This window comes from Hevea brasiliensis, chromosome 10, assembly GCF_030052815.1.
Source record: "Hevea brasiliensis isolate MT/VB/25A 57/8 chromosome 10, ASM3005281v1, whole genome shotgun sequence".
Lineage (NCBI taxonomy): Eukaryota > Viridiplantae > Streptophyta > Magnoliopsida > Malpighiales > Euphorbiaceae > Hevea > Hevea brasiliensis.
In genome coordinates this window covers 20,140,563-20,212,651 of record NC_079502.1, presented here as the reverse complement: position 1 = coordinate 20,212,651, position 72,089 = coordinate 20,140,563, and positions in this window count along the sequence as shown.

Genomic DNA, 72,089 nt, shown 5'->3' with positions numbered 1-72,089 from the left:
GACATAGTCTATACAACAAGAAAGGTAGTAAAAGGGAGTGTGATAGCTGATTTCCTGGCTGAAAACCCAATCAATGATTACAAAGCCTTAGATTTTGAATTCCCAGACGAATATATTAAGGCAGTGGGCAATGATGTTGAGGGTCCAAATGATGTATGGGAAATTTATTTTGATGGAGCTGTCAATTTAACCGGTAATGGGATTGGAGCAGTACTTATTGCCCTAGATGGGAAACATTTCCCAATTACTATTAAGTTGAGGTTCAGCTGCACAAACAACGTAGCAGAGTATGAAGCATGCGTGAGTGGATTACAGGCTGCCATTGAAATGAAGATAAAGAAATTAGAAGTGTATGGGGATTCAGCTCTGATCGTTTACCAAGTCAAAGGGGAATGGCAAACTAAAGACTCGAACCTGATCCCGTATCAAAAATATCTCCTTGAACTAATTAAGGAATTTGAAGAGATTTCTTTCACTCACTTGAGCCGGGATAAGAACCAATTTGCTGATGCCTTAGCTACTTTAGCTGTGATGACTCAGATGGAGGAAGGGCAAATAACACTGTTATTTCAAATCAAAGCAAGAAGTAGCTTATTGCTTTATGATCGAAGAAGAAATAGATGGCAAACCCTGGTATCATGATGTCCAGGTTTACATCAAAAATAGGGAGTATCCTCCTGGGGCAAGTGGAAATGAGAGGAGAATGATAAGAAGATTAGCAGTGGGATACTTCCCTAGTGGAGAAATCTTGTATAAGAGAAGCTTCAATAGTGAGTTGTTGAGATGCGTAAATGCCAAAGAAGCAAGGAGAATTCTATTTGAAACCCATGAAGGGAACTGCGCTACTCATAGCAATGTGTATATGATGGCAAAGCAGATCATAAGGCAAGGTTACTTCTGTACCACTTTGGAAAAGGATTGCATTGAGTACTTCCGGAGGTGTCACAAATGCCAAATTTATGCTAATAAGGTAAATGTCCCCGCTGATCAGCTCTACAATCCTGTCTCACTATGGCCTTTTGCAATGTGGGTATCAATGTAATTGGTCCGATTAATCCAAAAGCGTCCAATGGACACAGATTCATTTTAGTGGCCATCGACTAATTTACTAAATGGGTTAAAGCTACTTCATATTCTGACATCACTCAAAACACCTTTCTGAAATTCTTTAAGAATAATATTATCTGCCGGTATGGTCTTCCTAGAGAGATTGTCACTGATGATGCCAAGAATCTAAATGGTCCAAAGATTCAGAAGTTGTGTGATCAGTACAAGATACGGCATCTCAATTCATTGCCATATCGACCCCAGATGAATGGAGCTGTAGAAGCTGCCAATAAAAATCTCAAGCGGATAATCAGAAAAATGACAGTCACTTATAAAGATTGGCATGATATGCTTCCCTTTGCCCTTCATGCTTATCGAACTACGATACGAACATCGACCAGGGCAACTCCATATTCGCTGGTTTACGGGATGAAAGTTGTTTTGCCAATAGAGGTGGAGATTCCTTCTTTAAGGGTTTTAAAAGAGGCAGAACTAGATGAGACAGAATGGGTTCAATCAAGGTTAGATCAGCTGAATTTGATAGATGAGAAAAGATTGACAGCAGTATGCCACGGGCAGTTGTACCAAAGAAGAATGGCTAGAGTATTCGATAAGAACGTACGCCCACACGAATTCCAATCAAGAGATCTAGTTTTAAAGAAGATCCTCCCGAATCAAAGTGATTCCCGGGGCAAGTGGTTACCAACTTACGAAGGGCCTTATGTGGTTAAAAAAAGCATTTTCTGACAGTGCACTCATCTTAACTCACATGGATGGAGAAGAATTGCCAAGGCCAGTGAATGCAGATGCTATAAAAAGATATTATGCATAAAAAAATAAAAAAGTAGGAGCGAAAACCCAAAAGGGCGCTCCTAGCAAAATGAGGGAAAGGAGGCAAAAACCTGAAAGGGAGCTTTCTGTAAAATGAGAGAAGGGTGAAAATCCGAAAGGACTCCCCGAAAAAGAGAGTAAAAAAAAAAAGCTAGGAGTGAAAACCTGAAAGGGTGCTTCTAGTTGAAGACGGTGAAGAAACATGGATGATCCCGAGATCAAGGGACAGTAAAATACACACACAGTAGGTTTTTTCAAAAGATCACTTGAAATGATGGCAGTTGAGGGACTTCAAAGTTAACTGAGGACGTTTATGAGATTTATTTCTGTACTCTTAGCCATAAAATTGTACCTTTGTTCTTTTTAATGATTATCTTGTTATGCCATGAATAAATTTGCGCATATCTCATCTACCTTGGTTTATGCGCTATTAATTTGTTGAAAGCTTTCTTATAAGATGAGAATCTAAACATAGGTAACTTCATATACTTTATTTTAAGATTAACAGGAGGGCAAATAATCATCAGACAACTAGTGCATCTAAGAAGTGAAAACCTACAAGGACGCTTCCTGCAAAGCAAGCAAAGGGTCAAAAAAAAAAGAAAAGAAAGAAGTAAGAGTGAAAACCTGAAAGGGTGCTCCTAGCAAAATGACAAAGCGAAAACCCAAAAGGGCGCTTTCTGCAAAATGAGCGAAGGGTGAAAATCCAAAAGGATGCCCCAGAAAAGTGAGTAAAAAGAAAAAAAAAAAAAGGAGTGAAAACCCAAAAGGGCACTTCTAGTTAGAAATGGTAAAAAGTAAGGAAAGAGCCAAAAGGGTGCTGGAGAAAATCATGGGCTAAGCCTCGAAACTCATTCTGGCCTTTTCCATTAATCATTTATCTTCGAGATCTTGTTAAGTAAACTTTGTCTGGAATGACACCCTGCATCAGATTTGCTTTATGAGTATTTAAGGTATGTACACAAAGCTTATTTACAATAGTTGGTTAAGTCAGTTTCAAGTTGATTTTAATTTTTAGCATTTAATTTCCTATTACCAACCTCTGAGTTCAAGATCCAAGTTGATTTTAATTTTCAGCACTTTAATTTCCTGTTATCAACCTTTGGATTCAAGATCCAAGTTGATTTTAATTTTTAGCATTTAATTTCCTGTTACCAATCTCTGGGTTCAAGATCCAAGTTGATTTTAATTTTCAGCATTTAATTTCCTGTTATCAACCTCTGGATTCAAGATTTAAGTTGATTTTAATTTTGAGTACTTTAATTTCTTGTTATCAACATCTGGATTCAAGATCCAAGTTGATTTCAATTTTCAGCCCTTTAATTTGATCTAAGTTGATTTTAATTTTTAGCATTTAATTTCTTGTTATCAACCTCTGGATTTAAGATCCAAGTTAATTTTAATTTTCAGCACTTTAATTTCCTGTTATCAACCTCTGGATTCAAGATCCAAGTTGATTTTAATTTTCAGCATTTAATTTCCTGTTACCAACCTCTGGGCTCAAGATCCAAACTGATTTGAATTTTTAGCTCTTTAATTCTTGTTATCAACCTTTGGATTCAAGATCTAAGTTGATTTTAATTTTTAGCCCTTTAATTTGATCCAAGTCGATTTTAATTTTCAGCATTTAATTTCCTGTTAGCAACCTCTAGATTCAAGATCCAAGTTGATTTAAATTTTCATCATTTATTCCTTGTTATTAACCTCTGGATTCAAGATCAGCATTTAATTTCCTGTTATCAATATCTGGGTTCAAGATCCAAGTTGATTTTAATTTTCAGTATTTTAATTTCCTGTTATCAACCTCTAGATTCAAGATCCAAGTTGATTTTAATTTTTAGCATTTAATTTTCTGTTACCAACCTCTGGATTCAATATCCAAGTTGATTTGAATTTTCAGCATTTATTCCTTGTTATCAACCTCTGGATTCAAGATCCAAGTTGATTCTAATTTTCAGCATTTAATTTTCTGTTATCAACCTTTGGATTCAAGATCCAAGTTGATTTTAAATTTCGGCACTTTAATTTCCTATTATCAATCTCTGGATTAAGATCCAAGTTGATTTTAATTTTCAGTATTTAATTTCCTGTTACCAATAACTGGGTTCAAGATCCAAGTTGATTTTAATTTTTAGCACTTTAATTCTTGTTATCAACATCTGGATTCAACATCCAAGGTAATTTTAATTTTCAGTATTTAATTTTTTATTATCAACCTCTGAATTCAAGATTCAAGTTGATTTTAATTTTCAGCATTTATTTCTTGTTATCAACCTCTAGATTCAAGATCCAAGTTGATTTTAATTTTTAGCATTTAATTTCCTGTCATCAACCTCTGGATTCAAGATCTAAGTTGATTTTAATTTCCAGCATTTATTTATTGTCATCAAGTTAATTTTAATTTTCAACACTTTAATTTCCTGTTATCAACCTCTGGATTCGAGATCCAAGTTGATTTTAATTTTCAAGCACTTTAATTTCCTGTTATCAATATCTAGATTTGAGATCCAAGTTGATTTCAATTTTTAGCATTTTTTTAACCTCTAAATCCTAGCATCCCAGCCGCCCAAAATATGGTTCTAAATCTTTACATGATTCATATACAAGAGAATTTCATTCTCTTTAATAGAAATTATGTAAAGAGGGGCAGCTGTAGACACCATATTTTGGTCGACCCTCAAATGCATAACTTAATATACAATTTTCTTTTAAAGTTATAATTTCAAATGTTTTCTTGAATGGATTTTCCATCTTAATATTATCCGTTCTTAACTAATGACCCGATCATAGATCACCTTTCTGAACTCAGCAATGGTTTGTCTTCGGAATAGCTCGATCTCACATTCAAGTTAGGTTATTTTCCGATCTCTTCATCTTTATTCCATGTGTTCCGATCGATATTGGATCTTCGGACCATTCAATCTTACATGCTATTGTTTTTCAATCTCACTATGTTCAAATACCTCAAAATTCTAAATCTGCGTATAGTTTTGTGATAAGGTATCTCTCTCGAATTGTTCAAACATTTCTCAACAAAGCTAAGGTTTTATCCGATCTCTAAATAATGATTCAGGCCCCAATAAGCTCTTTCAAATCTTTACAATTCTACCAAATCACTCTTCAAATATTTCAAGGTTTAAGTCGATATTCAGTCACAGCACCATTCGATCTCATGTTCACGTGTAATGGTTTTCCGATCTCTTGAAGTGGCCTGATGTTTTATGATTAATAACCAGTCTCAGTTTAATGTTTAACTTTATTCAATTGATTAAGAGTTAATTCTATTCAGTACTCATGCAATTTGGTTTGGATGTTTTCCTATCTCATCAAGAAAATTGAGCATGAAAGGACTTAATTCATTTCAAATAGAAAATATCCAAGTCATTTGGCAGGAGGGTCTCCCTTAACCTTCTCTTCAGGTACATTTTCAGTTCCATCATTCCCTCTCTCTCTCTCTCAGGCTCCTCCTCGTTATCTTCTTCAGCTCTTGGGATGAGATCCTCCATCCAGGAGAAGTCTTCCTCAGGATAGCGCTTCACAAGCTCGGCCAGAAGATCACCATGAGCATTCACATAAGCACTAGCCTCTCTTGCCAGGGCCTCTTCTTCTTTCACCTTGATCTCTTCAGTAAGTCGAGTGACATCGGCAGATTGGCAGGCCCAAGCGTCTTCAAGTTCCTGCTCCAGTTCAGCTATCCTTTCCTCGTAAGACTTCATTCGATCTTCTATCTGGGCGATGCGGTCCTGAGCAGTTGAGAGTTGGGCTTTGGTGGAAGCTGTGTCCTGGACTACCTTCAAAATCTCCTATCTCAAGAGATGAGCCTTTTCTCTGATCATATGTTGGTTCGCAATGGTCTCCAAACCCAAGCTCATTGTCTGAGCCAGGAGATCATCAATGCTATCCGAGGCCAATCTATTCCGATCTTCTTGAAAACAGATGGTGGCGCCCAGGACCTTGGCTAGGTCAGGTTTACCCCGAACTAAATGGTTCTTTTCCAGAGAATGGATAAAGACCTGAGCACCTCGAGAGAGTGTCCTTACGACTGGTCGGGAAGGCCCCCCTTTTGCACTTGAAGAACCGATGGAAGTGGAGGTTCGGCTTGTCGAGGTGGAGAAGGAACGATCTCTACCTCTAAGGCTGGCTACGCTGGAGGTCAAAATGGAGAGCTCGGTACTTCTACCATGTCCCGCCTCGACGTCTGAGTAGCAGTAGCAGCAACTTTCATTTCCCTCACTTTCTGGGTGAGCTCCATTATTCGCTTGCAGCTCTCCTTTGCACTCTCGCCTCCTGCCATACCTACATAGAAAATAAGTTAGTGAGATCACCAAAGTTAGGAGGCTCAAGATCTAGATTATACCTATCCTGGGGCCGAGGTCAGAGAGTTACAACTCATAGTCCTCACGGGCGATCACTTACATCAACCACCATTTTAATTCGGCCATAACCGCATCCAAACATGAGTACTTGTGAGTGGCCGCCTGATCCTTCAACTCCTTTACCATGGCATCCTCGTCGATTTTCTTTGGAATTGAAGGAACCAAATACTGCTAACTACGTGGAATGCCCTCAAAACCATTTGGGTCCTTGCTTCTCAGTATGAAAAATTGATTTTTCCAGTTCTTCAATGAGGAAGGGAGATCGGTGAAGAGCCCACAGTTCAGCTTGGCTTGGAAAAATCAAAACTCATTGTCTTTTCACCGAGCGAGCCTATGCAACTCAGCAAAAACCTTCATCGTGGGCTCGAGCTTTTTAGCTCAGCAAAAACCTCTGAAGGCCACCAGAGTCTGCCAGGAGTTCAGATGCACCTGGGCTACACAAACATGATGGAACTTCAGAACGACTCTATAGAATTCGTTTAGGGCAAAGCAAAGCCTGGCTTTTAATTGTTCTTCATATAATGTGATCAGGTCAGTTTCTTCAAAGAAATGATCAGCTTGAAGATCACCATAACATCTGATAAGTTTGAAGGAGTCAGTCAGAAGGTTGTACTCTTGGCTAATAGACTGGAGATCGGTCTCCTTAAGGACCAATGGCAGCTCATCCTCAGGTAGGTTCTCTTTCTTTAAAGTCGATGCTTGTTTTGACTTGGTCGCTCGACCATGGACCGGGAAAACAGTTGTAGAAGGTTCAGGTCACTCACTCAGTCTGACCACTTCACCTTCGTTCGATGTCCATGAAATGTGAATAGAAGCAGGATTGGTGGCTCTCTGACCGTTAGTACCGCTCATTTTTAAAGATAAAAATAAAATTGATTGAAAAAAAGATTAAAGCTCTTACCGGAGGGTAAAATGGTGTCGAAAAACTTTAGAAGGCAAGAAAGAACGTCGTTGTTGCTCAGAGAATCTCAAAATGGCGTAAGTAGGCAAATGGCCAACACTCCTCCCTATTTATACCTGCCCGAGCATTAAATGCTCACGCAGCCTCAAGAGACGCATTGGTTAACGGGATTGGGCTCTTTTAATGACTCATCAAAGGTGAATTCCAGAAACGCGGCAAGGAGATTTGAATTGAAAGAGCGATTAGGAGAGATATGTCCATGAGTTTGAATTGTGAAGATAAGATCGGACACAGTCATAACAGATCAAAAAATAATGCAATAATAAAATAAAATAAACAATCAATTTTGAATAAATAAAACTTTATTTCATTTCCAAAAGGTCAGATTATATCATTTGGACGATCTCTCAAGATCAACAATTACAAATTTCCCTTCACTACATTCTACCTATCTTGTTCCTACGGTTCGGACCACTCCCGATTTCAAGATACCGTTCAAGAGATACGTGGAGATTGAGAAGGTAGCTCTCATTAACTATGGCAAAGACTATGGGAAGCTTGATGTCATCATCGATGTCATCGATAAGAACTGATCTATGATTGGGACCCCTGAGATGGTTAGGAGCCAAATGAACTTCAAGAGGCTGTCACCAATATTAAGATTGAAATTAGTGGTCCCCTTATTAGAGATCGGTCTGTAAGCCATACTGGTAAGCCGATCCGAGATCGGCATGGTAGTCAGTTTCGACCTTGATCAGTCAATTAGTCTAGTTCCCTCACCGTTATCAGATGATAACCTCATATACCTCTGATCATCGAAATTGTCCATTTTCAGGAGATGGATAAAGAAAACATTTGGAAAAAGATCAAGGTGGTCGTCATGAGAAGAATTCTGGCTGGAAAAGCCAAGAACGGGAAAATAAAACATTGGAAATTCATCGGAGAAGGGAGGTTGTGAGTATGTGAAGGACAAAATTCTCCTGCATGTATATAAAGCCTTGGCATTTATTACATGCAGAACTCGAAGCCATTCATTGGTAATCGAAGGATTTATTGCTTTGATTGGTATAGGTCGAAATCAAGGAATAAGAGAGATTGGGTAAAACAAGGAACAACCTATAGAGATCGGAGGAGATAGAGGTGTCCAACCATTCCCAATCATAACCTTTAATTTATGAGTTTAGCCCCTTACCGTTGGATTGCAGGCAATTAAAGCTGCCTAGTACTTTCTAATCTACATCGTTGATCATAATTGTAAGGACGGATCTAAAGCCCTTAGATCAAAAGTAAATAACTAATTCAGCACCTTTTGTTCCCAACCTTCGGATCCATTTTGAAAAGTATGACTCCTAACGGTTGGATAAAAGGATGAAGGGCCGAAATTTGAAACACAATCCTAACCCTTCATTCCCTCCTACTAAAATCTTGACCCTCTATCTTTGAGTGCCCATCTCCTATAAATAATTGCATGCAATGCTATGGAGGTAGCGGTGATTATTAAGGAAAAACCCTAGAATTTTGCTATAGCTTTATTTTCAATCAGAAACTCTCAAGGTTTTTAGAGACTTTAGAAACAAGTTTTCTAAAGAATCTTACCGTGGAGGCTATAAGCCTTGCAATTTATACCCTGACCAACCGTGCACTGTCTTGAAAACTCAATCATCGCCTATCAAAAAGATCTCATTTCAATCATTTGCAACTTCTCAAAATCACCTTACCGTCTCAGTTTTAGTGGCTCCGAATATGCAAGGACATTGGTACTAGCTTACTCATTATTTCGGCCTTTTCTATAGGTAAGTGCTCAACTTATCATTCTCAAATGTTTATGACATAGAGTCTTTATTTGATCCTTCATCGTAACAAATCTTCAGAATAAGTTTACGTCGAATTGGACTTATTTAACCTTTTTGTGACGTTCGCGAGTTTTACCTTTTATTTTTACGTTGTCCTTAATTTCTTTATGTTATTTCATGTAAAAAAAAAAGATAGTTCAGGACACTAATATTCTATAAGTATCGTAAGGAGCACGGATGGGAGAAGACAATATGGAGATTCCTGATTAGGTTAAAAATGATTAGAAATAGTACAGACAAATTGGGAGGTTAGCTACTCAGTCTAGCTCAAAAAAAAAAAGGAATGAGGTCGGGATTTGGGATTAAGCTCAGACGGGAATCCTCTGAAATAAGATGTCTAGAAGACTCCAAATGAGGAGTCATAATAAGGCGAGGAAAGTTTGGATAAATAAATCATGAGATCAGAAATTAAAAGTTTGGGATAAGATGAAAAGTGAGAGGTGACATGAGCGATGCTCTCATATCTAATAGGGTCAAACTAGTTTGGTCTCACGACCGAGACCTTTTAAAATTCACTGTTGATGAATTGGAAGGAAACCAGGAGAGAGTCCCTTCTTGAATCCTCTCAATGAAAGTTCTAATATATACATTTTAAGAGATCGGGAGAGAGTCCTTACTCGAATTCTCTTAGCAAAAATTCTAATAAGAATATTCTAAGAGATTTGGAGAGAGTCCTTTCTCGAAATCTTTTCAATTAAAATTTTAATATTACTAATGCCTAAATACCGAGGTATATAACATGTGAGCCGAGAATCCTCCTTATTCATTACGAATCTTTAGGGACCCAAATAACACTTCTTTAGCATTAGAGTACTAATTAAAAGTAGAAAAATTAGATAAAATATGTAACAAATCAAATAAACAAAACACCAATTCACTGTTGGGTCATCCCATGCACCTGTGTTCTTTGGAAACCTGAAATGGTGAATATTAAACGCTCCTTTTATCAATAATAAGGACCGACAACATGACTCCAAACCCCCCAAAATTATCAATTATAAGTTATTAAGAGCATATTGTTAACTTTACCGACCCTTGTTAAGATACGAGGTGGGGTGCCTAATACCTTCCCCACCCGTGAACGGACTCCGAACTTAGAATCTCTGTTTCGGAAGTGGTTTTTATTTTCAGTAATGGTTTCCTTTAATTTTCCTTAAAATTAAAGTGACGACTCCTCACTTTTTCCACTTCGGTGAGAATCATCCAGCGACCACAAAACCCTTGCGACACACATATTCACACATACATAGATTAATAAGTTTATAATTCCAAAATAAATATTCTTTTACAGTCCCATACCAAATAAAATATTTCTAATATATGTGGAGATCTAGATTTCAAAATAAACAATATGAAATACAAAAATAGTAACTAATGGACTTGTGAGGAAGAAAACAAGTTAATGACAAAGAAAAGACCTCCTGTAACCTCAAAAAATAGGGTGAACAGGAGTGAGCGTTCGACTTATAGAGTAAGATATTGATTTTATATACAATTTCTACAACTATCTAGTATTAATGCATCCCTAAGGATGAAATGTAGTATAGATCAGCAATTTTAAACAATTTCAACAATACTCGCACAAAAAATAATTTGGAGCACTTACACACCCGTGTGTCACACTAGTATAAATATAATATGGGAGCTGATCCCCTATACATCTCTCTTAATCCAAGGCCTGCCAGTGAGATCAACTAGAGCTGGACTTTCTCTTACAATCCAAATGCAGGGATCAGCGAGATCAACTCGAAGTCGTGCTCACCTTGACTTATCACAAAAGGACAGGGCCCCAAGCGAGACTAGCTCAAGCCGATTTGCCCGTCCTACCCATATCCACCACCAATACACCATGCGCAAACCGACACATGCTCGTAGCTCCAAATTACCCCAGGCGACACCTACATCAAACCATCAAGTAAAGATGTAACACAAAGCGTGCCTATAGTACATATATCTATAAGTGATGCATGGGCATGCTGTAACATATAATAACAATAATATTGAAATTATAAATAAAATCAATATTTACTCATAGTACTTCACAAGTCACTGCGACAGTTGGGTGGAGAAGAAAGGCTGGCTCGGCTCACCTAAATAATTACATTACAAAATGATTAATATTTACTCAAAATAAAACTTTGAAAGCGTCAAAGACAGCCTACGTTTTGCTGAAAATTCGGCAGAATTTTCCCTGTACCTAGGACCTATCCAACCTACAAAATGGCTCAAATATCACTTCTAAATCATACACCTCAATCCATAACCCATCAACATCATATGGTCCCTCCTGGGCCCTCCAAAAATAGGCAAAACTCATATATTACACATAAAATAATTATTTAAAAATTCAGGGTGTTACATTCTTTCCCCCTTTCAAAAAATTCATCCTCGAATTTTACACAAGGCAGAACAAAGACATAGAGTCATATATCAAATAAATATGGATACTTGCAGGGCATATCTCGCTCTGACTCCCAAGTGTATTCCTCCACAGATTGACTCCTCCACAAGACTTTAACAATAGGGATCTGCCTTGACCAAAGCTGTCTCATTTAATAGTTTACTATGGCTACTGGTTGCTCCTCAAAGGTCAAATTCTCATTTAACTACACTGTGTCTAGTTGCAGCACATGAGAATGATGGAGAACATACTTCCTAAGTATAGAAATGTGGAATACTGGGTGGACATGAGAAAAGTTTGGTGGTAACTCTAACTAGTAGTCAACAGCTCCTACCCTATCCGTGATCTTAAAAGTCCCTATACATCGGGGTGCCAGCTTGCCCTTTTTCCCAAATCTCATAACTCCCTTCATAGGGGAGTCCTTTAGAATACATAGTCATCCACTGCAAACTCTACATCTTTTTGCCTAGGATCTGAATAGCTCTTCTACCTGCTGAAGGCTATTTTCAATCGTTCTGTAACACCCCTCGCTCATCTACAGTGTAGCTGAGTAAGGCGTGCTACACGGTGTGCCAAAGCACCTAGTCTGTGATTATCTTATTTTCAGAATACTCAATTTGGTTTAAGAAGCCTCTATGTAAAATTCATATCATGTTGGTTATATTTGTATCTTGTAATAACATTTGGTGTTGCAAAATTTTTAGCCATAATTCGGCAAAGTGTCGTCTGTAATTTGGACAAACAGTCCTTTTTCACCTGTTAAAAACAGTTCAATATAATATTCTCAAAATCTCAACTATTTCACAGTCTCAATATTTCAATACAGTCTATTGATTTTTATAATATTTAAATAGTTTCAAAATGCAATCCATTATAACTTAAATACATCCAGACATTCTCCATATAAAGTTAATATGTAAAAATTATTACAAACCTTAAACTTTTATAATATACATATTACATAACAAAATGTCAAAAAACAACTAATAGTCATTACACAAGATCCTAAGTCCTAACATGTATGCAATGTAGTGCAGATGACTCTGGACTCCTATGCAGATCTGATATCTCTCCCGGTCGTAGGTCTGCTGGGCTCCCCAACTGTGTCTCCAATACCTATACGTAGCAAAAGCAACGCGCTAAGCAATTCTACTTAGTGGTGCCAATTATAAAGAAATATACACTAAAATAAAATAAATGAATTATTTATGAATTTATGACATCGATATTCTTTGCAGTTACTGTTTCTACTTTTATTTGCTAACATTTCATTTTTGCTAATTTTGGTGGTGCTGTATGTTAATAGACTGAATTTAGCTATTTGAATTTAATAATGATTAAATTAACTGGCCGTGTAGCCTATACACTGACCAGACTGGATAAACATATATACTGACACTGGGTACCTAGTACCTCGGGCCATCACACCATTGGTCACAAAGTATCTCGCGGTGTACAAACAATGTGGCTAAAAAGCTATATAGCAAATTAGGCAATAAGCTGAGTATAATAATAAAATCCGTATAGCCATAAGCTATTAAAATTACAGTGCGGCATAATAAGCCGTATAAACACAATATGGTGTAAAGCCATTTACAGAACAGCTGTCAGAATCCTATTGGCATACCAACCTATCAAAACTAGTCAACTAGGCAAACTAGGGCATATTACAAGATTAATCATTTGATTCTTTATTTTTAGGGTTTACTAGTTATTATGCAATTCACAAGTCAATGCAAATGTTGACCTTTCTAGACATCATGGATAAGTTGATTTTAGTATCAACAAGTCACAATTTACATTTCAATATACTACCAATATAGTACAATTTACAATTCTCACAAGTTAGCACTTATTGCCAAATTATTGTATAATATTGTCATTTTTTTTAGTTTTTGTGTGCTAGATTGATCTAGCTAAATGTCCTATTTCTCTTGGTTTTTAGCTTCTGGTCAAAGAAGCAAGTTTGTAGCTTTATGTCTTATTGAACTTTTAGCACTAATTTCAGGTTATTCTAAGCTGTATAGACCAAGATATGGTCAATTTATTAAAGTTGGATAGATTGCATTTTCAATACAAATTTAGGTCATTTTTAGGTTAAGTTCAATTCTAGCAGTATTGGTACCCTAAATTGGGCAAGCAATTTGACTTGGTTCTGGTCATTTCTGGGCTTTGGTGTCTTCATAAGAATTGTAGCTCTATGTCTAAGCTTTCCATGGTATAAATTTCAGGTCATTTGGACCAGTTTTGAGTGAGTTATGGTCATTTTAGTGACTACTGTTCATATGGTCAAAAATCTGGATTTGCACATTACTAATTCCGGATTAGGTCATTTTTAAGGTCAGTTTCTAGGCAGAATTTTGATAATATTTCTATATGAAAGTTGGCCTATTTTGTGTCTAGTTTCACCTCCCGTTGGCCTTATACCATTTGGGGTCACCAATTCTTACTTATGGTTCAATTTACCTACTGTCTTCAACACACACAACCTGCACATAAAAGAACACTCCCAATTGACATTTCTCCTCCTCCCAAAACTATAATTATACATCCATAACACTTCCATACCATTCATCATATCTCAATCGTGTCCATTTGGGCAGAATATACAAGTGCTCCATGTACATTATACAACCCTAATTCAAAAAGTTAAATTCAATATAACATATACATGATATCACTTAATTATTACATATACTTCCCAACCATTACTTCACATACACTGTCCTCAATTCATCTTCACCATAATTTATCAAAGAAATTCATGAAACCAAACATTAATTCATGAATTCAAAGGCTGCCAAAAGTGGTAGTTTGCTAAGGTATTCAATGTAACACCCTTATGTTCGGTAGTGCGTTCTATTGTTCCAATGACCAGTGTTGTCCGGACAGCTAGAATGCCTAGAACTACACTTCGATATGAGTGAGTAGACATAAAATAATGAAAAACAAGAAAAGAAAATACAAGAAAAACAAAGGAAATATAATAGCAAAGAAATAATAGTAAAGAAATGTAACCAAGTTAAGCGAGCCGAAAACCCTAGCGATGGGTGACCGCACCGGGAAGTCACGGCATGGACCGTTGACTAGCCCTAGACCGCGGGGAACCCTAGAAAATATTTTTAGGACTTAAATAGACACCTATTGAAATACAAATATCATTAGAAATATCAAAGAAAAATTAAATAATTAGTACAAAGAAAAGTGAGAAATCGAAAAACGGACAAAACCCGGTGTTACCGAAAAATTGGGAATACAACCCGAACAGGGGCATTGTGGTCATTTGACATCCCGAGTTATCTTTTGACCTAAATTTCCATTAAAAACACATGATATTACACTTGGAAAATACAATGAAAAATTAAATTAGTGGTACCTAATGTAAATAGCAAAAATGGGAAGCTTAATGTGGGAAAATGAAATTTTAGATTAAACTAATAATTTATTTTGACATAGTGCTCCACTAATTCATGAAAGTGGACTACTACCACTTCATTTGGAAAGCAGATCATCTTCTTCCTCACTTCTCCAAGAACCAGCTAAATTGCTCCCAAGAAGATCCACCATTGACGTCCACTTGGAAGCTTCATGCAAGCTTGATTTAAGCTTCCTTCTTTGTACCTTCCTTCATTAAAGTTAATCCTCACACCATGGGCAGTAGATAGGCAACAAGAAAACCAAGTTTTGGAGAGGTTTTGAAGAATTTCCAAAGTGGTAAGTTTGTGTTTTTTATTATTGTTTCATTAAAGTTTGTAAGGATGTTATGGGTGTTTGATTTGTGGAGAGATTTTTGAGGTTTGATGTTTAAATGGGAATGTGTACTTTTGGCAGCCATGGAAACACCTTGAAGACAGTTTATTTTTGCTTGTAAATGGTGAATTAAAGGATTGATTAAATGTATATGGTGTAGGAAATTATTTGGGTGATGTATACTTAGTGTATGTGAATGTGTATTGAAATTTGAATGCTTGGAAATTATGGGAATGTAATGCATGAAATGGCAGCTGGTTTGGTGAACCATAAGGATGTTATTTCATGTTTGGATTTTAGAATATTAATGTTGAATTGTGTTGGATGTTAGGGCAGTTTGAGTGTATATATGATGGTGTGAATTTGGACATGAAAAAAGTGTTATGGTTAGGCGATTGAATTGTTGTAAATTGAGTTGAAAAATTCTGCACTTTATGGATTATGTTGAATGTAATTGTAAGCTGCCAAAATGACCTATAATGTGTTGTGAATTATGTTTAGGTCATGATACAACCAGAATTGACTTGAATATTGAGTTTGGTAAGTGTTAGGAGTGATCCTTGATGTGTATGAAAGAAATGCAATAAGGCAGTTTGTGTTTTAGGCCTATAACTTTAAGTGTGTAGCTCCAATTGGTATGATACCAAATGGAGGTGAAACTAGGCACAAAATGTGCTAACTTTCATGAAGGAAGCATACCAAAATTCTGCTTGCAAGGTAGCTTGAAAAATGACAAAATCCGGATTAAGTGCAAATAAGGCCTGAAAATTGACCATTTGGGCAGCAGTTAGTGTTTAGGCCATAACTCACTCAAAACAGGTCCAATTGACCTGAAATTTTAACCATGAATATCTTAGACCCATATCTACAAGTATTATGAAGACACCAAAGCCCAGAAATGACCATAAGCAAGTCAAACAGCTTGCACAGGTTCGGGTCCAAAAACTGGCCGAACCTAAAATGACCTAAAATGACCTAAAGTGATCAATTTTGGTGCAATTTGACCAGCAATAGTAAAATGACCATAACTTGGTCTACATAACTCAGAATGACCTGAAATTTTGCCCCGCGTTCCATAAGACATAGATCTACAAGTTTGTAGTTTAGACTAAAACCCGAAAATAGAGGAAACTAGGTCGTCCGGCTAGGTCAAACTAGTATCCCGGAATCCAGCAAATTGCAAGAAAATGCAGTATACATGGAAATGAATTGGTAACATGTACCAACCCTAAAAGACTATTGAATGTAACCTATTAGTAACATTAAAACCTAGTTTACTAGTAGGCATCAAGAGTCGATATATTAGGTTGACTAAGCAAATAATAGAATTTAGTAAATTAATTATCAAGCATTATCGTTAGAGACAGTTTAATTAAGTACTGAAACACTTCAAATTGTGTTTCTCAGTTAGCAAAGACTCAGGGAAAGGGAAGGAAACACCGAGTCAAGACCAGGAGACAGTTATCAGAGGTTTGTGCACAACAACTATTTCTTTTGAATTTTTCAATTGAAATGAATTATGACTATTTGTACATTATTGTTTTAAATTGTAGAAATGTGTTTGAATGGATATTTATTGCTTGAAAAGAATTGTAAATGGTTTGAAACTGTGAGAAATTGTTTGAATGATATTGATGGATACTTATTGATTGAAAAGCATTGGAAATGGTTTGAAACCACAGCTATCATGTATATTGATTGTATTCCTCGCTAGCTTGTCTAGTGGGACGAATTGAATTCCCTCTCTGGCTGAAGTGTTGAGGTGTGTGCCTGTTGAGGACGAATCGAATGAGTACTCATATTTTTGCTAGCTAGCTATGTTATTCCTCATTAGTCATTGACTTTTGGGACGAATTGAATACCTCATTAGCCATCGACTTTTGGGACAAATTGAACCTTGGAACATGATTAAGCTGTGTGTGATTTATTGATATGTATTGTGAAATTGTGAAATGGAGTTTAAATTCTTATTGACATTCACTGTCTTTTGAATTTAACTATGTTTTGATTACTGAGATTTATTGTGATATTGTGTTAAATTCCTTATGACATTAATTTTCTTGAATTTAACTACGATTTTACGTATCCATCATTTATATGATTTATGAATTGTGATTTAAAGTTGTATTTGGTTAATGTTGTGCACCACTGAGACATTGTCTCAGCGATAGCTTTTCATTGCTATCGCAGTAGATGCAGACAGATAAAGCGTGATTAGGTCGCTAGTGCATCCAATGAGAGATTATTGGGTATAATGAGTATACCACATTTTGCATTTTATACTGTAATGTATGACCACTGTATGTACATATTGTTCTTGGTTTTGAGCAGTTGTAAATTAAAATTGTACATTGAAATTGTAAAGTAAATTGTGAGTTATTTTGACTTGTAAAAATTATATTATATTTCTTGTATCTCAGTCTTTGAAAAATTACTGTGGATTTGAGTTGAGAAATATGTTGTGTTGAGAAAAATGTTGGAGTTGAGATTTGGAAATATATTGAAGTGCTTTTTTACAGGTTTTCTAAAGAACTGTTTTATCCAAAATACAGATGGCACTCTGCCAAAATTTTTACAGAAATTCCAAATAATTCAAATGTGTTAGTTCTATCACTTTAGTTCAAAAAGGTTTTTAACACCTGTAAATAGTGCTCACCACTGTCAAAGAAGTAAGAAAAGTTTTAAAATCCCTTGTAGTGTACTTAATGGGTTACCAGTAGACGGAGTTGGTAATTCATTAGGTATACTACGGGATCATGTTATGCCTTATAGAACGGTAGGGTGTGACATGTTTTAGTGGTATCAGAGCTAGTTTTTAAATTCTGTTTTCACCTGTAATTTGAATATTCTTTCTTCATTGTACAACTGCTCAATATCATTGTTTGATACATACAGTACATTATATTATAAATATGCACTAACGGGAGGAAATCTCCTTGTATTATTGGTTCAGGAGATCTAAGATCCTCGCATTGACTATGGAAGAGGGTGATCGTTCAGTCGATCAATCTATTGAGGCTGAGGTGCAAGGGGATGCCCCAGGCCTACATAATGTCAGTGGTTCAGCAGCACCAGCCCCTGCAGTATCGCAGTTCCCTGCTCAATTCGCTCAGCAGATGGCTGCAATGTTCCAACAAATGGTTGGTAATGTGCCTACTCAAGTCCCAATACAGACACCAGTGGTACAACCACAGTCTCCTACTTGGCAGTATGACAAATTGATGAAATATGGGACTACAGAGTTCAAGGGGACAGTAGATCCTCTAGAGGCTGAACAATGGTTAGAGAGGATGGATAGGGTATTCAAGAAACTGCACTGCACAGAGGAGCTTAGATTTGAATACTCAGTATCTTTGCTACAGGGGGATGCTTATGACTGGTGGAAAACCATTCCCCACAGTCTGGTAGAACCTGCAGTGCTAACATGGAATGACTTTCTCAGGGAATTCAGACAAAAATATGTCCCCGATGCTTATGTAGACCAGAAGCTACAAGAGTTCCTAAGTCTGAAACAGGGGAGCAGATCAGTGGCTGAGTATTAAAGAGAATTTTCCCGCCTAAGCCATTATGCAGTGAGTTTACTTTCTACTAGCAGGGAGAGATGTAAGAGGTTTGAAACTGACTTGAAGCCCAATATCAGATTACAAGTGGTCGGATTCAAACACACTAACTTCTCTGAACTTATTTCTCAAGCCCTAGAGTTGGAAAGAATTGAGTCTGAAGCTGCTCCTGAGAAAAAGAGATCAGAGAAGACAGATAAAGAGGGAAAATCAAGAGAATGTAGTTCGGTGGTCCCTCTGAAAGAGGAATAATCATGGGGACATGGCAGAGGTGGCAAGAAGTCTAGTAGGGGAAGATATTCGTGATGTAAGCCTCCCCTATCTGGTCAGCAGAGTACCAGAGGTTTCTACCCTCCCCGCCAATGTGAAACTTGTGGAAGAAATCATGGTGGGATATGCTATAAGGCTATTGGAGCCTGTTATAACTGTGGAGGCACAGGACACTTTGCCAAGGACTGCACCAGTAGTCGCAGAGTTGGACCACCTCCTACTACTGCAGAAGGGTCAGTTCAGAGCCCTGTCACCAGAAGTTCACAACCACCCAGCAGAGGTAGAGGCAGGGGTAGAGGTAGCCCAGCAGGCAGCCAAGGCACAGTGAAACATTCAGAGCAAGACAGTGCTCCAGTCAGAATCTATACAATGAGACAGAGGGAAAAGGCCGAGACATCTGATGTTGTGGCTGGTACCTTCTCAACTTTTAATCAAGATGTGTTTGTGTTATTTGATCCGGGTTCTACCCATTCTTATGTGAGTGCTAGCATCATTGATTGCATTGCTGTTCCATGTACAAAAATGGACTTTGAGGTGCTAGTAACAAGTCCGCTAGGACAGGAGGTCAGGGTTAATAGAATGTATAGAGATTGTCCTTTGGTGATCCAAGGACACACTTTTCTGTCTAATTTCATTGAAATGCCCTTTAGAGATTATGATATCATCTTGGGCATGGATTGGTTAGCTAGGCATCATGCCATGATTGACTGTAGGCTGAAGACAGTCACTTTTGGTCTCCCTCAGTACAGTGATGTGGTAATACATGGGGAGAGGCAGTTATTGCCATCAAACATCATTTCGGCTGCACTAGCCAGAAAAATGATCAGAAAGGGGTGTGAAGCATACTTGGCACATGTGGTAGACACCCAAGTGGGGAGTCCAGCATTGAAGGACATCCCTACAGTATATGACTTTCCAGATGTGTTTCCTGATGAATTGCCAGGATTACCTCCGGAAAGAGAAGTGCAGTTTGAAATTAATGTTATGCCTGGTGTGGATCCAATCTCCATAACGCCATACAGAATGGCACCAGCAGAGTTGAAGGAGTTGAAGATACAGTTGCAAGAACTACTTGAAACGGGCTTCATCCACCCTAGTGTGTCACCTTGGGGAGCGCCAGTATTGTTTGTTAAGAAGAAAGATGGCACTCTCCGCTTATGTATAGATTACCGGCAGTTGAATAAGGTGACAATAAAGAACAGATATCCATTGCCTCGCATTGATGATCTGTTTGATCAGTTGAAGGGTGCAGCTGTATTCTCCAAAATTGATTTGCGATTTGGTTATTATCAGTTGAAGGTGCAAGAGCAGAGTATTCCAAAAACTGCTTTCAGAACTCGGTATGGCCACTATGAGTTTCTAGTAATGCCATTCGGGTTAACAAATGCTCCAGCTGCTTTTATGGATCTGATGAACACTATCTTCAGACCATATCTCGATCAATTTGTGGTGGTGTTTATTGATGACATTTTGATATACTCGAGGAATGCAGAGGAGCATGATAGACATCTGCGGATTGTACTGCAGACTTTAAGGGAGAAACAGCTATACGCCAAATTGTCGAAGTGTGAATTTTGGCTGAAAGAAATCTCCTTTTTGGGACATGTTGTGTCAGCTGAAGGGATCAAGGTAGATTCCAGCAAGGTAGAAGCTATCCTTAATTGGAAGCCGCCCAAGAACATCACAAAAATTCACAGTTTTCTGGGTTTAGTTGGATATTACCGTCGGTTTGTAAAGGGGTTTTCTATGTTATCTTCTCCACTGACCAAACTGCTTCAGAAAGATGTAAAATTTCAGTGGACAGATAAATGCCAGCAGAGTTTTGATGAGTTGAAGAGGTGTTTGACTGAAGCTCCAGTCCTCACTTTACCTACTCCGGGTAAAGAATACACAGTTTATAGTGATGCTTCTCACAATGGGTTAGGCTGTGTACTGATGTAAGATCGGAATGTCATTGCTTATGCATCACGCCAGCTGAAACTGCATGAGAGGAACTACCCAACACATGATCTGGAGCTAGCAGCTATTGTTTTTGCTCTGAAGATCTGGAGACACTATTTGTATGGGGAGAAATGCTACATTTACACAGATCACAAGAGCTTGAAGTATTTGGGCACCCAGAAGGAATTGAATTTGAGACAGAGGAGATGGTTAGAACTCATTAAAGATTATGATTGCTTAATAGACTATCAGCCAGGGAAAGCAAATGTGGTGGCTGACGCCTTAAGTCGCAAGACTATGGCAAGTCTCAGAGTTTTTCCTTTGTCCATGGTATATGAATTGAAAGCACAGCATGCCAGTTTAGAGATTGATGATGAGGGACAGATAGTAGTTGCATGGCATGTACAGCCAGTGTTGATTGATCGATCGTAATGGTCGCCAGAGTGATGATAAATATCAGAAGCTACTGAAAGAAGTCCAGCAAGGCAAGAAACCTGAATTCTCTGTGAGAGATGATGGTTTATTACTACATCAGGGTAGAATGTGCGTTCCTAGTGATGTGGAATTGAGACAGATCATTATGAAGGAAGCACATGAGTCTCCTTTTGCTATGCACCCTGGTGGAACTAAAATGTACAGAGGGCTGAAAGAGCATTACTGGTGGATGGGTATGAAAAGAGATATAGCTGAGTTTGTTTCCAAATGCCTAACTTGTCAGCAAGTGAAGGCAGAACATCAAGTTCCAGCTGGTTTATTACATCCTTTGTCGATGCAGTGGAAATGGGAACGAATAACTATGGATTTTGTTACAGGACTTCCAAGGACACAGAGTAGTCATGATGCAGTATGGGTTATAGTTGACAGATTGACCAAGTCTGCTCACTTTTTGCCAGTTCGGATGGATTATAGCCTGGAAAGATTGGCCAAATTGTACATATATGAGATTGTAAAATTGCATGAAGTGCCAGTATCAATTGTGTCTGACAGAGATCCTAGGTTCACTTCTAGATTCTGGGGTAGTCTTCAGAGAGCCCTAGGAACTAAATTGAACTTCAGCACAGCATTCCACCCCCAGACAGATGGCCAGTCTGAGAGGGTTATTTAGATATTGGAGGATATGCTATGGGCTTGTGTGATTGAATTTGAAGGTAGTTGAGATACACACTTGCCTTTGATTGAGTTTGCTTATAATAACAGCTACCAATCAAGCATTGGGATGCCTCCATATGAAGCTTTGTATGGCAGAAAGTGCAGAACTCCCTTATGTTGGGATGAAGTAGGTGAAAGGAAGATGATTGGGCCAGAAATTGTTCAGCAGATAGAGGAAAAGATCAGATTGATCAAAGATAGACTCAAGGCTGCATCAGACCGTCAGAAGTCATATATTGATCTGAAGAGAAGAGATATTGAATATGCAGTGGGTGATAAGGTATTCCTCAAAGTTTCTCCTTGGAAGAGGATTGTGAGATTTGGCAGAAAGGGGAAACTGAGTCCTTGTTTCATCGGACCATATGAGGTTCTGGAAAGAGTGGGTCCTTTGGCATATCGGTTGGCATTACCTCCAGAGTTAGCAAGGATACACAATGTCTTCCATGTGTCCATGTTAAGGAGGTATAGATCTGACCCATCTCATGTACTATCAGTTGAAGAGATTGAAGTAAATCTAGACCTCTCATATGAGGAAGAACCCATAAAAATTCTGGCTTATAAGGTGAAGCAGCTGAGGAATAAACATATACACCTGGTTAAAGTGCTGTGGAACCATCATTCAGGCCAGGAAGCTACTTGAAAACGTGAAGAGGATATGAGGAGACAGCACCCACAGCTGTTCAGAGACTAATGCCAGGTAAAATTTCGAGACGAAATTTATTTTAAGGGGGGGAGAATTGTAACACCCCTATGTTCGGTAGTGCGTTCTACTGTTCCAATGACTAGTGTTGTCCGGACAGCTAGAATGCCTAGAACTACACTTCGATATGAGTGAGTAGACATAAAATAATGAAATACAAGAAAAGAAAATACAAGAAAAGAAAATATAAGAAAAACAAAGGAAATATAATAGCAAAGAAATGTAACCAAGTTAAGCGAGCCGAGAACCCTAGCGATGGGTGACCGCACCGGGAAGTCATGGCATGGACCGTTGACTAGCCCTGGACCGCGGGGAACCCTGGAAAATATTTTTAGGACTTAAATAGACACCTACTGAAATACAAATATCATTAAAAATATCAAAGAAAAATTAAATAATTAGTACAAAGAAAAGTGAGAAATCGAAAAATGGACAAAACCCGGTGTTACCGAAAAATCGAGAATACAACCCAAACAGGGGCATTGTGGTCATTTGACATCCCGAGTTGTCTTTAGACCTAAATGTCCATTAAAACCATATGATATTACACTTGGAAAATATAATGAAAAATTAAATTAGTGGTACCTAATGTAAATAGCAAAAATGGGAAGCTTAATGTGGGAAAATGAAATTTTAGATTAAACTAATAATTTATTTTGACATAGTGCTCCACTAATTCATGAAAGTGGACCACTACCACTTCATTTGGATAGCAGATCATCTTCTTCCTCACTTCTCCAAGAACCAGCCAAATTGCTCCCAAGAAGATCCACCATTGACGTCCACTTGGAAGCTTCATGCAAGGTTGATTTAAGCTTCCTTCTTTGCACCTTCCTTCATTAAAGTTAATCCTCACACCATGGGCAGTAGATAGGCAACAAGAAAACCAAGTTTTGGAGAGGTTTTGAAGAATTTCCAAAGTGGTAAGTTTGTGTTTTTGATTATTATTTCATTAAAGTTTGTAAGGATGTTATGGGTGTTTGATTTGTGGAGAGATTTTTGAGGTTTGATGTTTAAATGGGAATGTGTACTTTTGGCAGCCATGGAAACACCTTGAAGACATTTTATTTTTGCTTGTAAATGGTGAATTAAAGGATTGATTAAATGTATATGGTGTAGGAAATTATTTGGGTGATGTATACTTAGTGTATGTGAATGTGTATTGAAATTTGAATGCTTAGAAATTATGGGAATGTAATGCATGAAATGGCAGCCTGGTTTGGTGAACCATAAGGATGTTATCTCATGTTTGGATTATAGAATATTAATGTTGAATTGTGTTGGATGTTAGGGCAGTTTGAGTGTATATATGATGGTGTGAATTTGGACATGAAAAAAGTGTTATGGTTAGGTGATTGAATTGTTGTAAATTGAGTTGAAAAATTCTGCACTTTATGGAGTATGTTGAATGTAATTGTAAGCTGCCAAAATAACCTATAATGTGTTTTGAATTATGTTTAGGTCATGATACAACCAGAATTGACTTGAATATTGAGTTTGGTAAGTGTTAGGAGTGATCCTTGATGTGTATGAAAGAAATGCAATAAGACAGTTTGTGTTTTAGGCCTATAACTTTAAGTGTGTGGCTCCAATTGGTATGAGACCAAATGGAGGTGAAACTAGGCACAAAATTTGCTAACTTTCATGAAGGAAGCATACCAAAATTCTGCTTGCAAGGTAGCTTGAAAAATGACCAAATCCGGATTAAGTGCAAATAAGGCCTGAAAATTGACCATTTGGGCAGCAGTTAGTGTTTAGGCCATAACTCACTCAAAACAGGTCCAATTGACCTGAAATTTTAACCATGAATAGCTAAGATCCATATCTACAAGTCTTATGAAGACACCAAAGCCCAGAAATGACCATAAGCAAGTCAAACAGCTTGCACAAGTTTGGGTCCAAAAACTGGCCGAACCTAAAATGACCTAAAATGACCTAAAGTGATCAATTTTGGTGCAATTTGACCAGCAATAGTAAAATGACCATAACTTGGTCTACATAACTCAGAATGACCTGAAATTTTGCCCCGCGTTCCATAAGACATAGATCTACAAGTTTGTAGTTTAGACTAAAACCCGAAAACCGAGGAAACTAGGTCGTCCGGCTAGGTCAAACTAGTATCCCGGAATCCAGCAAATTGCAAGAAAATGCAGTATACATGAAAATGAATTGGTAACATGTACCAACCCTAAAAGACTATTGAATGTAACCTATTAGAAAAATTAAAACCTAGTTTACTAGTAGGCATCGAGAGTCTATATATTAGGTTGACTAAGCAAATAATAGAATTCAGTAAATTAATTATCAAGCATTATCGTTAGAGACAGTTTAATTAAGTACTGAAACACTTCAAATTGTGTTTCTCAGTTAGCAAAGACTCAGGGAAAGGGAAGGAAACACTGAGTCAAGACCAGGAGACAGTTATCAAAGGTTTGTGCACAACAACTATTTCTTTTGAATTTTTCAATTGAAATGAATTATGAATATTTGTACATTATTGTTTTAAATTGTAAAAATGTGTTTGAATGGATATTTATTGCTTGAAAAGCATTGTAAATGGTTTGAAACTGTGAGAAATTGTTTGAATGATATTGATGGATACTTATTGATTGAAAAGCATTGGAAATGGTTTGAAACCACAACTATCATGTAAATTGATTGTATTCCTCGCTAGCTTGTCTAGTGGGACGAATTGAATTCCCTCTCTGGCTGAAGTGTTGAGGTGTGTGCCTGTTGAGGACGAATCGAATGAGTACTCATATTTTTGCTAGCTAGCTATGTTATTCCTCATTAGTCATTGACTTTTGGGACGAATTGAATACCTCATTAGCCATCGACTTTTGGGACAAATTGAACCTTGGAACATGATTAAGCTGTGTGTGATTTATTGATATGTATTGTGAAATTGTGAAATGGAGTTTAAATTCTTATTGACATTCACTGTCTTTTGAATTTAACTATGTTTTGATTACTGAGATTTATTGTGATATTGTGTTAAATTCCTTATGACATTAATTTTCTTGAATTTAACTATGACTTTACGTATCCATCATTTATATGATTTATGAATTGTGATTTAAAGTTGTATTTGGTTAATGTTGTGCACCACTGAGACATTGTCTCGGCGATAGCTTTTCATTGCTGTCGCAGGTAGACAGATGGATAGGGCAGCAGATTAGGCTGCTAGTACATCCAACGAGAGGTTATCGGGTATAACGAGTATACCACATTTTGCATTTTGTACTGTAATGTATGACCACTGTATGTACATATTGTTCTTGGTTTTGAGCAGTTGTAAATTAATATTGTACATTGAAATTGTAAAGTAAATTGTGAGTTATTTTGACTTGTAAAAATTGTATTATATTTCTTGTATCTCAGTCTTTGAAAAATTACTGTGGATTTGAGTTGAGAAATATGTTGTGTTGAGAAAAATGTTGGAGTTGAGATTTGGAAATATATTGAAGTGCTTTTTTACAGGTTTTCTGAAGAACTGTTTTATCCAAAATACAGATGGCACTCTGCCAAAATTTTTACAGAAATTCCAAATAATTCAAATGTGTTAGTTTTATCACTTTAGTTCAAAAAGTTTTTTACACATGTAAATAGTGCTCACCACTGTCAAAGAAGTAAGAAAAGTTTTAAAATCCCTTGTAGTGTACTTAATGGGTTACCAGTAGACGGAGTTGGTAATTCATTAGGTATACTACGAGATCATGTTATGTCTTACAGAGCGGTAGGGTGTGACGTTCAATTTGCTTCCAAACCCTTAAATTCAAGTACTCAATATACATATACATGGAAACTAATTTACTACAACTTTAACTTGACTAAATCAACATTAATTTCCATCCATTAGAGGTAAGAAAAACTTAAGCAATTTATGTTCTCATGGCTGCTAAAATTGAATAATTCAATAACTCAACAAATCCTTCCATTTTCTTCACTATTCAACTCACCTCAATCTAAACATGAAGTTTACTAAAGAATGGGAGGGAATTTGGACACTTACCTCTTGAGAGCTTTCCTAAAACTTCACCAAATCTTCATTTTCTTATTCCCAATATCTTCCTCAAGTTGAGTAGGCAAGCTTTAATGAAGGAATTATGTGTGAAAGATGGCTTGAAGTGGAGTGCATGGAGCTTGAAGTGAGCTACGACAATGGAGTTTTCATGGAGGACAATTCGGCTGGTTAAGGGAGGTTGAAGATGAAGTGGTTTCTACTGTCCTAAAGTCTCATGTATATATCCCACTTCATGAGTTAGTGGAGCACTAAACAATAATTTAATGTTTAATGATTTAAAGTTTCACTATTTACATTTTATGCCTCATTTCTTTCACTATTAATATAATGTACCTCATTTTAATTTTTCATGACATTTTCAAAGTGTAATATCATTTATTTTTAATGGACATTGAGGTCAAAAGGCAACTCTAGGTGTCAAATGACTAAAATGCCCCTCTTCGAGTTGTATTCCCGATTTTTTGATAACACCGATTTTTGTCTATTTCTTGATTTTTCGTTTTCTTTATACTAATTTATTAATTTTTCTTTGATATTTTTAGTGTCAATTACATATCAATAAACCATTAATTATGTCTCCAAATTTAATTCCGAGAGTTCTCCATGGTCCTAGGGTTGGCAATTGCCTTCACCGTAACTTCCTGGTGCGGTCACCCATTGCTACGGTGCTGGTTCATTTAACCTAGTTTCATTTTCTCTCTTTTATTTTTCTTTAATTTTTCTTGTATTTTCTTTTTATTTATTTCATCATTATATGTCTGTTCACTATCATCGAAGTGTAGTTCCAGACATCCTGACTTGCTCGGACTGACATTAGGTCACTGGAACAACAGAACATACAGAATACGTATAGGGAGGATGTTGCAACTCTTTCCCTCTAAATAAAAATTTCATCCTCGAAATTTACCTGATGTGAAGAGCTGAGGGAACTGTTGCCTCATTCTCTCCTCACTCTCCCATGTTGCCTCTTCCGTGTTGTAGTGCCTCCATAGGATTTTCACTAGTGGAATTATCTTGTTTCTGAGCTGTTTTGCCTCTCATGTCAAGATTTTAATTGGTTATTCTTCATATGTCAGGTCAGGTTGTACAACAATTTCTTCTACTAAAATGACATGTGAAGGATCTGATCTGTATCTTCTAAGCATCGAGACATGGAACACATTGTGAATTTTGTCCAGCTTAGGCAGTAAGGCTAGTCTGTAGGCTACTGGTCCCACACATTCAATAACTTCATATGGGCTAATGAACCTAGGGCTTAATTTTCCCTTTTTCCCAAATCTCAACACTTTCTTCCACGGTGATACTTTGAGAAATACCTTCTCACCAACTTCATACTCAATGTCCTTTCTTTTGATGTCGGCATACGATTTCTGTCGGTCCGAGGCAACTTTCAGATTGGCCTTTATCAGTTTCACCTTTTTGTCTGTCTGTTTTACCAGGTCTGGTCCCACTAGCTTATCTTCACCCAATTCAGTCCAACATACAGGTGTTCTGCATTTTCTCCCATACAGTGCTTCATAGGGTGCCATTTGTATGCTAGCTTGATAATTATTGTTGTATGCAAATTCTGCCAGTGGGAGATATCTGTCCCAGCTTCCCTCAAACTCAATAACATAACTCCTTAGCATATTCTCGAGGACTTATCACATATGTTCAGTTATTATTATCATTATCAGTTCAATTTACTGTTTGCAATAACTCAATAAGTTTCAAAATTTACTTGGATTATTCTTTCTGACTGTCCATCCGTCTGATGATGAAAAGCCGTACTAAATTGGAGTTGTGTGCCCAAGGATTCTTGTAATTTCTTCCAAAATCTAGATGTAAACCTCGGGTCTCTATCAGATATAATGGAAAGCGGAATTCCATGTAGTCTAACTATCCCACTAATGTATAACTTTGCTAGCTTTTCCAGCGAGTAGTCAATTCTGACTGGCAGAAAATGTGCTGATTTGGTCAATCTATCCACAATCACCCATACTGTATCATACTTCTTCTGAGTGAGAGGTAAAACACTGACAAAGTCTATAGTGACTCAGTCCCATTTCCATTCAGGTATGTTTATAGGCTGTAACAAACCTGATGGAACTTGATGTTCTACTTTGACTTGCTGACATGTCAAGCATCTAGTTATATAGTCAGCTATGTCCTTCTTCATACCCAGCCACTAGTATCGAAGTTTCAGGTCATGGTACATTTTTGTGCTTTTTGGGTGCATATGTGCTTCTCTCAGAATATTGGTTTTCAACTCTTTATCATCTGGTACACATACTCTTTCTCTATAGTACATGCACCCATTTTCTTTCACTTCATATTCAGTTTCCTTTCCCTCAGTGATTTTGCCCATAACAGCCATTAATTTCTGTTTTATCTTCTGCCCATCCTGCATCTGCTGTAACAGATTCGGCTTCACTTGCAACTCAGCCAAAATAACTTCGTCATGAGTTAAGGACAATTGAGCATTCAGAGATCTTAATGCTACAATAGATTTTCTGCTTAAGGCATCAGTGACTACATTTGCCTTCCCAGGGTGATAGTCAATCACACAATCATAATCTTTCAGGAATTCAACCCATCGCCTCTGTCTCAAATTAAGTTCCTTCTGAGTTGGCAGATACTTCAGACTCTTATGGTCTGTGTATATGTAGCATTTTTCTCCATACAAGTAATGCCTCCATATCTTCAATGCGAAGATAATTACTGCTAACTCCAAATCATGAGTAGGGTAATTCTTTTCATATGGCCTTAACTGCCTGGAAGTATATGCAACCACTTTCCCTTCTAGCATGAGTATGCACCCTAACCCATTATGTGAGGTGTCACTGTAGACTACGAAGTCTTTTCCTGACATTGGCTATGTTAACACTGGTGCCTCTTTCAACATAGCCTTCAGCCTCTCAAAACTGGCTTGACACTTATCATTCTAGTCATATTTCATATTCTTGTGTAGTAATTTGGTCTTTGGAGCAGCTATCAGGGAAAATCCCTTTACAAATCTTCTGTAATATCCAGCTAACCCTTAGAAACTTCTGATCTCAGTTGTAATTCTAGGAGGTTTCCATTCCATCACTGCTTCAATCTTCTTGGGATTCACTCTAATCCCTTCATCTGATACTATATGTCCGAGGAATGCAATTTCATTCAACTAGAACTCACACTTGGACAATTTAGCGTACAGTTTCTTCTCTTTCAGAGTCTGCAGAACAATTCTCAAATGCTCATCATGTTCTGCTTTATCCTTGGAATACACCAGGATGTCATCAATGAAGACCACTATAAACCGATCTAAGTATGGATGGAAGATACGGTTCATAAGGTCCATGAATGCTACTGGAGCATTTGTTAACCCAAATGGCATCACCAGGAATTCATAATGCCCATACCGGATTCTAAATGCAGTCTTAGGCATATCTGCATCCCTAACCCTTAGCTGATAATACCCTGATATGAGATCAATCTTAGAAAACACACCGGCTCCCTTCAACTGATCAAACAGATCGTCAATTCTAGGTAATGGATACTTGTTCTTCACTGTTACTTTGTTTAATTGTCGGTAGTCAACACTTAACCTCAGTGTCCCATCTTTCTTTTTTACAAACAGTATCGGAGCTCCCCATGGTGACACACTAGGGAGTATGAACCCCTTGTCTAGTAATTCTTATAGCTGGATTTTTAACTCTTTCAATTCAGTAGGTGCCATCCTATTCGAAGCAATTGAAATTGGAGCTATACCCGACATAATCTCAATAGCAAATTCAACTTCCCTTTCTAGTGGCAAACTAGGCAATTCCTTAGGAAATACCTCAGAGAAGTCCCTTGCTATGGGTATGTCAGACAAGTCAAATTTACCCTGCCTAGTGTCAACCACATGTTCTATATAGGCTTCACACCCTTTTCTCATTCATCTCCTTACAACTGTAGCTAAGATGATGTTGGACAAGAAATCTGTCTTTTCACCCACAACTGTTATTTCTTCATTCTCAGTAGTTTTCAGAGAGATTCTCTTCAATTTATAATCTACCATTACCTGAAGATGGGATACCCAGTCCATTCCCAAAATCACGTCAAACTCATGGAAAGGCAATTCGATTAAGTCTGCTGAGAACTCTTTCCCTTGAGTCTTCAATGGACAACCCTTATATACCTTGTTTACTACCACACTGTGGCCCAGCGGATTTGTGACTAGGATGTCTTGGTCACTTTCCTCTACTGGTATTCCCTTTTCTATGGGTAGCTTGATACAAATATATGAATGAGTAGATCCAGGATCCACTAATGCATGCATAGAAGTATTATAGAGGAGGAACGTACCCTTGATGACATCTAGAGCATCTTGTTCCTCCTGTGCCCTCATAGCATAGGCTCTGGCTGGTATTCTACCTTCTGCTCTCCACAGCACTGACATGTGTTTACGTGAAGTACCGGCTGCCTCAGCCTTACCCGGCTTTTTACCCCTTGGAGCTGGAGGGGCAGGCCTAACAGTTGATACTAGAGTAGATGTAGCAGTTCTATGCGGACAATCTCGGATTAGGTGGTCTGTAGACCCACACCATAAATAAGCACCTATCATTCTCCAACATTCCCCCTTATGCCATTTTTGGCAATGTGGGCAAGCAACAGATATCTTGTTGGGTCCAGTCCATCAACTCGCCCTGGAGAGCTAGCCACTGAAGGTGTGGATTGGCCTCTCCTCAGTGCAAACTAAGATTTGGGCCTTTGTGACTGACCCTGACTTGGTGCTCTACCGAAACTCTGAGTAGGCGAACCTCTGAATTTCTTACTAGGGATAAAAGATGTACTGGTCTGACCCTGACCTCTTTTTTGCTGTCTATCCCTTCTACTCTACTCATTTATTCTAACTTTTTTGACCTTCAGTGCGGCTTCCACTAACTTGGAAAACTTTGTAATCCCCATGGTTGTAATCATTGCTTTAATGTTATCATTGAGTCCTTCCTCAAATCTCTTGCATCTCTCAGTCTCATTAGGGACTATTTCCCGCCCATAGCGGCTTAGTCTGACAAATTCTCTTTCATATTCAACCACTGTCAGCTATCTCTAGCATAGAGTAATAAATTCCCTTCTCCTCTCTTCCAGGTATACACTACCCACATACTTCTTTCTGAACTCAGTGAGAAAGAAATCCCAAGTTATTTATCCTGGTGGCACCTCACTAGTCACTGTATCTCACCATTAGTATGCATCATCTTGCAGTAGTGATACAGCAGCTTCCAAATTCTGCTCTGGAGTACAGTGAAGTTGTTTCAAGACTCTTCCGGTTCTGTCCAACCAGTTTTCAGCTGTGACAGAATCATCTTCCCTTTTTCTCAGAAATCCACAGCTCCGAACTTTCTAAGTTTCTCCATATGAGATTTTTGATGTGGAGGTGGTGGTGGTATAACTCCTGCCATCTGTCTAAAGAACTCAGCCATTTGCTGAAATGTGGCCGTGCCTGCAGTCTTGGTGGAACAGGTTCCCTCCTGTCTCCTGGCTCAGTCATAGATGGAGCATGACTCTCCACCTCCTCATCGATCGCTCTCTGCGATGTGGAGTCCATATTCTGATCAAAATAACAAATTAAAAGATCTGCATTAGAGTCATTTTAACACTTACAATGTAATGCATGATATGCAATCTATCTAGGTCCAAAAATGCCTAAGCCGTGCTCTGATACCACTAAATGTAACACCCCTCACCCGTCTACAGTGTAGCCGAACAAGGTGTGCTACACAATGTGCCGGAGCACCTAGTCTGTGATTATCTTATTTTCAGAATACTCAATTTGGTTTAAGAAGCCTTTATGTAAAATTCATATCATGTTGGTTATATTTGAATCAATAATAACATTTGGTGTTGCAAAATTTTTAGCCATAATCCGGCAAAGTGCCATCTGTAATTTGGACAACAATCATTTTTCACCTGTTAAAAACAGTTCAATATAATATTCTCAAAATTTCAACTATTTCACATTCTCAATATTTCAATACAGTCTATTGATTTTTACAATATTTAAATAGTTTCAAAATACAGTCCATTATAACTTAAATACATCCAGACATTCTCCATATAAAGTTAATATGTACAAATTATTACAAACCTTAAAGTTTTATAATATACATATTGCATAACAAAATGTCAAAATACAACTGATAGTCATTACACAAGATCCTAAGTCCTACCATGTATGCAGTGTAGTGCAGATGACTCTGGACTCCTGTGTAGATCTGATGTCTCACCCAGTCATAGGTCTGCTGGGCTCCCCAACTGTGTCTCCAATACCTACGCGTAGCAAAAGTAACGCGCTAAGCAATTCTACTTAGTGGTGTCAATTATAAAGAAATATACACTAAAATAAAATAAATCAATTGTTTATGAATTTAGGTCATCGATATTCTTTGCAGTTGCTGTTTCTACTTTTATTTGCTAACATTTCATTTTTACTAATTTTGGTGGTGTTGTATGTCAATAGACTAAATTTAGCTATTTGAATTTAATAATGTTTAAATTAACTGCCCGTGTAGCCTATACACTGACCAGACTGGATAAACGGATATACTGGCACTGGGTACCTAGTACCTCGGACCGTCACACCATCGGTCACAAAGTATCTCCCGGTGTGCAAACAATGTGGCTAAAAAGCCATATAGTCAATCAGGCAATAAGCCGAGTAGAATAAAAAATCCATATAGCCATAGGCTATTAAAATCACAATGCGACATAATAAGACGTATAAACACAATATGGTGTAAAGCCATTTACAGAACAGCTTTCAGAATCCTATTAGCATGCCAACCTATCCAAACTAGTCAACTAGGCAAACTATGGCATATTACAAGATTAATCGTTTGATTCTTTATTTTTAAGGTTTACTAGTTATTATGCAATTCACAAGTCAATGCAAATGTTGACCTTTCTAGACATCATGGATAAGTTGATTCTAGTATCAACATGTCACAATTTACATTTCAATATACTACCAATATAGTACAATTTATAATTCTCACAAGTTGGCACTTATTGCCAAATTATTTCTAGGCTTTATGGTATAATATTGTCATTTTTTTTAGTTTTTTTGTGCTAGATTGATCTAGCTAAATGTCGTATTTCTCTTAGTTTTTAGCTTCTGGTCAAAGAAGAAAATTTGTAGCTCTATGTCTTATTGAACTTTTGGCACTGATTTTAGGTCATTCTGAGCTGTATAGACCATGATATGGTCAATTTACTAAAGCTGGACAGATTGCATTTTCAATGCAAATTTAGGTCATTTTTATGTCAAGTTAAATTCTGGCAGTTTTGGTACCCTAACTTGGGTAAGCAATTTGACTTGGTTCTGGTCATTTCTGGGCTTTGGTGTCTTCATAAGAATTGTAGCTCTATGTCTAAGCTTTCCGTGGTATAAATTTCAGGTCATTTTGGACATGTTTTGAGTGAGTTATGGTCATTTTAGTGGCTACTATTCATATGGTCAAAAATCTGAGTTTGCACATTACCAATTCTGGATTAGGTCATTTTTGTGGCCAATTTCTAGGCAGAATTTTGGCAATATTTCTACATGAAAATTGGCCTATTTTGTGTCTAGTTTCACTTCTCATTGGCCTCATATCATTTGGGGTCACCAATTTTCACTTATGGTTCAATTTACCTACTGCCTTCAACACACACAACCTGCACATAAAAGAACACTCCCAATTGACATTTCTCCTCCTCCTAAAACTACAATTATACATCCACAGCACTTCTATACCATTCATCATATCTCAATCATGTCCATTTGGGCAGAATATACAAGTGCTCCATGTACATTATACAACCCTCATTCACAAAGTTAAATTCAATATAACATATACATGAAATCACTTAATTATTACATATACTTCCCAACCATTACTTCACATACACTACCCTCAATTCATCTTCAACATAATTCATCAAAGAAATTCATGAAACTAAACATTAATTCATGAATTCAAAGGCTGCCAAAAGTGGCAGTTTGCTAAGGTATTCAATTTGCTTTCCAAACCCTTAAATTCAAGTACTCAATATACATATACATGGAAACTAATTTACTATAACTTTAACTTGACTAAATCAACATTAATTTCCATCCATTAGAGATAAGAAAAACTCAAGCAACTTATGTTCTCATAGCTTCCTAAATTGAATAATTCAATAACTCAACGAATTCTTCCATTGTCTTCACCATTCAACTCACCTCAATCTAAACATGAAGTTTACTAAAGAAAGAGAGGGAATTTGGACACTTACCTCTTGAGAGCTTTCATAAAACTTCACCAAATCTTCTTTTTCTTATTCCCAATATCTTCCTCAAGTTGAGTAGGCAATCTTTAATGGAGGAATTATGTGTGAAAGATGGCTTGAAGTGGAGTGCATGGAGCTTGAAGTGAGCTACGGCAATGGAGTTTTCATGGAGGACAATTCGGCTGGTTAAGGGAGGTTGAAGATGAAGTGGTTTCTACTGTCCCAAAGTCTCATATATGTGTCCAACTTCATGAGTTAGTGGAGCACTAAACAATAATTTAATGTTTAATGATTTAAAGTTTCACTATTTACATTTTATGCCTCATTTCTTTCACTATTAATATAATGTACCTCATTTTAATTTTTCATGACATTTTCAAAGTGTAATATCATTTATTTTTAATGGACATTGAGGTTAAAAGGAAACTGTAGTTGTCAAATGACCAAAATGCCCCTCTTCGAGTTGTATTCCTAATTTTTCGATAACACCGATTTTTGTCTATTTCTCGATTTTTCGTTTTTCTTTATACTAATTTATTAATTTTTCTTTGATATTTTTAGTGTCAATTACATTTCAATAAACCTTTAATTATGTCCTGAAATTTAATTTTGAGGGTTCTCATCAGTCCTGGGGTTGGCAATTACCTTCGCCGTAACTTTCCGGTGCTGTCACCCATCACTATGGTGCCGACTCGTTTAACCTAGTTTCATTTTCTCTCTTTTATTTTTCTTAATTTTTATTGTATTATTTATTTATTTATTTCATCATTATATGTCTGTTCACTATCATCGAAGTATAGTTCCAGACATCCTAACTTGCCTGGACTGATATTAGGTCACTGGAGCAACATAACATATAGAATACGTACAGGGAGGATGTTACACCCTCCCTGATCAAAGGGGCCATCTTTGAAGTATACTGCACCACGTCTACATCATGTACCTTTGCCTCTCAAATGTCTGTCTAATATAGAGGGTACCTACACTTCCTGCCATATAGCACCTCATGAGGTGCCATCCCAATGCTAGAATGATAGCTGTTATTATAAGTAAACTCCACTAATGGTAGCTGATCATCCCATTGACCTCTAAAATCTAGGACACACATATGAAGCATATCCTTTAGTATTTGAATTGTTCCTTCAGACTGCCATCTATTTGAGGGTGAAAGGCTATACTAAGGTTTAACTCTGTGCTAAGTACCTCCTATAGCTTTCTCCATAAACGAGAAGTGAACTTGGATCCCTTGTCAGATATTATGGAAGTAGAAACTCCATGTAATTTGACTATTTCATGAAGATAGGGCCTAACATATTGGGCAATAGAGTAAGTGGTTTGTACAGGCAAGAAATGAGCTGACTTGGTCAAACAATCCATAATCACCCATATCAAGTCATATCCATGTGTGGTATAAGGCAACCTAGTCACGAAATCTATAGTAATCATTTCCCATTTCCACTCTAGAATGGGAATCTCCTGTAACTTCCCTAATGACCTTTAATGTTTAAACTTTACCTTCTGACAAGTCAGGCACTTGGACACAAAATCTGTTATGTCTCTCTTCATGCCATTCCACCAGTACCTATCTTTCACATCATGGCACATCTTGGTAGAGCCTGGGTGAATATTATAGGGTGTGTAGTACGCCTCTTGCATGATCTCAGCTCTAAGGTTATCCATGCCTGGCACACATATTCTGGAGCCTTGCATAAAAGCAACTCTGTACAAACCCAAACTCATAGTCTTCTTCCTGCTGTACCCTTTCCATAATTCTCATTAATTACAAGTCTTTGTGCTAGGAAACCCTGATCCTATCCCCCAGGTCTGGCCTTACCCTAAAATGTGCCAAGAGTGCACCTACATCTGCTGTATCCAAGACTAGTCCTTGATCCATTAATTCATGTAACTCCTTGATCAATGGCCTCCTTTCTGTTACTATACATGCCTAACTGCTTGATGATTTTTTTTAGCTTAAAGCATTTGCCACTACATTTGCCTTTGTAAGATGGTATTGAATGGTGCAGTCATAATCCTTCAGAAGTTCCATCCATCTCCTCTGCCTCATATTTAAGTCCCTTTTTCTGAAAAATATACTTTAAGCTTTTATGGTCAGTGTATATCTCACATACTTCACTATAGAGATATTGCCTCCAAATCTTTAATGCAAACACTGTGGCCACCATCTCTAAATCATTAGTGGGGTAGTTCTGCTCGTGCCTCTTTAGCTAGGGGTGGCCACGGTTCAGGAACCGCTGGTTACGGTTCCTGAACTACCGATTTAGGTTCAATGAAATCATGAACCTGAACCAAACCGCCAGGGGACGGTTTGGAAGACGGTTCCTGAACTGCCGGTTCCGGTTTGAGCCTCGGTTTAAAATGGTTTGAAGGACGGTTTGAAAAAGAAAGGTTCAAAACAATTTGGAGGACGGTTTGGAAGCGGTTTAGGGATGGTTTAAGAGTAGCTTAGACAAAAAATTATGGAAAATTTTATTGATTCAAAATTTAAGTTATATTTGTAAAAATATTTTAATTTTTCTTAGAAATCTTTCAATCAAAATAAAATAAGAAAAAAAGAAAGAAAATAATTTATCTTTAAGAAAAATTTAATAAATAAAGACTTGACCCTGATTAAAAAACTAGAGATGAAATTAATTTTTTTTAAAGAAATTAGCAAAAAGTGTATGAACTTAATTTTGCCTATATATCCCTTTAGGATTTAGAGAAATAAAAATTTCTAGTTCTATTACTTACCTTTTTTTTTTTAATTATGTAATAATTGATAATTAAAAATTATAAAAGAGAAAAAAAATTAAAATAGAGGGTATTGGAAATTTTATTGAGGATTTAAAGTAATAACAAAATAATTAAGATAGTATTAAAAATTTCAGTAAGTATATAAAATAATAAAGTAGGAAAATTGAGAGAGTATTGGAAATTAAAATGAGTATAGAAAATAATTATTTAGAGAATTTGAGAAAAATTAAAAAAATATTAAGAATTGAAGAAAATGCAGAGAATAATTGTGTAGAGAATTAATGATATATATAAATGAATTAGGAGTGACGTAATATATTTATTGAATTTTTTTATATTTAAATCGCCAGTTTAATCCGGTTCGAAATCGTCGATTCAATCTGGTTCGGAACTGCCGGTTCACGGTTCTTAAAAAAATATGAACCTGAACCAAACTGCAGAAGGACGGTTTCGATCCAGTTCGAAGCCGGTTCCAGTTTTGACCGATTTTGGTCTGGTTTGGACTGAATCGATTCCGGTTCAAAACTAGACTGTGGCCACCCCAATCTTTAGTTGTATTGAAGCATAAGCCACTACTTTTTCATGCTGCATTAAAACACAACCCAACCCATCTGGAAGTATCACAGTACACCGTATATCCTTCTCCACTCATAGGCAACATCAACATGGGGCTATAGTTAGACATTTATTAGACCAACTCCTATCAATCTTATGTAACTAGTCATGTAGAGTTCCATTCAAGTGCCAAGTATACCTTACACTATCTATTAACATTGAAAAGTGAACTGGACCTCTTCTCCTATATGACAAAAGTATTTGTATTCTCTGACAAACCAATTAACATGACCTTATCATTTCCCACTCCTTCTCTGGAATAAAAGTATCTTGACTTCTTTCTAAAGCTTCTTATTTTGTGACGTACTTCTGATATATTGGCACTTAGATTGAGGCTCCACTACTCCTTTAATCTATCATCTCACCATAACTTTTTTTAAACATCCCTTAGTGTGTCCTTAGCGTACTTATTCCTCTTTATTCTCATTATTATAACCAACTCTACCGAGTTTTCCTCTTGCCTTTCAGATCTTATCCACTTCCTTTTCCTGTTTCTACTATTGTTGATATCTTTCCAACCTACTGTACTTATTCTTTAACCTTTGTCCTGTCTCACCCTTATACCTTTTCCTTTAAGGATGTCCATCCCATCATCAACTTCAATCTTCTTTTTATTTCTTAGTCCTATCTTAATTAATAGTCCCATTACTTCTAGAATTCTAACCTTATGATTGATTTCTACTAGTATATTCTTTACATTATGTAACATTTGTAATTGACTATGGAAAATTCTTTTTGTATCACCTTTTCCAATTTGACCATCAGAATATTATCATTCCCTTCTACCCTGTGTAGGAAATTGCTCATCATGGTTAGATAGGAGCCCTTAAAACTATAAGTTCCACTTGAACTAACATGGCTGTGCGAAATGTGTGCTATGCCATAATTCTAGACAAGATACTTCAAGTGTTCATTCTCCTTAATATAACCACATATACTGTCCACAACTCTTCAAACTTCAGCCTCAAATTTTTCCATCAGTAACAATTTCATCCATTGTAACTCATTCACAAATAATTCTTCCTCTAGCATATAGTTCAGAAGGGTTATAAGCCTTAGTAACTAACTCAATTTAGCTTTTGTCACCTCTCTGATTGTCCTTTCATACTTAACATTAGGTACACACTTACCATCATTTCCTTTTAAAGAGAATGTGTACGGATTGGTGCCTACCAGCTTCTTAAATACCATGTTACTTTAACACAATCTCCCTTACTTATGTAGTCTTCTTGAGCCAAAAGCATGAGTTAAACTTGAAGAGAAAGAGGAATCTCCTCCTACAGTTAACATCACACTATTTTCTGTAGAATAATGTTCAACCCATGTCTCTTGGTCTTCTTTTTGAAATTTCATCATTTCTTCTTATAAGATATCAGGTGCAACAATCCTTCTGTTGTACCACTAATTTGCCTAACAAATCATCTTAAGATTTGCTATCTCTACTTATACTCCATTTTTACCTTTTTTTGCCTACCCTCGTTCTTTTGCATCTCTATATCTTACTGTATTCTAGAAGATGCCTCTCACTAACAAACTCTTTCAGAATTGATTCTAATCATATCTACTGCTAACTCTCTTATCCTTGTACTTCTCAGTGACTTTTGATTACTACTCATATATATCCTTTCCTACTCTATCTCTTACTGTCATTCTGTCACTTATTTTTATTCATGTTTCCTTATAAAGTGACCCTATTCGTCATACTGAAAATGCTTACCTAACCCTTAATCGCAAACCTCAAAATTGCTATCTGACCATCTCTACTCATGACCTAAGCCTATGTGCCATTTTCCACCATCCTTTTTGTTCGTCATGCCTATTTGAACCATTAGGTTTACTTTTATTTAACTTACTACTTATTAATTCACTCCTTTTCTTGATAGTACAGTTCAGGATGCCATTGCACATCCTAATACTTTTGCTTGCTCTAGTTGCATCTCTCAACTAACTTTCCTCACATTGTTAGAAGTTTAAATGGATATTATCCCATTGCTACCTACTCCATCCTGGGAATAGGAATAGACAGAGTTTGATCCATATCCTGTAACCCTGAACTCCATGTTTTAGCTCCTCACAATGTTCGAATTATGACCTACTCTAAGTTTTACAATTTTGGATTCTATATCTTGACAAATATCCTCACTCATTTACTCTCATTTTTGGCTTTCTAATATTACTTTTCAGTTCATCCTATTTATCTTGCCCAAGATGGCACTTATTGTACTTTATATCTCTCTTTAATCTTCCTAATCTTGTCCTATTCTTGACTCTTTGGTTTGCTCTTTAATTCATCTCTTTTATCTTACCCAAAATAGAACCTTGATTACTTTATTCCTTACTTCCGTTTTTCTTTTTGACCTAACAGCTATGCTAGATAGTTGTACTTTTCAGTGTCTCTGCTAGGTCATTTTCACCTTTGTACTACTTAAAATTGGTCTTTCGACCACTTTGATTAGCACTTCCACTGCCATTCAAACTTCTCTCCTCTTACATCTGAAACCAACTATCTAAATTTTCATTTGTATAATTCCTTTTATCTACTGACATTTTATAACTTATTCTCGCTGACTTGTAGTCATTGTCCTCTCCTCTGCTTAGCTACAAACTACCCTCTAATAGCTCAAGGAGGGAATCTACAGGATCCCCTTTTTACCTTGCTACTCCAAAGCTTTGCATCCATCATGATCTGATCCCTTATAATCCTTACAATGAAAATCGTACTCTCCCTAAAGAAGTACCTGAGCTAACTATTTCTTATCACACTATAATCCCATTTAGGACACCATTCCACAGATCATTATATTAGTGGTACGTTTATGTCTCTCCTAAAAAGACATCACCATACTCTATAGGATAACTAACTGCAAGAGAGATACTACCTCTATTGTATTACCACAACTATACAAGGCTATCTGCTCTCTTTTTATATTGTAAACTTTCTTAGAATGCCATTTCGTAGGCTATGAATGTCATTCATAACCTCTAGTCTCCTTTAGGGAGTAGAACTGTACTTATGCTCCACTGTCATGTAAAGGAAATTCTATCTTCATTAAACTTTAGACAATACATCCACCGTAATGCTAAAAGTGCCAACGATCTCATACCAGAGACCAGATTATCCCACTAAGTAAGTGTCATCATTACACTACAACCATACTAAATACCTATAGTCTTTTACCACTTATGCTATAACTCTGTGCTTAAAGTAGGATAACTGAATTACTGGCTCTAGTTATCACCCAACTGCGACCTTGGATGTTCTATATCTAGGGTTTAAAACCCTAACTAGGAGTTTTCCTAACTCCTCTATAGAAATAGAACTCTGTCTTGACATAATTGTACCAAAACAGAGACAGTCTGCAAACACCCTCATTATGGTGCACCATGGGAAAGCACACAGCTTTATACAATAATCCCATGTTGGTACTGTAATCTGTAGCTTTATACAAACATTGAGAACATTGCATAGTTACTACAGTATGTCCCAACAGACTAGGTTTCTCAATTTTTTATCTCTCTTGAGCCCACTAATACCATAAACTCATTCTTACTGAGCTATCCACTAACAATTCGAAGGAGTGGAAGCATGAAAAATATTAGTTTAGAACATTGAATTCAAAAATTTTCTTCTAGGGTCTCATGCATCATGCAAGATTGATTATTGACCTAATTGATTTCAATGGTAAACAGCATATTAAAACACTTTTAATATGTGTTCTGGATCTACATTTGCCATTTCATATTTTAGAATTAACAGATTAATTCATTAGAACTCTAGATTAAATCAAGAATATGTGCACTAACCTTTTGATGCGCTGTAGTTGTGTTTGGGAACTTTGGGAAGCACCTAGGACACCAGATGTTGTCCCTCTAGCTTGTCCACACCAAGATCACCAATGGCAACCCCTTGAACAGCTTCTCAAGCCTTTCCAATCAATTAGAAATTAAGGTTTTGCCTTTAGAGATGTTATAGATGTAAATAGGACACTAGAAATGATTTCTAGCAATTTTAATTCAAGAGAATGTTGGCAATTCTCTTTAAATTGATGAGAGATGAGGAGGAAGAGAGGATGAAAGGTGGCGGTAGCTTTGTGATAAAAATCAAAATGTATATTTTATTCTTTCATTCTTTCCCTTTTATAATTATGTCATCACTTAAAACCCTTGCCACATATCATCTTCTGATTGGCTCTTAGTTTAATTGACCCAATCACATTGTGCCAAGTGTCAAACTTAGATTTAATCTTGACTTTGATAATCTTACATGATTAAAAGACAAATGGCAAGCTTATGTGTAGTGCCATATGTCACCATCTCAAGGTGCCACATGTCACCCTGTGAAATGACCAAATTACCCTTGTGTCTTAATTTTGAGTTCTCAATCCAAAATAATTATTTCTCTTCTTCTAATCAATTTATATCAAATATAAATTAATTAATTAATCTCTATTAATTAATTTTTCATAATTAAATTCATATTTAAACACTTTAAATATAAATTTCTATTAATTAATTTTTCATAATTAAATTCATATTTAAACACTTTAAATATAAATTTAACTTATACTATACATCCAATAATCTAGATTTGGTTTCAAGCCATACTAGGGACTTTGCAATCTAATTGCAAACCAAACCTATTTAATTAATCAATTAAACTCTTTAACTAATTAATTAAATCACATTTAACTTGGTGATTACTTGTGTATGTGTGTGACTCACTAGGCTCATCACTAATTGGCAATGGGATATGATATCAACTCTTAATATCATCAAAACTCTTTTTTATCATAAACGATTTCTCTAAATCATTTTATGCACCTCATAGACCATGGTTAACACCTAGTATGGCATGCCATGGCCACCCAATCAGCAATAAGGAATACCTTAAATGAACCTTTTATCATATGTTACCATCCACTAGAATCTCTCTGTTACCAAATCCCAATTTGAGCTGGAGTCATGGTTTATGTCAAACCCCATTTGCTATGAATATTATGTTCTCTTTTAATTCCAATTCTTGATTAAAAATATTTTCTCATCAGAAACTCTTTTCTAATTATATCTGTCTGTCCTGGCTAGGAACTTGAAACATCAAGAACAATTAAATGAACATAGGATTTTATCCCTATTTACTGAGGGCAACAGATTCCATCTTGATCAACACCTACCTCCATATATAACTAGTAGGAGCCAATACATGCCCATATACCCATACACAGTACAAGTATGAAAGCAGTATCAAACTCAAACCACCTATATACAAGATAACTATGTTATCTCAGGTCTAAAGATTATATGCACTGATATGATTTATGACAATGCATTGACAAGAGTAAACTCCATGTGCTTATCATAAGTGTCATTGGTTCGGCCTACTTATCATGCATAAGTGCCTATCATGTTTGTTATATGGCATGAGACTCACTATTCCAACTTATTTACATCTCATATAAATAACTTAGGAACAAACATTATTATAATCTTTCTGGATAAGTCATGTCCTTATTGTGAAGTATCCTCGATTGTGAACCAATTTATGATACTTTGTGCTAGAAATACTGTCACTCATATTCTTAATAACTTATGAATAGAATTTCTAACAAAATATCAATGGACCTTTTCTATTACACATAAATATGTTATGCAAACGGAAAAGTGAAAATGCCTTTTTATTAATAAAACATGTACAAGATACATACTAAATGATATATTCTAGAGCATACTACTAAAAATCTCTCACTAGCACTAGAGCCATTCATTACAATATCTTAGACCTATCTTCTCAAGATGTCGGTCTAGCTGAGATTGTGACATAGGCCTAGTGAATCGATCAGCTAGATTTTCAACTGATGTTATTTTTGGCATGGCTACATCACCTCGCCCATCTATCTCTCTGATAATGTGGTAGCGCCTTTCTATGTGTTTGGATTTCTGGTGAGACTGGGGTTCCTTAGCCTATATGACTGCTCCATTATTGTCACAGTGGAGTGGAACTGCTGACTCAATGGAAGGAACTACTGCAAGTTCTGTTACGAACTTCTTTATCCAAACAGTTTCTTTTGCAGCTTTTGATGCAGCAATGTACTCGGCCTCTATAGTGGAATCAGTAGTCATACTCTATTTGGAACTCTTCCAACTGACTGCACTTCCATTACAAATGAACACAAACCCAAAGGTAAACTTTTTATCATCGATATCTGATTGAAAATCAGAATTAGTGTAACCATCCAATTTCAAGTCACCACCTCAATAAATCAAGAATAAATCCTTAGTTCTTCTCAAGTACTTAAGGATATTCTTGACAATTATCCAGTGTTCCAAACCTGGATTGGATTGAAACCTGCTAGTCAAACTAATAGCATGTGCAATATCCGGCCTAGTACACATTATTGCATACATCAAACTTTCAATAGCCAAAGCATAAGGAATTCTGGCCATTTTATCTCTTTATTCAAGTGTTTTTTGAGACATCTCTTTAGAAAGGTGGATACCATGTCTCACCGGTAACAATCCTTTCTTAGAATCAAGCATGTCAAACCTCTTTAACATCTTTTTCAAATATAGACTTTGGGATAAACCAATTATTCTTTTCGCTCTATCTCTATAGATGCGAATCCTAAGAATATAGGTTACCTCCCCTAAGTCTTTCATGGAGAATGTATTTGATAACCATACCTTTACAGCTGTCTATAGGAGCGGAAGCATGAATATCACAAGTTTATATCATTGAATTCAAAATTTTTTCATCTAGGGTCACATGCATCATGCAAGATTCATTTTTATCTATTTGATTTCAATGATAAACAACATATTAAAACTCTTTTTAATATATTTTTGGATCTACATTTGCCATTTAAGATTTTAGAATTAATCAGATTAATTATTAGAACCCTAGATTAGATCAAGAACAAGTGTACTAACCTCTTGATGCACTACAGTGTATTTAACACCTTTGGGATGCGTCTAGGATACCAGATGTTGTCGCTCTAGCTTTTCCACACCAAGATCACCTATGGAAACCCTTGAATAGCTTCTTAAGCTTTTTCTATGAATTAGAAAATCAAGTTTTGCCTTTTGAGAGATTACAGATGTAAACAGGACACTAGAAACAATTTCTAGTATTTTTAATTCAAGAGATTGTTTGCTAATCTCTTGGAATAAATGAGAGATGAAGAAGAAGAGAGGAAGAGTGTTCTTTAGGTGGCGGCACCAGGGAGTAAGTGGCAACTTGTTATGTTTGTTCTTTCAACCTTACACTTATATAGCTAGGTCACCACTTAAAACCCTTGCCACATGTCACCTTCTGATTGGCTCTAGGTTTAATTGACCCAATTACATTGTGCCAAGTGTCAAACCTATATTTAATCTTAATTTTAATCATCTTACATGATTAAAAGACATTTGGCAAGCTTATGTATAGTGCCATGTGTCACCATCTCATGGTGCCACATGTCACCCTGTGAAATGACCAAAATACTCCTGTGTCTTAATTTTGAGTTCTCAATCCAAAATAATTATTTCTCTTCTTCTAATCAATTTATATCAAATATAAATTAATTAATTAATCTCTATTAATTAATTTTTCATTAATTAAATTTATATTTAAACACTTTAAATATAAATTTAACTTATAATATACATCCAATAACCTAGATTTGGTTTCAAGCCATGCTAGGGACTTTGCAATCTAATTGCAAACCAAACCTATTTAATTAATCAATTAAACTCTTTAATTAATTAATTAAATCATATTTAATTTGATGATTACTTGTGTATGTGTATGACTTACTAGGCTCATCACTAATTAGCAATGAGACATGATATCAACTCTTAATATCATCAGAACTCTTTCTTATCATAAATGATTTCTCTAAATCATTTTATGCACCTCATAGACCATGGTTATCACCTAGCATAGCATGCAATGGCCACCCAATTAGTAATAAGGTTTACCTAAAATGAATCTATAATCATATGTTACCATGCACTAGAATCTCTCTGTTACAAAATCCCAATTCGACCTGGAGTTATGGTTTATGTCAAACCCCATTTGCTATGAATATTATATTCTCTTTTAATTCTAGTTCTTGATTAAAAGATTTTTCTCATCAGAAACTCTTTTCTGATTAAATCTATCTGTCCTAGCCAGGAACTTGAAACATCAAGAACAATTAAATGAACATAGGATTTTATCCCTATTTACTTAGAGGAACAGATTCCATCTTAATCAACACCTACCTCCATATATAACTAGTAGGAACCAACACCTGCCCATATACCCATACACAGTACAAGTATGAAAGCAGTATCAAACTCAAACCACCTATATACAAGATAACTGTGCTATCTCAGGTCTAAAGATTATATGCATTGATATGATTTATGATAATGCATTGACAAGAGTAAACTCCATGTGCTTGTCATAAGTGTCACTGGTTCGGCCTACTTATCATATATAAGTGCCTATCATGTTTGTTATATGGCATGAGACTCACCATTCCATCTTATTTACATCTCATATAAATAACTTGGGAACAAACATGATTACAATCTTTCTGGATGAGTCATGTCCATATTGTGAAGTATCCTCGATTGTGAACCTATTTATGATACTTTGTATTAGAAATACTGTCACTCATATTCTTAATAACTTAAGAATAGAATTTCTAAGAAAATATCAATGGACCTTTTCTATTACACATAAATATATTATGTAAACGGAAAAGTGAAAATGCCTTTTGTTAATAAAAGATGTACAAGATACATACTAAATGATATGCTCTAAGGCATACTACTAACACTGTTAACATACCTGTGTCATTGCCCATCAACAAAATGTCATCCACATATAAGACAAGGAAAGTGACAGCACTATCACTAACCTTCTTATATACACATGGCTCATCCTCATTTTTTATAAAACCAAATGACTTAATGGCTTCATCAAAACGGATGTTCTAACACCTCGAAGCTTGTTTTAACCCATAAATGGATCGCTTTAGCTTGCGCACTTTGGAACCATCTTGGGATTCAAAACCCCTAGGTTATTCCATGAAAATGTTTTCTTCAATGTATCCATTGAGAAAAGCTGTTTTGACATCCATCTGCCAAATCTCATAATCATAGTGTGCAGCTATTACTAATAGAATCCTAATTGATTTAAGCATGGAAACAGGCGAGAAAGTCTCCTCATAGTCGATTCTTTATCTTTGGCGAAACCCTTTCGCTACTAGCCTTGCTTTATAGGTCTCTACCTTTCCATCAGAACTAATTTTCTTCTTGAAAACCCATTTATTCCCTATAAGTACAATACCTTTAGGTGGGTCAACAAGATCCCAAACTTGATTCTTATACATAGAATCAATTTTGGATTTCATAGCATCAATCCATTTTGAAGAGTCTATATCTGATATAGCTTCTTCATAGGCAAGTGGATCATCTCCATGATCTACTTTTTTATGAGTAAACAACTATTGTTCATCTTCATGAAGAAAACCATATCTCATTGGTGGGTGAGATATCCTGGTTGATCTACGAGGAATAACTGTAGATGTTTCATCAATAGTTGTAAGTTGACTAGATGGATCTATATCCATTTGATCTATTGATTGGTCAGAATTCTCCAATTCTAATTCTATTTGCTTTCCTTTGCCTCCTTCTTAAATAAACTGTTGTTCAAGAAAAGTGGCATCTCTGCTTACCACAACCTTTTGTGATGTAGGCAAATAAAAATAATATCCAAAACTCTTTTGGATATTCAACAAATCGACCCTTTTCTGATCTGGTTTTCAATTTATAAGTGTTCAGCTTTTTGATATAAGCTAGACAACCCCAAATCTTAACATGTTTAAGACTTGACTTTCTTTCATGCCATATCTCATAAGGTGTGGAAGAAACTGATTTTGATGGAATCCTATTCATAATATGCAAAGTTGATTCTAATGCAAATCCCCAAAAGGAGATTGGCATATCAGTATAGCTCATCATACTATGTACCATATCTAATAGGGTACGATTTCTCATTTCAGATACACCATCCAGCTGTGGCGTTCCTGGAGGAGTCAGCTGGGAAACAATGCCATGCTTTTTCAAGTATTCATTAAATTCAGCACGCAAGTATTCACCTCCATGATCTGATCGAAGAGCTTTAATACTTTTTCCTATTTGATTTTCTACTTCAGATTTAAATTCTTTGAACTTTTCAAAGGATTCATGTTGGTATTTCATCAAATATAAATACCCAAACCTTGATTTATCATCAGTAAAGGTAATAAAGTAATGAAAACCACCTCTAGCCATTTCCTTAAATGGACCACATACATCACTATGTATTAGCTCTAAAATATTTTCAGCTCTTAGTCCTGGTCTAACAAAGGGTGATCTAGTCATTTTGTCCTGAAGGCAGGATTCACAATGTAACACCCTCCTGGTAGTAACTCCGTATATTCTACTGTTCCGATGACCGGTGTCAGTTCGGACAGCTAGAACGTTCGGAAAAATATTTAAACTAAAGTGAGGAACCATAATTAACTCAAATATTAATAAGAAAAATTTAGGAAAAATTTTAAAAATAAAATACAACCAAGTTAAATGAGCCGATGCCCTAGCGATGGGTAACCTAGTGAGAAGTTGCAGTTCTCGCAACTAGGAGCCCTAGACCCGGGTAAAAATTCATAAAATAATTTTTGGGACTCCAGAGAAGGGTCATTGAGGTTCCTATGGCATTAGAATGCCAAGAAAATATTTAGAAAAAATTTTCAATCGGTACAGACAATTTTGACCCGTTAAGCCAAACGGAGGGCATTTTGGTCATTTCGCCTTCAGAGACGATTTTTTGCCGACTTGTCCAGTTAAGTAAATAATTATTATAACATAAAATATGAATTAATGTTGATGAAAAAAATTAATGTAAAGCTAGTAGAAAAGAAAAGAAAAGAAAAGAAAAATCCATAAAAAGCAAATTATGACATCATTATGATGTCAATTAAAAGTTCCCACCAATTGCATTTAAACAACTATTTAATTAACTAATAAAAGAGACAATAAAGACCAAAGAAATCAAAAAGCCAACAGCCACCTTCATCCTCCCCAAACCAGCCGAAACATTGCCCTAGCACCAAACCTCCATTAACACCTTCAACAAGCTCAATTTCTCTCCTCCTTTCACCATAAATCCTCCAATTCCTTTCACTAAAATTCATCCTTGCAACTTGCATAACCTTTTGGCAGCCAAGAAAAGGGAAGGAAGTGAAGTTTAAGCTTGGAAAATTCTGCCCTACAAGAGGTTAGTGCACATATATATCTAAAACTCTTTATTTCCTTGTTAGAGACTTAAAAAGGAGTAAGAATTTGTAAGCCAAATGAATACAATTTATGTGTATGTTTACCATGAATTTCGGCAGCCCTAAGGAAGGAATAGGGTTGATTGTTTTGATGGACTTAAAGTGGACTAGAGATCATGTTTAAAGCATATATATATGTGGATAGTGAATTAGCTAGTTAATTAAGGCATCTTGTGTGAATCATAATGGGAAATTAGGGTTTTGGGAGTGAAAATTGGACTTGGCTTATGAAATGATTAGTGAACATTCTAATGCTCAATTAGTGACCATTTGAGGTAAGTTAATCATAATTTGAAGTGAACTAGAGTGTTACAAACCAAATTGGTAGGCTGCCTAGTGACAGCAGCAGGGAGGCTGTGAGTCCAGCCTGTTTGGACTGCCATATCTTTGGCTGTGTAGGTTCAATTGGTGTTTGGCCAATTAGACATGAAACTAGACATATAATGGCACAATTTTGCTGAAGCAACCATGCCCAAAAGACCAAAGTAAGTGGACCAAAAGTTGGCCCCAATCCGAATACCCTGCAAGCAGATTCTGCAGAATGACCAAATGAACAGTAACTATTCATTTAGCCATAACTCACTGTAAAATGGTCCATTTGACCTGAAAGTTTTACAGCAACAAGATAAGATATAGACAAACAACTTTCATGAAGAAACCTACCCCAAATTATGACCAGAACCTATCCAACAAGGCACTCACAATCACTGTTCATTGTACTGTAGATTTGGTAAATTCTGCAGTTTTCCAATCCGGCCAGCTGTGGTTTTTGGACCATATCTGGAGCTACAAAACTCCAAATAGAGTGATTCAAAAAAAGAAATTCAACTAGACAAAATAATGAACAACTTTCATGTTTACCATTTCCTCAAATTTCCACTGTAACAGTCCCTAATGGAACAGTAAATTTATGGTACAAAAATTGAAAATTCTGCCCCTTAGTGCTAAGTTTGGAAATGGATTTGGTGATTAATTACAACAAGTTTTAAATGCAAAATGTGGTACATTGGGAGTATTAAAACCAATACACCTATTTTCTATCCAAAAGTCAACATTTTTGTTAACTAATGAAGTGAATAGTGACACCAAAACTTGAAATTCACAAATTGAAGAATTTTAAAGTATCAAATGCCCTAGTATACCTAACAAGATTGGTTTGGATAGTTTGGCATGCCAATAGGGTTCAGTTAGCAGTACTGCACATGGCATTATGCCATTCTGTGATTTTATGGCTTTTAGCCATTTTGATATTGTGTTGAGACTTAGCCTCGTGCCTAATATTATTTACAGCTTGTTAGCTGTTCTGTTGCACACCGGGAGATACATATGTGACCGATGGTGTGACGGCCCGAGGTACTTGATACCCAGTGCCAGTTTACTCGTTTATCCAGTCCAGTCGTCCAGTATAGGTTACTTGGGCAACCAAATGAATGAAAATGGACAAAGTTAAAGAAATAAATGAATATAACAAATACAAAACAAATAAGACATATACATTCAATACATATTTATTTTCTACTATTTTCTTTTATTTTATTATTGCACCACTAAGCATCATTGCTTAGCGCGTTGCTTTTGCCACGCGTAGGTTCTGGAGATACTGATCGTGAGCCTAGTAGACCGCAGACTGGGTGAGTCCATCCTGCAGCTCTGCATAGTGTCCGTGTCACCTCATCCTCCACAGTGCATTGGTAGGACACTAGATTTCATTTTGATATTTTATAACTAATTTTTATTTTCTCATATGTAATCCAACTTATGAAATGTATTTTGATGTTCATGTAAATAATGAGAATTGTGTTTGCGAATGGAAAAGTGAATGTTTATCTATGATTTATACATGATTATCACATGAGACGAATGATTGAGAAATGAAATTGAAAAATGTTGGGATTTTGATATTGGAGTTTGGGATTGATTGAATATGAATATTGGAAGTGTTTTTCACAGGTTCCGAAGAATTGTTTTCTCCATTTTTAGCCGGTACTCTGCCGGATTTTCTTTAAAATTTTCGGAACCTCAATAAATTATAATTTTGAAAAATGGCTCAAAGATATTATATTTCACAAGTTATATTCAAAAGCATGATAAAAATTAATTAAGGTATAATAGAGTGTGCCGGTACACCGTGTGACATTGCTTACTCGGGTATACTGTACACGGGTAAGGGGTGTCACATTTAGTGGTATCAGAGCACGGTTTAGGCGTTTCTGGGCCTAGATTGAGTCCATACCATGCATTGCATTTGTAAGAGTCGAGGTGACACTAATGCAGATCTGTTTGTCTTTCTTATTTTGAATAGGATTTGGACCCTACATCACAGAGAGCAGTTGAGGAGGAAGTGGGGAGTCATGCTCCACCTGCAGCAGCTGAGACTGGGGGTATGGGAGAACCTGCTCTGCCAGCTCAAGCAGAGCCTGCTCAGCCTCCACAGGCCATGTTTCAGCAAATGGCCGAATTCTTCAGACAAATGGCTGGGGTAATGCCAGCACCACCACCACCACCACCTCCACAACCAAAATCACACCTGGAAAAATTGAGAAAGTTTGGAGCAGTGGACTTCTTTGGCAAGAGAGAAGATGATTCTGTTGCAGTCGAAAACTGGTTGAATAGAACATGCAGAGTTTTAAAACAACTCCACTACACCCCAGAGTAAAACTTGGAAGCTGCCATATCTCTGTTGCAAGATGATGCTTATGAATGGTGGGATACTGTGTCCAGTGAAGTACAGTTAGAAATAGTAACTTGGGACTTCTTTCTCTCAGAATTCAAGAAGAAATATGTGGGTAGTGTATACCTAGAAGAGAAAAGAAGGGAGTTCATTAACCTGAGGTAGAGACAGCTAACAATGGCCGAGTATGAAAAGGAATTCGTCCGATTGAGCCGCTATGGAAGGGAGATAGTCCCCAATGAGGCCGAAAGGTGTAAGAGATTTGAAGAGGGATTAAATGACAACATAAAAATCATGATCACTGCCTTGGGAATTACCGACTTCACTAAGTTAGTGGAAGCTGCAATAAAGGTTGAAAAAGTAAGAATCAGTGAGCAGACTAGAAGGGAAAGACAGCAGAAGAGGGCCCAGGTCAGTCCAGTTCAGCTCCTGCATCTGGGAAGAGGTTCAAGGGTCCACCTGCACAGAGTTCAGGTCAACCACAAGGTCAGGGTCAGTCTCAGGGGCCCAGGCCACAGTTTACCCCTAGGAGAGGTCGGTCCACACCATCGGTGGGCGGCTCTCCGAGGATGGGGTTCAGGACCAACCCCGGCATCTTCGCATGTCCACACCGCTTGAAATGGCATAAGGGGGAGTGTTGGAGAGTGACTGGTGCCTGCTTAAGGTGTGGGTCAACAGAGCATCAGTTGAAGAACTGTCCACACAGAACTACTACAACTGCTCCAACACAAGCAGACAGACCTGCTCCTGCACCACAAAGGGGTAGGAAATCTAGCAAATCTGACGCAGTGGGACCATCACAGAGGCACAGATCGAGCGGCAGAGAGGCCGGATAATGCACCACCTGCGAGCTTATGCCACGAGAGCTCGGGAGGAGCAAGATGCCCCGGGCGTCATCGAGTGCGTTCTCCTCTACAATACACCTGTGCATGCATTGGTGGATCCAGGATCCACCCATTCATACATCTGTATCAACTTACCTGTAGAAAGGGGGATACTAGTAGGGGAGAGTGACCAAGACATTCTGGTCACTAATCCATTGGGCCACAGTATAGTGGTGAACAAAGTATACAAGGGTTGCCCGTTAAGGATTCAGGGGTATGAATTCTTGGCAGACCTAATTGAGTTGCCCTTCCATGAGTTTGACATGATTTTGGGAATGGACTGGTTGTCACGTCATCAGGCAATAGTTGATTGCAAATTGAAGAGAATTTCTTTAAAAACTTCTGAAGGTAATGAGATCACTGTTGTGGGGGAAAGGACATATTTCTTGTCTAACGTTATCTCAGCCACAGTTGCAAGAAGAATGATGAGAAAAGGCTGTGAAGCCTACCTAGCACATGTGGTGGATACTAGGCAGGCTAAGCCAAACCTGAGTGATATACCCACAGTAAGAGACTTCCCAGAGGTATTTCCTGAAGAGTTGCCTGGTTTGCCACCAGAAAGGGAAGTTGAATTTGCTATTGAGACAACTGCAAGATCTGACACCCATTTCCATTGCTCCTTATAGGATGGCACCCACGGAATTGAGGGAGTTGAAAACTCAGTTACAAGAGTTGCTTGATAAGGGGTTCATACGCCCCAGTGTGTCACCATGGGGAGCTCCAGTGCTGTTTGTGAAAAAGAAGGATGGGACTTTGAGGCTATGCATTGATTACCGGCAGTTGAATAAAGTGACAGTGAAGAATAAATATCCATTGCCTAGAATTGATGATCTATTTGATCAGTTGAAGGAAGCAGGAGTATTTTCTAAGATTGATCTCAGATCAGGGTATCATCAGTTAAGGGTGAAGGATGTAGATGTGCCCAAGACTGCATTCAGGACCCGGTATGGGCATTTTGAGTTTCTGGTGATGCCCTTTGGCCTAACAAATGCACCAGTGGCATTTATGGACCTTATGAACGGTATCTTCCATCCATACCTAGATCGGTTCGTAGTGGTCTTTATTGATGATATTCTGGTGTATTCCAAGACCAGGGAAGAACATGATGAGCATTTGAGGATTGTTCTGCAAACCCTGAGAGAAAAGAAGCTGTATGCTAAGTTGTCCAAGTGTGACTTTTGGTTGAATGAGATTGCATTCCTTGGACACATAGTGTCAGCTGATGGGATTAGAGTGGATCCCAAGAAAATAGAAGCAGTGATAGAATGGAAGCCTCCCAGGAATACAACTGAGGTCAGAAGCTTCTTGGGGCTAGCTGGGTATTACAGAAGATTTGTGAAGGGATTTTCCTTAATAGCTGCTCCAATGACCAAGTTGTTACACAAGAATGTCAGATTTGACTAGAATAACAAGTGTCAGACCAGTTTTGAGAAGTTGAAGGCTATGTTGACAGAGGCACCAGTGTTAACACAGCCAGTGTCAGGAAAGGACTTCGTGGTCTACAGTGATGCCTCTTATAATGGGTTAGGGTGTGTATTGATGCAAGAGGGAAAGGTGGTCGCTTATGCTTCCAGGCAGCTAAGGCCACATGAACAGAATTACCCTACCCATGATCTAGAGCTTGCAGCAATAATCTTCGCACTGAAGATATGGAGGCATTACTTATATGGTGAAAAGTGCTACATTTACACAGACCACAAAAGTCTAAAATATTTGCCAACTCAGAAGGAGCTCAACCTTAGACAGAGGCGATGGATTGAGTTCCTGAAGGACTATGATTGTGTAATTGACTACCATCCTGGGAAGGCAAATGTAGTTGCTGATGCTTTGAGCAGAAAGTCCATCACAGCTTTGAGATCATTGAATGCCCGTCTAACTTTGATTCGAGATGGAGCTATTTTGGCTGAGTTGCAAGTGAGGCCAAACCTACTACAGCAGATTTTAAATGGGCAAAAGGTAGATGAAAAGTTAATGGCTATTATGAGCAAAATCTCAGAGGGAAAAGCAACTGATTATGGGGTGAAAGCAGATGGGTGTCTGTATTACAAAGGAAGACTGTGTGTACCAGATGATGGGGAATTGAAGGCGATATTCTAAAAGAGGCACACACGGTGTATATGCTATGCACCTGTGAAGTACAAAGATGTATCATGATCTGAAGCTTGATATTGGTGGCACAGTATGAAGAAAGACATAGCTGACTATGTGACTAAATGCTTGACATGTCAGCAAGTCAAGGCAGAACATCAAGTTCCATCAGGATTGCTACAGCCTATACGCATACCTGAATGGAAATGGGATCGGGTCACCATGGATTTTGTAAGTGGTCTACCTCTCACCCAGAAAAAACATGATGCAGTATGGGTGATAGTGGATAGATTGACAAAGTCAGCACACTTTCTGCCAGTTAGGACTGACTACTCACTGGAGAAGTTAGCAGAATTGTATATCAGTGAGATAGTTAGACTGCATGGAATTCCACTTTCCATCATATCTGATCGAGACCCAAGGTTTACATCGAGATTTTGGAAGAAGTTGCATGAGTCCTTGGGTACACAACTCCACTTCAGCATAGCTTTCCATCCTCAGACGGATGGGCAATCCGAAAGAGTAATCCAGGTAAACAATTGAAACCAGTGGAATTGATACAAATATTGAATTAAAATGATAATAATAACATGAAATATATGCCAGGTCCTTGAGGATATGTTGAGAAGTTGTGTCATTGAGTTTGAGGGAAGTTGGGATAAATACCTCCCACTGGCAGAATTTGCATACAATAATAGCTACCAAGCTAGTATCCAAATGGCCCCGTATGAAGCACTGTATGGGAGAAAATGTAGAACTCGGTGTCTTTGGGTGAATTGGCGAAGACAAGCGGTGGGGCTGGACACTGTGAAACAGACTAAGGAGAAAGTGAAACTAATCAAAGCCAATCTAAAGGTTGCCTCAGACAGACAGAAATCTTATGCCGACCTGAAGAGAAAAGAAATAGAATATGCAGTTGGCGACAAAGTGTTCCTCAAGGTGTCAAAGTGGAAAAAGGTATTGAGGTTTGGAAGAAAAGGTAAGTTAAGCCCTAGGTTCATTGGCCCATATGAAGTCATTGAACGTTTGGGTCCGGTGGCCTATAGGCTAGCTTTACCACCAGAGCTGGACAAGATCCACAATGTGTTCCACGTGTCCATGCTCAGAAGATACCGCTCAGATCCTTCACATGTCATCTCCAGGGAAGAAATTGAAATACAACCGGATTTGACATATGAAGAAGAACCTCTACGGATCCAAGCTCGGGAAGTAAAAGAATTGAGGAACAAGCAGATTCCACTGGTGAAAGTGCTTTGGAGGCACCACAACACCGAGGAGGCAACTTGGGAAAGTGAAGAGACGATGAGGCAACAGTTCCCTCAACTGTTTGCATCAGGTAAATTTCGAGGACGAAATTTAAATTAGAGGGGAAGAGTTGTAACACCCTCCCAGTAGCAACTCCGTACATTCTACTGTTCCGGTGACCGGTGTCGGTCCGGACAGCTAGAACGTTCGGAAAAATATTTAAACTAAAGTAAGGAACCATAATTAACTCAAATATTAATAAGAAAAATTTAGGAAAAATTTTAAAAATAAAATACAACTAAGTTAAATGAGCCGGTGCCCTAGCGATGGGTAACCTAGTGAGAAGTTGCGGTTCTCGCAACTAGGAGCCCTAGACCCGGGTAAAAATTCATAAAATAATTTTTGGAACTCCAGAGAAGGGTCATTGAGGTTCCTATGGCATTAGAATGCCAAGAAAATATTTAGAAAAATTTTTCAATCGGTACAGACAATTTTGACCCGTTAAGCCAAACGGAGGGCATTTTGGTCATTTCGCCTTCAGAGACGATTTTTGGCTGACTTGTCCAGTTAAGTAAATAATTATTATAACATAAAATATGAATTAATGTTGATGAAAAAAATTAATGTAAAGCTAGTAGAAAAGAAAAGAAAAGAAAAATCCATAAAAAGCAAATTATGACATCATTATGATGTCAATTAAAAGTTCCCACCAATTGCATTTAAACAACTATTTAATTAACTAATAAAAGAGACAATAAAGACCAAAGAAATAAAAAAGCCAACAGCCACCTTCATCCTCCCCAAACCAGCCGAAACATTGCCCTAGCACCAAACCTCCATTAACACCTTCAACAAGCTCAATTTCTCTCCTCCTTTCACCATAAATCCTCCTATTCCTTTTACTAAAATTCATCCTTGCAACTTGCATAACCTTTTGGCAGCCAAGAAAAGGGAAGGAAGTGAAGTTTAAGCTTGGAAAATTCTGCCCTACAAGAGGTTAGTGCACATATATATCTAAAACTCTTTATTTTCATGTTAGAGATTTAAAAAGGAGTAAGAATTTGTAAGCCAAATGAATACAATTTATGTGTATGTTTACCATGAATTTCGGCAGCCCTAAGGAAGGGATAGGGTTGATTGTTTTGATGGACTTAAAGTGGACTAGAGATCATGTTTAAAGCATATATATATGTGGATAGTGAATTAGCTAGTTAATTAAGGCATCTTGTGTGAATCATAATGGGAAATTAGGGTTTTGGGAGTGAAAATTGGACTTGGCTTATGAAATGATTAGTGAACATTCTAATGCTCAATTAGTGACCATTTGAGGTAAGTTAATCATAATTTGAAGTGAACTAGAGTGTTACAAACCAAATTGGTAGGCTGCCTAGTGACAGCAGTAGGGAGGCTGTGAGTCTTGCCTGTTTGGACTGCCATATCTTTGGCTGTGTAGGTTCAATTGGTGTTTGGCCAATTAGACATGAAACTAGACATATAATGGCACAATTTTGCTGAAGAAACCATGCCCAAAAGACCAAAGTAAGTGGACCAAAAGTTGGCCCCAATCCGGATACCCTGCAAGCAGATTCTGCAGAATGACCAAATGAACAGTAATTGTTCATTTAGCCATAACTCACTGTAAAATGGTCCATTTGACCTGAAATTTTTACTGAAACAAGATAAGATATAGAAAAACAACTTTCATGAAGAAACCTACCCCAAATTATGACCAGAACCTATCCAACAAGGCACTCACAGTTACTGTTCATTGTACTGTAGATTTGGTAAATTCTGCAGTTTTCCAATCCGGCCAGCTGTGGTTTTTGGACCATATTTGGAGCTACAAAACTCCAAATAGAGTGATTCAAAAAAAGAAATTCAACTAGACAAAATAATGAACAACTTTTATGTTTACCATTTCCTCAAATTTCCACTGTAACAGTCCCTAATGGAACAGTAAATTTATGGTACAAAAAATGAAAATTCTGCCCCTTAGTGCTAAGTTTGGAAATGGATTTGGTGATTAATTCCAACAAGTTTTAAATGCAAAATGTGGTACATTAGGAGTGTTAAAACCAATACACCTATTTTCTATCCAAAAGTCAACATTTTTGTTGACTAATGAAGTGAATAGTGACACCAAAACTTGAAATTCACAAATTGAAGAATTTTAAAGTATCAAATGCCCTAGTATACCTAACAAGATTGGTTTGGATAGTTTGGCATGCCAATAGGGTTCGATTAGCGATCGCACATGGCAATATGCAATTCTGTGATTTAATGGCTTTTAGACATTTTGATATTGAGTTTAGACTTGTACTCGTGCCTAATATTATTCTACTTGTTAGTCGCTCGCTGCCCACCGAGATACATATGTAACCGATGGTGTGACGCCCGAGGTACTTGATACCCAGTGCGGTTACCCGTTTATCCATCCGATGCCCAAAGATAGGTTACTTGGGCAACCAAATGAATGAAAATGGACAAAGTTAAAGAAATAAATGAATATAACAAATACAAAACAAATAAGACATATACATTCAATACATATTTATTTTCTGCTATTTTCTTTTATTTTATTATTGCACCACTAAGCATCATTGCTTAGCGCATTGCTTTTGCCATGCGTAGGTTCTGGAGATACTGATCGTGAGCCCAGTAGACCGCAGACTGGGTGAGTCCATCCTGCAGCTCTGCATAGTGTCCGTGTCACCTTACCCTCCACAGTGCATTGGTAGGACACTAGATTTCATTTTGATATTTTGTAACTAATTTTTATTTTCTCATATGTAATCGAACTTATGAAATGTATTTTGATGTTCATGTAAATAATGAGAATTGTGTTTGCGAATGGAAAAGTGAATGTTTATCTATGATTTATACATGATTATCACATGAGACGAATGATTGAGAAATGAAATTGAAAAATGTTGAGATTTTGATATTGGAGTTTGGGATTGATTGAATATGAATATTGGAAGTGTTTTTCACAGGTTCCGAAGAACTGTTTTCTCCATTTTTAGCCGGTACTCTGCCGGATTTTCTTTAAAATTTTCGGAACCTCAATAAATTATAATTTTGAAAAATGGCTCAAAGATATTATATTTCACAAGTTATATTCAAAAGCATGATAAAAATTAATTAAGGTATAATAGAGTGTGCCGGTACACCGTGTGACATTGCTTACTCGGGTATACTGTACACGGGTAAGGGGTGTCACACACAAGTTGGAGTAGGCTCAGAACCCAATGAGGATAAAATCCCCATTTTCTCCAGTTTTGCAATCCTATCTTCTGCAACATGACCTAATCTTAAGTACCAAATATATTTTGAACTTGAGTTGATTTTCACCATGGCATTGCATTCTTTTAGATTGCTTGCATTCATTTTGTGTTTATCATTATTATCCAAATAATAAAGACCGTCATGCATATAACCTGAGCCAACATATTTATTTCCAAAATAAATATTGCAAACATCATCTGTGAACTGAAATTCATAGCCATTTCTAGTCAAACTAGATATAAAAATGATGTTCTTAGAAGCATCAGGTACATATAAAATATTATTCAAATACAAAACATGTCCAAACATATAAAAAGATTTATATCATATGGCTAAAGCTTCAACAGTTGAGCCATCGCCAATCCGGAGTCTAACATCTCGAGAACGCAAGCTGCTACTGTTTGCTAGTTCCTGCAGATCATAAGAAATGTGAGAACTAGCACCAGTATCTAAAACCCAAGCTGTTGATGAACTATGAGCATTATCAGCATCTAAATAACAAGATATAGACATAATTTCTGAAGTTGTATCCTTCTTGTCCTTCAGAGAAGTAAGATACTTTGGGCAGTTCTTTTTCTAGTGCCCATCCTTCTTGCAATGGAAACACTTTCTTTTGCCTCCATCAGCTTTGGTCTTCCCTTTCTGTTTAGCTATCTTCTTGGAAGACTAGGAATTTGAGGTTTCTTTTTCTTGTTGCCTTTCTTCTTGTTGGACTTTCCAGCAGAAGAAGATGCAATCAAAGCTACCTCTTTTCCTTTATTGCCCCGACATATTCTTTTGGGCAATAACCAGCATGTTAAGTAAACCAGCCAAGGTGTATTTCTGCTTAGTCATATGGAAATTTGTCACAAAATTTCTAAATGAATTAGGTAGGGATTGAAGCATCAAATCCGTCTGTAATTGGAAATCCATGTGAAAGTCAAGATGTTCCAGCTGCTCAATCAGTCGAACTATCTTATGGACATGATCCCCAACATTCTGTCCCTCAGACATCCTCATGCGGAATAGCTGTCTAGATATCTCATACCTAGCATTTCTGCTATACTCACCATACAACTCTTATAGGTGAAGGAGGTTCTCACTTGCATATTGCATATTTTCATGTTGCTTCTGTAACTCATTGCTCATAGAAGCAAGCATGTAACACTTGGCTCTCATATCATGCTCCTTCCACTTGTTCAAAGTTTCATGTTCCTCTTAAGTGGCCTTTGGAGGTAAAGGACGAGGAACCTTTGAGTCTAGAACATATCCTATATATTCAAGGTTCAGGAAAAGTTTCAAATTTCTAAGCCAATCAGAAAGATTATGTCCTGTCAACCTATTATGATCAAGTATGCTTGCAAGAATATTGAATGGTAGTGGTTGTTCTGTACTCATTATTATCAGAAGAATAACTACATAAAATAACTAGATTAATTAGTAAATGTATCATATAATTAACCAAAATGATTATGGTCTTTTAATCAAATTAGTCCTCCCACTAACTTAGAGAATCCTACACGTCCAAAGTAGGAAACGGAAATCCTAGTTGGATGGATTTTTAGCGAGTGATTGAATTCTTATAGTCTTATTGATCATCCTCAGGCACATCCATTATTGGAATTACAATAAACTGTAAGTGAGCAACTCCTTGCCCATCACATCTCATGTGAGGTTCAATCATTTACCTAGCCTCTAATGTTCAAAATCTCAGGCACATCCATTATTGACTTATCTTGCTTTAGTTAAGTTGATCCATTGAGCCAGTATACATGCAAATAATTTCCATGTCCTCAAGCACATCCATTGTTTGCCACCAAACCATTTACATATTTACAACATCTCATGCTTAACAATTATTCTTAAGAAAATCTCTTAAATTAATTGCATCATATGCAAGTATTTAAAATTTCTTAAAATAATTGCTTCAATGGAGGGCCCATGATATAATTACTTTAATTATACCATTTTCAACTTAATCATTTGTTTGGAAGATTTTATGGTCGGCTTAATTACTGTTATAGTCTCACTTTGCACATTATCCAATTAGCATACATATATCATATACTTGCATACATTCCTATACATCTCATGCATACATGGATAAACAATAAATATGGTATGATCATGGACTTTTTAAGGGATTCAATTTTGAGCCACCAAGAATTGAATCAGGGCATTCCTAGGTGCATTTCATTCATTCATATTACAAGAGTTGCTAAAGGAGTACATAATCAACACTTGATCTTGAATTCCTCCCACTGGTCCCACCAATGCTCTTGACCTACTTGATCTTCTTGCAATCCAATTACATAGTAATCCTTGGCATACTAAGGCGAATTTACAAGAACATGGACTTCAAAGTCCTCAAATAAATGAAATTACAACCCAAAATTATTACAACCTTTATAATACATGCTATTAAAATAAATTAATTAATTTACAACCCAAAGAAAAATAAAAGAAATAAATCCAATCACATTGGTCTTTTATTGTCCATGATCATCCATCATGCATATTACCATTTAACAATAAAATAAAACATACATACTAAAATTAAATTGAATATCTCATATTCAACTAAAAAATTCAGATTTGAATCTCATTCAACTAAATTTAAAAATTCAGATTTGAATCTTATTCAAAACAAATTTAAAAATTCAGATTTGAATCTCATTTAACCAAATTTAAAAATTCAGATTTGAATCTTATTCAAAACAAATTTAAAAATTCAGATTTGAATCTCATTCAACCAAATTTAAAATTTAGATTTGAATCTCATTCAAACAAATTTAAAAATTTAGATTTGAATCTCATTCAAACAAATTTAAGTGTGTGATCATAATTCGTAATTAAACAATTTAATTAGTAATAGGCATCAAAGCATACAACAATTGCTTATTGAAGCCCATATACCTGGCACACCATTGTGGTGATAAAACCATGCGCACCATGGAGCACAAACATGATGCCGCCACCTTTTTTGGTCCAACCAACAATGAATCAATCAACTTTTGATCAAATCACACAATTAAATCAGATATTAAACAATCTAAATGGCAAATATAGTGGCTCTGATACCAATTGAAGGAGCAGAAGCATGAAAAATATTAGTTTAGAAAATTGAATTCAAAAATTTTCTTCTAGGGTCTCATGCATCATGCAAGATTCATTATTGACCTAATTGATTTCAATGTTAAATAGCATATTAAAACACTTTTAACCTGTTTTTTGGATATACATTTGCCATCTAAGATTTTAGAATTAACAGATTAATTCATTAGAACCCTAGATTAAATAAAGAACATGTGTACTAACCTTTTGGTGCACTGTAGTTGTGTTTGGCACCTTTGGGAAGCACCTAGGACACCAGATGTTGTCCCTCTAGCTTGTCCACTCCAAGATCACCAATGGCAGCCCCTTAAACAGCTTCTCAAGCCTTTCTAATTAATTAGAAATTAAGGTTTTGCCTTTAGAGATGTTATAGATGTATATAAGACACTAGAAACGATTTCTAGCAATTTTAATTCAAGAGAATGTTGGCAATTTTCTTTAAAATTTCCCACCAAACCATTTACATATTTACAACATCTCATGCTTAATAATTGTTCTTAAGAAAATTTCTTAAATTAATTGCATCATATGCAAGTATTTAAAATTTCTTAAAATAATTGCCTCAATGGAGAGCCCATGATATAATTACTTTAATTATAACATTTTCAACTTAATCATTTGTTTGGAAGATTTTGTGGTTGGCCTAATTACTATTATAGTCTCACTTTGCACATTATCCAATTAGCATACATATATCATATACTTGCATACATTCCCATACATATCATGCATACATGGATAAACAATAAATATGGTATGATCATGGACTTTTTAAGGGATTCAATTTTGAGCCACCAAGAATTGAATCAGGGCATTCCTAGGTGCATTTCATTCATTCATATTACAAGAGTTGCTGAAGGAGTACACAATCAACACTTGATCTTGAATTCCTCCCATTGGTCCCACCAATGCTCTTGACCTCCTTGATCTTCTTGCAATCCAATTACATAGTAATCCTTGGCATACCAAGGCGAATTTACAAGAACATGGACTTCAAAGTCCTCAAATAAATGAAATTACAACCCAAAATTATTACAACCTTTATAATACATGCTACTAAAATAAATTAATTAATTTACAACCCAAAGAAAAATAAAAGAAATAAATCCAATCACATTGGTCTTTTATTGTCCATAATCATCCATCATGCATATTACCATTTAACAATAAAATAAAACATACATACTAAAATTAAATTGAATATCTCATATTCAACTAAAAAATTCAGATTTGAATCTCATTCAACCAAATTTAAAAATTCATATTTGAATCTCATTTAAGCAAATTTAAAAATTCAGATTTGAATCTTATTCAAAACAAATTTAAAAATTCAGATTTGAATCTCATTCAACCAAATTTAAAATTTAGATTTGAATCTCATTCAAACAAATTTAAAAATTTAGATTTGAATCTCATTCAAACAAATTTAAGTGTGTGATCATAATTTCTAATTAAACAATTTAATTAGTAATAGGCATCAAAGCATACAACAATTGCTCATTGAAGCCCATATACCTTGCACACCATTGTGGTGATAAAACCATGTGCACTATGGAGCACAAACATGATGCCGCCACCTTTTTTGGTCCAACCAACAATGAATCAATCAACTTTTGATCAAATCACACAATTAAATCAGATATTAAACAATCTAAATGGAAAATATAGTGGCTCTGATACCAATTGAAGGAGCGAAAGCATGAAAAATATTAGTTTAGAACATTGAATTCAAAAATTTTCTTCTAGGGTCTCATGCATCATGCAAGATTCATTATTGACCTAATTGATTTTAATGTTAAATAGCATATTAAAACACTTTTAATATGTTTTTTGGATCTACATTTGCCATTTAAGATTTTAGAATTAACAGATTAATTCATTAGAACCCTAGATTAAATAAAGAACATGTGCACTAACCTTTTAGTGCACTGTAGTTGTGTTTGGCACCTTTGGGAAGTATCTAGGACACCAGATGTTGTCCCTCTAGCTTGTCCACACTAAGATCACCAATGGTAGCCCCTTGAACAGCTTCTCAAGCCTTTCCAATTAATTAGAAATTAAGGTTTTGCCTTTAGAGATGTTATAGATGTATACAGGACACTAGAAATGATTTCTAGCAATTTTAATTCAAGAGAATGTTAGCAATTCTCTTTAAATTGATGAGAGATGAAGAGGAAGAGAGGATGAAAGGTGGTGGCAGCTTTGTGATAAAAATCAAAATGTATATTTTATTCTTTCATTCTTTCCCTTTTATAATTATGTCATCACTTAAACCCCTTGCCACATGTCATCTTCTGATTGGCTCTTAGTTTAATTGGCCCAATCACATTATGCCAATTGTCAAACTTAGATTTAATCTTGACTTTGATCATTTTACATGATTAAAAGACAAATGGCAAGCTTATGTGTAGTGCCATGTGCCACCATCTCTTGGTGCCACATGTCACCCTATGAAATGACCAAATTACCCTTGTATCTTAATTTTGAGTTCTCAACCCAAAATATTTATTTCTCTTCTTCTAATCAATTTATATCAAATATAAATTAATTAATTAATCTCTATTAATTAATTTCTCATAACTAAATTCATATTTAAATACTTTAAATATAAATTTAACTTATACTATACATCCAATAATCTAGATTTGATTTCAAGCCATGCTAGGGACTTTGCAATCTAATTGCAAACCAAACCTATTTAATTAATGAATTAAACTCTTTAACTAATTAATTAAATCACATTTAACTTGGTGATTACTTGTGTATGCGTGTGACTCACTAGGCTCATCACTAATTGACAATGAGATATGATATCAACTTTTAATATCATCAGAACTCTTTTTTACCGTAAATGATTTCTCTAAATCATTTTATTTACCTCATGGACCATGGTTAACACCTAGCATAGCATGTCATGGCCACCCAATTAATAATAAGGAATACCTTAAATGAACCTTTTACCATATGTTACCATGCACTAGAATCTCTCTGTTACAAAATCCCAATTCGAGCCGGAGTCATGGTTTATGTTAAACCCCATTTGCTATGAATATTTTATTTTCTTTTAATTCCAATTATTGATTAAAAAGATTTTATCATCAGAAACTCTTTTCTGATTAAATTTGTCTGTCCTGGCTAAGAACTTGAAACATCAAGAATAATTAAATGAACATAGGATTTTATCCCTATTTACGTAGGGCAATAGATTCTATCTTGATCAACACCTACCTCCATACATAACTAGTAGGAGCTAACACATGCCCATATACTCATATACAGAACAAGTATGAAAGCAGTATCAAACTCAAACCACCTGTATACAAGATAACTGTGTTTGTAACACCCTTATTTGCATAGCCCGGTATATTTCACTATTCCGGTGACCGGAGTCAGTCCGGTCAATTAAGGGGATTAGAACCACACTTAAAACAACTAGATGAGCTAAAAACACAAATAATTAGTAATTGCCAATTAGAAAAGTAAAAAAAAAAAAAAAAGAGAACATAAAAGGTTAAATGAGCGGAGAGTCACAGCGATGGGTGACCTTCTCGGGAAATGACTGTGAGGTCAATCGTAACTCAAATTTCGAACTGAAAAATGTGACGCTGCAGTCCTTATGACTATTGCAAACACAGTGGAAAAGAGAAAATTACGAAAAAGAACTGTTAAGCCAGTCAAATAATTAGGTCAGAGATCCAGAAGAAATGTTGAATTATTTTCAAACCGGGTTGAACCGGCGAAGGGCAATTTGGTCAATTGACCCTGAGAGCTGACTCCTGACCTGACTGTAAAATAAAATCTGAGAAATGAAAATTCTAAAATATAGGATTAAATTAAAGAAGTATGAGAAAAATAAGATAAAAAGAAAAGAAAATAAATTAATGACCTCATCAAGATGACTTCATGCATGACTTCATATTTAATTTTGATTTAATTACTTAATTTGACTAAGTCAAATTAAGAGATAAATACACAAAAAAAAAGGAAAAAAATTTGTTATCTTCCATTCCCACTTTTTCGTCACTTTCTCATCTCCCTCTCTTCCTTCTTCTTCCACCATTGTTAAAGAATAAAAAGCTTAAATTTCTTTGTTTCCCTTCCATAAATCCCCCAAATCCCAACACTAAATCTCACCCTTAGACCTAGATAAACTCTTTGGGAGCAAGAAAGAAAAGAAAAATTGGAGAATTGAAAAGTTCCATATGAGGTCAATCTCTCTCCTAACTTAAATTGATTTATGCTTATAGAATTAACATTGAACAAGTGCAAATAACTTAGAAATTCTGTAAAATCAAATAGAAAACAATTTTACGAGGACTAGAGGAAAATTTGGTCAACTAGGGTTTTGATATATGTATACATGAATTTGGTGGATTTAAAAGTGTATGTGAGCCTAATTGTGTTGAATGATTATGATTAAATGCCTTGAATTAGTTAAATGTAATGAATTGGTGAACTAGGGTTTTGGACCTAGGGTTTCGGAGATAAAATTGGAGAAATAGTGAAATGATGTGTTTAACCTAGTTTGAGGTGAGAAATGGTCATTTGTGACCAAATGAAGTGTGTTGGAAGTGTTGGAGTTGAATTTAAATTTGGATTGAATGTGGTCATGCTGTTGGCAGCAGGACCAAGGTCCCTTTGAGGAACCAAAACTGAAAATTTACAAGTCCAATTGGTATGAGACCAATTGGGCATGAAAATAGACACAAAATGACACATTTTTAATTTAGGAAGCATGCCCAAAAAGTGACCAAAACCTAGTGAACAAATTGACCAAATTCGAAAATTCTCAGTCTGACCTACAAACTGACCAAATGACTATTTGTTCATTTGGCCATAACTTGAGCTAGACAGGTCTAAATGACTTGAAATTTTACCAGTGGACAGATAAGATATAGACCTAAAATTTCATGAAGAACAAAAATCCAAATTATGCCCTTAACCAAGTCATTTGGCCACCCAAATTGGTGATCTAAAACTGCCAGAACCAGAATTTGCCCAGAAATCTGGGTTAAGTCAAATCCGGCAGCCATGGTTCAAATGGCTATAACTTGAGCTATAAAACTCCAATTGGAGTGATTCAAAAAGGAGAATAAAGTTAAGACAATAGGGAACATTTTCTATGAAGAAAGTTTTGCCAAATTCTAACAGAAAAATGACCAATGGAACAGTGCAACTTAGGATACAAAAACTAAAATTTGCAAATTTGCCTAACAGACTTAGAATTTGAGAAAACAACCAAAACCAACAAATTTAGTGACCAAAATGTGGTATGTGGGTGAAGTTGGAATTCCCATACCTATTAAGCCTTAGAAAGTCAACAAATTGACTTGAATAGTGTCGTGAATAGTAACCTTGAAATACAAAATTTAAAGAACACCAAGTTTAGCATATTAAAGCTAGGTATAAGTGAATTTGAATTTATTTTTGGATTTACAGTGAGTTATGATATTGAAACACTATGAAACTATGTGTTTCAGCTGAAAAGAACACCGGGAAAGAACCCGAGGAATCGAGTCAAGGCCAAGAGGTGACTCGCTTAAGGTTTGTGCACAACTAACTATTTTGTTACTTTTCACTTCTAAATTGATTTGAACAAGTTTATTTTATGATTTATAATTTTGTTGTGTTGAGGATTTTAATTTGTTGAATGAAATTGTATAAATTAAATGTAAATTTTCTTATGCATTTAAGGATTTATTGCATGGTTTTGAGGATTGTAAATTTTAAGTTTGATGTGTTACCAACCTTGAGCATGAATTTATGATGATTAAATATGTTGATGATTTGTAAACACTTTGTAAATAGAAATTGTTTTGAATATGATTTGAAACCACAGTTGACATGGCAAAATTTGTTGTGAATTCTCATTAGCTTGTCTAGTGAGATATCTCCTCCACTAGATGGGGGGTGAGTTTCTTCCTCTGTGACTTGTCAGTTGGGGAAGAGTTTAATGAGTACTCATATATACTAGCTAGTCTTTATTCCTCCCTTTTAGCCTCGGTTATTGGGAGAGTGTGAAATGTCGTGGTGTACAACACGACATCTATTTGAATTTTGGGTCATAGGTTCAACTGTGTGAATTGTTGGCAACGCCCTTTAAATTATGCATAGTTTGATAAATTGTGGTTGAAATAAATAATTTGTCAGTGATTTAAAATATTTTCGTATTGTTTTGAGATTTAAAAGAAATGTAGACAAATAGTTACTATTTGATCAAAACGTTATTAAAATGAATAATTTGCATGAATGAAAATATTGATTTCTGAATGTTATGAATTTTGAAGAATTTAGAAATTTTAAATTTTTATTTGTTATGAATTATAACGCATAACTTGTATTAAGTTTTAAATTATTAGTTTGTGCGCCACTGAGTCCTAGTACTCAGCGATGGCTGTTATTGCTGTTGCAGATTTAGATACTAGAGGAGCAGCAGATTGAGCTGCTGAGAACAGAAGAGCTACCTGCTTGAAGTTATATCGGGTATATTTTATACCCTGATTGTAGAAAATTATTTTGATGTATGTAATGCACGTAAATGTATGGACATGTAAAATTGGTCTTGAGCAGCTTGTACAAAGTTTGTAATAAATTTTAGTTTGGATTTCTTTTAATGTAAATTTTCGTAATGATGTATATAAATTGTTTTATCTTTAATGAAATATGAATGGAAATATTTTATTTAATTTGAATGAAATTGATTCATAGTATTTTGTTGAATTTTGAAACTTGAGAAGTTGGTTGGGATTGTTATGGAGTTGTTGAAATTGTTGAGAAAAATTATTGGAAGTGCTTTTTACAGGTATTTGAAGAACTGTTTTCTCAAAATACAGACAGCACTCTGTCGAAATTTTTATAAAAATTGTGGAGATTTTAAATATATAAAAAATTTAAATTATGTTTGGACTTTAAATAAAGGTTTTTTTAAAATCTGAAAAAAAAAAAGAAAGAAATTTTACCCACCAATTTAAAAATGAACGAAAATTGTTTTAAAATCCCTTGTAGTATATTTAATGGGTTACTGGTAAACGAAGTATGGTAATTCATTATGTGTACTACGGGAGCATGTTACATCTTACGGGGAGTAAGGTGTGACATGTTTTAGTGGTATCAGAGTAAAAATTTTTAAAGTGTGTTTTAACTTGAGAATTTGTGTCTTTCCTTATTAAGTACAACTGCTCAAAGTCCATATTTGTTACATACATTTCATTTACATCATAAATATGAACTAACGAGGAGAAATCTCCTTGTGTTGGGTGTACAGGAAATAGAAAAAAAAAATCCTATGAATAGATATGGACAAGGGGGATAAAACGGTAGAGCAGTCTGATACAGCTAACGTACAAGGAGAGGCCCCAGTTTCGCAGAGCGTTAGAGGTCCAACTGCACTAGTCCCTCCTATATAAATTACTGCACAAATGGCTCAGCAGATGGCCATGTTCTTTCAGCAAATGGCTAATAATCTGTCAGCCCAGGCCCAAGTGCAAACCCAACCCCCTCAAGAGTAGCATGAAAAAGAGAAAAGTGGAAAACCCATTGGTCAAAGTTCGAGTAGTAATTTGGGAAAGAGAAAAGATTTTGAGGGACCCCGAGCTCCTAAGTATGACAGAGACGGATCTTCAGGGCGGAAGCAATCAAGAACCATTCGTTAAAGAACCAGAAGTTCCTACCCTATCCGTATCTATGACGTTTGTGGAAAATTACACGGGGGTATATGCCATAGGGTCACATGAGCCTACTTCAATTGTGGTAGAATTGGACATTACGCCCGAGATTGTACTAGCGCACATCGATTTATGCCACATACTACACCAGAGGAATCAGTCCAAGGTTCTGATTTTATAGGCTCATTAATAGTCAGTAGGGGCAGAGGCAGAAGTAGAGACAACACTTCGGGTAATCCTCGCACAATGGACCAACCAGAGCAGAGGAATACATTAGAAAGAGGGAATGCCATGCATCGAGGGGAAGAAGCAGAGACTTCAGATGTAGTTGCCGGTATGTTCTTAACTTGTGAAAGGAATAATTATGTACTATTTGATTCCGGCTCTACTTATTTATATGTTAATGCTAAAATTATATGTTCTACTGCTATTCCCTTGCATGGAAATAAATTTTAATGCATTAGTAATTAATCTTTTAGGATAAGAATTGCGATAATAAGCGTGATTGGAATTAATTTTGGAAAAGTTTCTAGTGAGAAACATCTCCTAGACTATGATAAATTATAAAGTTAATTAGTAAGCCTAATTAGGTAATGCAAGAGGACCTAAAAGTAAATTATAGCAATATATCTGCCCTAGATGGAAGTAAAGGTATTACTGTTGATAGATGTCAATAAGTACCATAATCAAAATAACTTTGAGATATTAGTGGATTTGAAAGAAATAAGATATAGGGAAGTTTGATCTATTGGGATGTATCGTAGTAACTATGCAATATTCTTGATGTTTGTGCTGTAAGCTGTAGATTACAGTACTGACTTGAGATTTATTGTGTAGAGCTACATACTACCCAATAGTACATAAGGATAATAATAGTTATAAATGACTTTCGCTATAGTACAAATATACCAGAATAGAGTTTTATTACTAAAACTGAGTTTGAAAATCTTAATTCGGGATTTAAAACTCTATAATTAGAATATCAAAAGATCATGGTTGCAAGGTACTGAGAGTTAAAGACTCCGTTGTCCTGGCATGAATTATAGTACATCAAGAATTGTTATGGGACTAGAGATTTTAGCATTGTAAAAATTTAAAAATAACATCTATAGGGCTAAGTCATCCAGTCTCCGATATGGGGTTTATAGTTGTTCTGGTATTGCAATGGATCTTTTGCTCAAAGTTTAGTAAGGAACAGTATTCTATTTGTGTAGCAGTAAGACAAAATATAATTTTGTTCCCCTAGTAGAGACAGGATGCTATGGATGACAATTATAACTTATAAAATAGTTAAGAAATGATATTCTACTGATAATAGTAATTCAATAGGAAATAGTTGGCCAGGTATTCTTTAGGAAGAGCACAATTTTATTGTGCGGATCATAA